Source organism: Grampus griseus (assembly GCF_964374135.1).
Source record: "Grampus griseus genome assembly, chromosome: 19".
Classification (NCBI taxonomy): Eukaryota; Metazoa; Chordata; class Mammalia; order Artiodactyla; family Delphinidae; genus Grampus; species Grampus griseus.
In genome coordinates, this window is record NC_139013.1 from 2,426,176 (window position 1) to 2,498,264 (window position 72,089).

General features: G+C 45.4%; 1 protein-coding gene across 1 annotated transcript; it reads left to right on the top strand.

Moving 5' to 3' along the window:
* Positions 1 to 7,743: 7,743 nt before the first annotated feature.
* SMIM17 (small integral membrane protein 17) lies at positions 7,744 to 47,918 on the top strand (the record flags this gene model as incomplete). The annotated part of the gene is made up of 5 exons (XM_082676043.1): positions 7,744 to 7,806; positions 25,652 to 25,734; positions 37,058 to 37,282; positions 39,724 to 39,800; positions 47,808 to 47,918. The coding sequence occupies exons 3-5, from the start codon at positions 37,171 to 37,173 to the stop codon at positions 47,916 to 47,918; spliced, it is 300 nt and encodes a 99-aa protein (XP_082532169.1). The 5' UTR covers positions 7,744 to 7,806; positions 25,652 to 25,734; positions 37,058 to 37,170.
* Positions 47,919 to 72,089: the final 24,171 nt, after the last annotated feature.

A 72,089-nucleotide genomic window follows, 5' to 3' on the forward strand; every position in this document is an offset into this window, starting at 1 on the left:
TACACAGAAATGAAAAAGAATAATAGCCTGCATTATGAAGGTATCGGGAAAGGGACTCTGTCCTTTTAGGAGTATAATGTTGGGACAACTCTTTTGGAGGACAGTTTGGCATTATCAGCCAAATTTTGAACAATTCCATTTTTAGGGATCTACCCTTCAGAAATCTTTCTATATGTGTACAAAGTTTTCCTTAGGAAGAAAAATAGAAGTGACCTAAATGCCCACATGTACAAGACTGACTAACATATCAAGGTGTAGCCATATGATGGAAACCATGCTTTTCAAAGATGAGCACTCTTTGTAGGCACTGACATGGAATGATGTCCCTTGATGTGTTGTTGAAACACTAACTTTCAGAGCTAGAGTATGGTCCCATTTCTTCAACAGTTTTTGTGGAAGTATAATTGACCTATAATTAACTGCACATATGTAAAGAATAATTCAGTGTATTTCAACATCTGTACACATCCAGGAAACCATCACCATGATCCAGATAATGAACATATCCATTACCCCGAAGAGTTTCTCATGCCCCTGGGTAATATCTCCCTTCCCTCCCCGTACCCACCCTCCGTCCCCAGGCAACCACTGGTCTGCCTTATGCCACTGTGGTTTAATTTGCATATTCTAGAATTTTATATACATGGAATCATACAGCATGTAGTCTCTTTTTGGTCTGACTTCTTTCACTTGGCATGATGATTTTGAGGTTCACCCATGTTGTTGTATGTATCAATAGTTCACATCTTTTTATTGCTGAATACCATTCTGCCTATGGATAGACCACAATTTGTTTATCCATTCACTTGTTGATGAACATTTGGGTTGTTTCCAATTCTGGACTGTTACAAATAAAGCTGCTGTGAACGTGCGTGTACAAGTTTTTCTGTAGGCATATGCTTTCCTTTCTCTTGAGTAAACACCGGTGAGTAGAATGGTTGGCTCAGATATGAGGTGTATATCTAACTTTTAAAGAAACTCCAAACTTTTTTCCAAAGCAGTTGTAACATTTGACATTTCCACCAGCAGTGAGTGGGAGTTTCAGCTGCTCCATGTGCTTGCCAAATCTCAGTATGCTCAATCTTTTTCATTTCAGCCTTTCTCGTTGGTGTGTAGTCTTATCATATCGTAGTTTTCATTTGATATTGAGACTCTTTCCATGTGCTTATTTGCCACATGTATATTCTCTTCAGTGAAATATCTGTTCAAGTCTTTTGCCTGTTTTATTTAGTTGGGTTGTTCGTTTCCTTATTATTGAGTTTTGAGAGTTCTTTATATGTTTATTATTATTATTATTGTTGACATAAGTCCTTTATCGGGTAGATGCTTTGCAAATATTTTGTCCCATTCTGTGGGTAGACTTTTCTCTTTTTTGATGGCATCATTTGAAACACAAACATTTTTAATTTTGATGTGTTCAATTTATTTATTTTGTTGTTGTTGCTTGTGCTTTTGGTATCGTATCTCAGAAACCATTGACCAACCAAGGCCATGAAAATTTACTCCTGTGTTTTCTTCTAAGAGTTTAATAGTTGTAGCTCTTCATGTACATCTTTGGTTCACTTTGAGTTAATTTTTGTGAATGATGTTAAAAAGGGGTCTAATGTCACTCCTTTGAATGTGGCTATCCAGGTTCCCCAGCATCATTTGTTTGAAGAGAAGTTTTTAATTTGAAGTCCAATTGATAAATTATTTGCCTTAGGGATCATGCTTTTGGTGTCAGATTTTAGAAATCTTTGCCTATCTCAAAGCCACAAAGGTTTTCTTCTGTATGTTGTATAGTTTTAGGTTTCATACTTTGTTCTATGATCCCCTTAGAGTTAATTTTTCTAATGATGCAAAATGTTAATTCAAGTTCACTTTTTTTTGTCAAATAGATGTCCTGTTGTTCCACCATGTGTTGAAAAGACTGAATATTTCCACTGAAAAATTTCCACTGAATTTTCTCCACTGAATTGCCTTTGCACTTTTGTCAAAAATCAGCTGTTCATGTATGTGTGGGTCTAATTCTGGACTCTGTTCTGTTTTGTCCATCTATTTGTCTGTCTTGACACCAATACCACGTCATTTGACCTGCTTTCATTTTTGCCTTTGTGGCTTGTGTTCAGTCTAGGACGACTTAATCTCCACAAGACCCTTCTGAGTGTTCTGCCCAACGCCCCATGAATTATATGGTGTGAGTTACATGGCTGGTGTGAGGAGGCACTGTTCCCAGCCCTGCGTCGGCTCTGGGTACTGTTTTCAGTTCCTTTCGGGTGGTTTTCTCCAGCCTTGGGTAGTTTCTGTATATGAGTGTTCTGATCAGTAACCCAAGTCCTGGAGGGAGGACCTTGCCTGTCTCCAGAGCCCACTCTCCACACTTTGCTGTCCAGTACTCTGTTCTGTGAACTCCACCTGCCTCCGTCTCTCAATTCCATCTCCTCAACTCAGGGAGTCTGCGGGGCTTCGCCTCAGTTTCCCCTCCTGTGCTGTGGCCTGCGAACTTTCCTGCGAGTAAGTTGGGTGGTCGTAGGGCCTGCCTCTGTTGAGTCCTATGTCTCAGGAATCACTGCACTTTGTTGACTCATGTCCAGTGTCTTGAAAACCTTTGCTTTATATATTTTGTCCTCTCTTCCTCCCATTGCTTTAGGCTGTAGGCTGGAGGGAAATCTTATCTTTGTTACTCTATCTTGGCCACATTTCAGAAAAACAACAACAACAGTGTGTGTTCATATGTGTGTGTGCATATGGGGTGTGTTGTGTGTATTTTTTTAAAGTATGCACTGGGAGAAAATTCTAAAAATATACATCAAACTGTTAGATGGTGAGATTGCAAGAGACTTCCATTTTATGTTATTTTTTGATGTTTGATGTTTTAATAACAAGTGTGAATTACTTTGTGATCAGAAGCAATTGTGGAAATACATAATATGGGAAAAGAAACTATAAAGGACAAGAAATCTAGTACCATGAAAAAAAATCCACATTTAGACCAAAAGGGATGAATAACATTTTGGATGTTTGTAGCTTGTTGCCGAAATGGCCTCTACAGACGTTGTCCTGTTAACATTTCCCTTGACCGTGGGCAAGAAGGCCCATGTCCACACACTGTCACCAGCCACACATCATCAAATGCTTTGCTCCTTGCTGATCTGATTGGTGAAAAGCCATATGGCAGGGTCCTTTTAATTTGGCTGACGTTGAGCTGTGTTTGCATACCTTTTCACGAGTAAGAGCTGATGTTTGCTTTTTTGCAAATCATCTCTCCTGAAGGGTGTTTGTGTTTTTTTTTTTAATTGAAGTAGAGTTGATTTACAATAGTGTGTTAGTTTCAGGTGTACAGCAAAGTGATTCAGTTATATACACGTATGTATTTTTAGATTATTTATTATAGGTTATTACAAGGTATTGAATGTAGCTCCCTGTGCTATATATCCTTGTTGCTTATCTAGCTTATGTATAGTAGTGTGTATCTGTTAATCCCAATCTCCTAATTTATCCCTCCCCCCCTTTCTCCTTTGGTAACCATATGTTTGTTTTCTGTGTCTGTCTGTTTTATACAGATTCATTCGTATTATTTTTTAGATTCCATATATAAGTGATTTCATATAATATTTGTCTTTCTCTGTCTTACTTCACTAAATATGATATTCTCTAGGTCCATCCATGTTGCCACATCTCCTGAAGGGTTTTAATCCCTGAAAGGGAAGCCGCCCCCTTTTAACTGCCCCTTAACTCTGGGATTTTGCTGGCATGCTCCCTCCAGCTCTCATATTTATTCCAGAAGACTTTCAACTCTATTCACAACCGAGACTCCGCTGCCTCCCATCTCTGCAGGCTCAGGCCAGTGTATGTCCCCAGCACGTCTCAGACCCCATGCACCCCAAACCAAACCCACCATCAGCCTTCCTTTCCTCCTCCTACTGAGAAGTCACCCCCACCCATGTCACGGGGCCTTCATGCCCCATGCCTCCATCTGCCCTAACATCTGGGTGTCACGCCACACCCCAGGGTCACTAAGCCAGGATCACTCTCAAGTATTTCTCAAATCCTTTGCTCTGGCATGGGAAAGCATAAGAACATAGCAAAACAGTGACTGACCAGGGCCCGTGGCTCTGTGGTCATAGGCTTCAATCTCAGCTCTGCCTCTAGTATGCTGTGTGACCTTGAGTAAGTGACTTAATTCTCAGAGCTTGTTTCCTTGTCTGTAAAATGGGTATAATCTCAAACATAACTACATGGTTGTGGGGACCACACGGAATGATCTGTGCCGATTGCTCAGCCCCGTGCTGGGCACATTGCAAGTGTGCAGTGCATGTTTACCTGCTACCTTCTGTGTGCCAGGTACTGTAACTAACCAGGCACAGGCCAGGGTCTTGCCCTCCTGGAGCTCAACTTTCCACTGCGGGGCAGGGGCTGGTAGTAAACAGATCAAGGGCCAAAGACAAGTTGCCACGGGCCATAACGAACGATCACTAGGAAGCAGGCAAGAGGATAGCAAGAGAGATCTTCCTTTCCACCGTAGGATGGAGGATAAATGCTAACTGAGGCCTGAGGATGAGCACGCAAGGAGTATCAAGGAGCCGGCAGGTGCAAAGGCCCAAGGCAGGAAGAGCTCAGCACAGACAAGGGGGTAAAAAGGGAGCCGCAGGGCAAGTGTGCCTGAAGAAAAGGAAGGTGCGTTAGTCTGGCGTGGTCGGCAGGATCCAGGCTGGCTCTGTCTGCCCAAGGGCCCAGGAGGGAAGGTCTTGGCCTTGATTCTCAGTGCACTGGGGAGATGCTGGAGGGCTTGGCCTGCCTGAGAAGATCCCTACCACTGAGTGGACAGCGCCTTGTAGAGGGCAGAGGGTGTAGGCAGGAAACCTGCGGTGCCTGACTCGATGGTTGGCTGTGTTGGTGGAGAGATTTGGTCTGGCTCAAGCTGCTTTGCCCATCCAGTGGCACTCAACAGCCTGGATGATGCGAGGGAAGGGACGAATCAAAAATGACTGCTAAATCTTTATTTTTAAAACACTTTTTAAAATTATGGTAAAATACATATAACACAAAATTTACCATTTTAGCCCTTTTTTACATGTACAGTTCAGTGGTATTGAGTACATTCATATTGTTGTGCAACCATCACCACCATCCATCCAGAGGCCTTTTCATCTTCCCCAACCTGGTCCCCAGTAAACACTCCCCGTTCCCTCCTCCCCCAGCCCCTGGGACCCACCGTCTACTTTCTGTCTCTATAAATTTGACTCCTCTGGGGACCTCATATGAGTGTCCTTCTATGTCTGACTATGTTGCTACATCTCTTTGATGAGCCTTTCTTTCTTTTTTTTATCATTTGGGGTGGGGGTGAGGGTTCCAAAATCACAAGTTTCCTGTTAAACGGGTTTGCCATACCCAAGAGGGACACAGGAGGCTTCTGAATAGTCCTCAGCAGAACTCAGCAGGTCTGGGTGGGGGGCATACATTTGGGAGGCATCACTATATAGAAGTCCAGACTCCCTTGGCGGGGCCATGAAGGCATGACATGACTTAGGGGAGGGGAGGTCTCAAACTCAAGTGTTGGTGGGGCCAGGTGGGGGTTAAATGAGGGGTCGGGGAACAGCTGCTGCTCCACTCCTGCTTTTTATCGCCTCATAGGAATAAAGGCTTTGTGTGGTCATATCGTCACACTTTTCGTGACATTTTTGTGTAAGATCTCACAACTTTTAAATGTTGGGAATGAAGCCATTAGGTCCATGATACAGAGTCCGGACCTCAGACAGGAAACAGAAATGAACAGGATACACGTGGGAGGGGATTGGAGACTTCGCTTGGTGACCAGGAAGGGATGGATGTGCAAAGAGGAGAGGTCTGGAGCCAGCCCCACGGGGATACCTGCGCTCCACGACTGGGCAGTGGAGGAGGGGAGTGAGGCCTACGGGGCTGGGGAGGGCGGGATGGAGCTGGGCCGGGGCCCGGAAAGACGGGGTAACCTGCACGCGCCATAAACGTCAGCTGTATTTGTATCATTTCTAATACAAAATCGATGCTCTGCGAAGCATGACTGGTTGGGGATATTCAGGATGGACCCTGGAGGGGAGGAATCCATTGCAGAAACTCCTCACTCAGGTTTGCGAGAGCCTTTCTGACCCGCGCCCTCTCAGCCCAACTTGTGTGTCTCCTCCGAGCTCCGAAAGGGACATTTCTAGTTCTCCGCTCACCTCCTAGGTTGGTTCTGCCTTCTGAAACCACGTGTGTCGTCAGCGCATTGCTTTGCTCTTAGCTTCTCCATCCGTGCCCTGTCGCTTACCCACTCCCGCTTGGGAAATTACTTCCACCCAGCATTAACCGCGTACATTTCTTCTCCTCTCCTCCTCCCCCGCCAGACTTGGAAATGAGACCTGAAATGAAAGAACCGGACCTGAAGGAAGAGATTTCGGAAGACAGACCATCCGGGGCCTGGGGTTCAGCCGTGGACGGAGCGCGGACGCAGGGTGACAGGGTGGAGTCGCGGCGGGGAAGCGCTAGGACCTGCCCGGGGCGGCTGGAAATGTCCCGGGAGTCGGACCCCGAATATCGTGAATTGCTGGCGTTCGTTAACCAGAGCCCCACCCCGGCGCCACCCAGGTCGGGGGGTCCGCGGGAAGCAGGGGTCCACCCGTTTGCCATGCGGGGCAAGAACCTCGCAGGTAACTCGGACCTTGGTAAACCCTCCAGACCGGACGTGGAGAAGAAATCCTACGACTGCAGCGAGTGTGGCAAGGCTTTTGGCCGCAGCTCGTCGCTGGTGAAACACCAGCGCATCCACACCGGGGAGAAGCCCTTCCAGTGCGACGTGTGTGGGAAGCACTTTCTGGAACGGTCGTCGCTGACCATCCACCAGCGGGTCCACACGGGCGAGAAGCCGTACGCGTGCGGGGACTGCGGCCGCGCCTTCAGCCAGAGCATGAACCTCATCGTGCACCAGCGCACGCACACCGGCGAGAAGCCGTACGCGTGCGGCGTGTGCGGGAAAGCCTTCCGGAAGACCTCCTCCCTCGCCCAGCACGAGCGGGTCCACACGGGCGAGAAGCCGTACGCGTGCGGAGAGTGCGGCAAGGCCTTCCGCCAGAACATGCACCTGATCGTGCACCAGCGCACGCACACGGGCGAGAAGCCGTACGTGTGCGGCGAGTGCGGGCGCGCCTTCAGCCAGAACATGCACCTGACGGAGCACCAGCGCACGCACACGGGCGAGAAGCCGTACGCGTGCGGGGACTGCGGCCGCGCCTTCAACAAGAGCTCGTCGCTGACGCTGCACCGGCGCAACCACACGGGCGAGAAGCCGTACGCGTGCGGCGAGTGCGGCAAGGCCTTCAGCCAGAGCGCCTACCTGATCCAGCACCAGAGGCTGCACATCGGGGTGAAGCCTTTCGAGTGCGGCCAGTGCGGCAAGGCCTTTAGCAAGAACTCCGCGCTGACCCAGCACCAGCGCATCCACACCGGCGAGAAGCCGTACGCGTGCTACATCTGCAAGAAGCACTTCACGGGCCGCTCGTCCCTGGTGGTACACCAGATGGGCCACACCGGCGAGAAGCCGTACGCGTGCGGCGAGTGCGGGAAGGCCTTCAGCCAGAGCGCCTACCTCATCGAACACCAGCGCATCCACACGGGCGAGAAGCCGTACCGGTGCGCGCAGTGCGGCAAGGCCTTCATCAAGAACTCCTCGCTCACAGTTCACCAGAGGATCCACACCGGGGAGAAGCCCTACAGGTGCGGCGAGTGCGGGAAAACCTTCAGCCGGAACACCAACCTCACGCGGCACCTGAGGATCCACACCTAGGGTGCTTGGGGCGCCCCAGTCTACACCAGGTGGGCGGCGTCCTTAGCACGGGCCGTCGGTTCTCTGGGAGTTCTCAAGTGCTGGCCCAGGGTGGCGCAGCCCCGCGGCTCTTAGGAATTGTGGGGGTCTTGGTTCCCACGCGCTCCTTCCCGGCCGGGCGTCCACACCACCGAGCCGGAAGGCAAGTTCCTCCGTGCCCAGTGTACTTGGGAACGTTGCAAGGTTGGCTGTGGCTGGTAACTCGCGGGAGTTCCAGGAACGGAGCGCGTCGGGGTTCCAGACCAAGCGCTCAGTACATTTTAAGCGCTGAGATGGAGCCTCCGGTCGGTCTCCGTTCCGATAGTAAAGTTGGGGAGAGGCGTGCAGGACTTGATAAGAGCGTGGGGACGTTTTTCCCCTTGTCACACACACCCTCGGTCTAGTCCAGATGTAGGTTGTCAGTGAGTTTCCTCTATGGGGAAGAGCTAGAGGGGGACCCTTCGTCGTCCTTCCATATCCCAGCCCCCCTGCAGTCTCCCTAAACCGTACTGGAAGCCTCCTCCCCCCAGGCTAATAAGCGGTAGAAGTTGGCAAGTTCGTGAGAGGAAAAAAATGTTTTTTCAGAGTTAGCAATAACAGTAACCGGTTTGGCTGCCAAAGTTTCTCATAGTGGTCTGTTAAATTTTTTTTTTAATAAAACTTTTCATGAAGGGAGACCAGTGTCATCTTAAACAGTCATCAGGTGAGAAAGATACAGGTAACAGGTGTGCTGTCAAAGTCGGTTTCAGTGCTTGTGGGAGAGGGCAGGGGAGCGAGTAACAACAGGCTTGATATTCAGGTTAAAATACTTAACCGGATTCAATAAGTTGCACATCTGAGTCTCTTTACATAGTTATCTTTTGCAGTTAAACTTGGAGTCTCCTAAGGCTGACCTGAAGCTTTGTGTACACATAGAGTTCCCCCAGCCTCCCCTCTCTGGGACCTTTTCCACCACCTTTTTATTTTAATGTTCTGTGCTACTGGTCGCAAATGTCCTGGAGTGTCTGCATGTCCCACACTTCCTGACGCTGGCGTGCACAAAAAATAATTCATTTTAAGCAACCACTTATATTAGTAAGCACACTTCGTGTTGTAGGTAGGAAAAACAGCCATGTAGAAACATGGACAGTTTTTGAATGTCAGGGTGCAGGCATCAGGGTGGGCTTGATCCAGACGCACAGCGCGTCAGGACCACAGCTCTGCCTCCCCGTGGTCTGCTGGCTCTCCCTTCACGCACTGGCCTCGTCCTCAGGCTGGCTTCCCTTGTGGTTTCCTGGTGGTTTCCAGCAGCTCCTCTTGACACACTTCCTCAGTCTCGTGCAGATGGAGACAGACCTCTTCCAGTCATTGGCAAAAAAGCCCTACGCTTCATTCCGCTGGACTCACCAGGGGCTGATTGTTCTGACCAGAAAAATGCCATGTGCTTATTGGCTTAGATATGGGTCTCGCCCTCATCCTTGAAATAGTAGCTGTGGAAGGGGAATGAATGGGAGTGACTGCCCAGATCGGCCTGAAACCACTGTCCACCCTTGACGTGGGCGTGGGGTCCATTCTGCCCAGGTCACAGTCGGGCGGAAGTGGGATGACACGGAGAAGCCGGCCCCAGCGTCATCGGATGGCCTCTCTGGCTTTTGTTGTGACAGTGAGGTCCTGCTGCACGTGACATTTTCTTTGGGGAGCCTTCTCATTGCCTTGGTCACCACGAGAGCCCCCGGTCCTGGCTGTCCTCTGTGCTCTCTTGACCACGGGATGGGGGCAGGGCCCAGAGAGACTGAGAGGCTCCGGGTCACATCTGTTTGCACCAGCTTTCGTCGCCATGCCCCCATTCCCGTTGGCAAGAACAGATGTCATGTGATCAGGTTTCCTGCTTGGGGGGGCGGGGCAGGGGTGGCCGGGTGAGTGACTGTGACGCACAGGGCAAGTGTGAGCCTTGGATGGATCGAAGGTGAGCCCCAGCTGTGAGCGAATGAGTTCCTTCTAACCCTCTGTGCTTCGGTTCCCTCTGCTTTAAAAAGGGGGTTGTGGGCATCTCCGAAGTCGATTGATAGGATAGTCAGGGGCAGGCTAAGCTGCAGGTCCTGGCAACACAGAGCCTCAGACAACAGAGCCCCCAGCCTCTCTGCCTCTCTCCTGCTCCCTCGCTTCTCTCTCAGTCTCAGACCAAAAATTCCACCCAGTCGCACTCCTTGTGGTCACTTAGGACCTACATCCCGTCCACCCCTGAGGACACAGGGCTGGTCAGAGCTGGCTGCCAGCCACCATGAGCGTTCCAGCGACAGGTCAGGGGAGGCAGCCTGGGGGAGGTAAGTCTGACCAACACCTTAGCACCGGACCGGAAGTGGCCCAGTGTCTCCCACTGTCTATCACGCCTTTGACAGCTGCCTCCCCTCAGACCTACATGGAGGCTGGGAGGTGTCGTCCAGGGGTGTTTCCAGGACGAAGTGGAGACAACCATCCCTCAGGCTGCACCCTGAGGACCTGTCCAGGCAGATCGTGCAGTCAGGCAGGGGCATGAGACATGGTCTTTCAATAAAACGAGCACATGGAGCTTGGCAACCTTCTAGGCCCCCCAGTAGGAGCTAAGAGTAGGGGTCTCTGACGGTTTGGCCTAGCAGCCATGTCGCCACCCTCCTCCTGTGCTTCCCTCCCATCACCTCCTACTCATGAGATGGGACACTCAGCCTCGCCCTGCTAGACCTTTCCACACCTGGCCCAGTCCTCTCATCAAATGGGAAAGGACGGGGAGGAGGGGTGTGGGAGCACCCTCTTCTCTCAGGGCCACCCGGTCCCTGGTAGGTCAGGACGGGATGCAGGTAACTGAGACCTTGGACAGAGACAAGCCCTGGAGAGTTATCAGAGACCCGTGGTCACCGTCCAGTATTATTCACTGAGGGCCTGGACACAGATCCAGAAGCTGGTGATGGCCAGGAATCTCCTGGAAGTTTTGGAGTTTCAGGAGAGGTGCAAACCATTCTCTCTCAAATCACAGATTTATGACCCCCTGACATACTGGATGGGATTCTTGTGAACATAAAGTGCTTTGAGTCAAGCAGGCTTATTGTCTAATATATGCCTCATCCACACCTTAATAATATCTTATTATTTTACTATTGATAATAGTGCTCTATTATCATTAATTAATAGTAAATAATAAATACAGTGCTCTATTATCAACAGTCAAATAAAATATTAATAAGCACTATCTAGAATGCTATTATTATCCTGGTTTTGCAGCTGAGGAAACTGAGGCTCAGAGTACTAATGCTTTGCTCAAGATCTTGGAGCTGAAAGCTTTTATGTGCAATGTTTCTGTTTCCTAAACAGCATCAAATTCCCATATTTAAGAAATGCTACTTGGGCCAGGCCCAAGCAGGCCACACCAACGACATCTGGGGCAAGAAACAGATTGGACCCCTGGTCTGCAGCCCCTGCAGAGTGGAGGAGTGATCAAGTGGGCTCTGGGATCAGGGGATCCTGGGCTCAACCACTGGTACTGCCACTCACCCAGTGGTCAACCTGAGCTTGCTCGGTGCCTCCTTGTCTGTTCAGTGGAGGTGATGCCTGACCTCCCACACAGGGTGGAGGTGATGGTGAGGTCACAGAGCTGGGTCAGCATGGACGAAATGCAGCAACAAACCCCAAAGACCTGGGGCCTAATTCCTTGCAGCCGATCGTAGGAGGATCTCCACAGGGTGACTCGGGGGTCCAAACTCCCTCTACCACATTCAGCTCACTGCTTCTGGAAACACCCTGGGGTCAGCATCCAGGGGGCGGATGGGGGAAGGGCAGGTGGCAAAGGCCCAACCTTTTCTGGACACATCCCTCTCCTCACCTTCCACAGGGAGGAGTGGTCCATGCCCCTTCCTGGATGCAAGTGGGAAATGCGGTCTCTGGCAGGACAGCTGCGTCCCAGGACGAACTCTGCACCAGGAAGGAAGGAAAGTGAGGAGTGTGGGGGGTTACTGTCTCCCCCTGCCACCCAAAATGCAAGGTGGGTGCTCATGCTTTCCAGTAACATGTAGACAGCAGCTACAGTTGCAAAAGGCTGTTTCTAGCCATTTAAGGATGTTATAGATTGCATGTGTTCTCCCCAAATTCATATATTGAAATCCTAACACCCAGTAACTTCAAAATGTGACTGGATTTGGAGATAGGGCCTTTAAAGGGATAATTAGGGTTCTGTGAGGTCATATGAGTGGGCCCTAATCCAATGACTGGTGTCCTAAGAAGAGAGAGAGAGATGCCAGGCCGCACACGGGCAGAGGGACAGCCACGTGAAGAGGCCACAGGAGGGCCGCCATCTGCAAGCCAAGGAGAGAGGCCTTAGGAGAAATTAACCCTGCTCACACCCTGATCCCGGACGGTGAGAAAATAGATTTCTGCCATTCAAGCCCACTGCCCTGTCTGTGGTCTTTTGCCATGGCAGCCGGAGCAAACGAATACAGTGAGTGAGCTACAACAAGCTCCCACTGGACAAACCTTTCTGGCAGAGACACCAGATCCTGCAGTGAATAAGCAGCCATTTAACGGAGAATCACGTTTATTCCCGGTAAAGTGCCAGGTACGCAGGTGATGTTCAGCACCAAGGACAGCAGCTGGTCTGAGCCACAGTAAGGGCTTCCCTGGTGGCCCAGTGGTTAAGAATCCGCCTGCCAATGCAGGGGACACAGGTTCGAGCCCTGGTCCGGGAAGATCCCACATGCCGTGGAGCAGCTAAGTCCATGTGCCACAACTACTGAGCCTGCACTCTAGAGCCCGCGAACCACAGCCATTGAGCCCACGTGCCACAACTACTGAAGCCCGCACGCCTAGAGCCCATGCTCCGCAACAAGAAAAGCCACCACAATGAGAAGCCCGTGCACCAAAACAAAGAGTAGCCACCCCTCGCTGCAACTAGAGAGAGCCCACGTGCAGCAACAAAGACCCAATGCAGCCAAAAATAAATAAATAAATATATATTTAAAAAGGCCTAGAGGGAAATGAAAGAACGGAGCCAGCCAGTCTCCTCCACTTAGTCCCAGGAGCCCACCTGAGGGAACCACCAAGAGGGACCATGAGACCAAACGGGTTTTGCCAGCCTGTGCTGAGGAAGGGTGTGGAATTCCACAAATAACTGTTGGTTGATGGCAGGGGTTGGCCAGCCTTTTCTGCAAAAGGCCAGAGACTGTGTATTCTTTGCAAGCCACAAAAGCTCTCTCTGTGTCATATTCTTTTCGCTTTATTTTACAGTGTGAAAGCCATTCTTACCTTGGGGGCCATGTGAAAGCAGGTCTGGCCCCCGGGCTGCGGTTTGCCAACCCCTGCCTGATCTAATCTCTCCCCTGGTAACGGGGATAATTTTTGGAGTCTGGTGCAACATGAAAATATGGGGCCCTCTGTCCAGAGGTTATTAAGCATTTCAAAATGGTGACTGCAGAGCGTGAGACCGAGCGTGGGCCAGGCCCTGTGTGGTTGCACAGGTCGCACACTGCTGAAGTACGGCAGCTATCGCCTGTCCTGAGGGAATTCTCAGGAATGTGTCACAAGCCCCAAGGGCATCTCTTGACGTCCCTGAGTTAATTCTAAAGTGATGACGGGAGGAGGCTGAAACTTGGCCACCATCTCAGGCCTCACCTGTGACAGGTTATCTGGGAGAGTGGGCAGAAGGCTGGGCTCCCTGGCGGGCACCCCCGCAGCAGCGTGGGTCTTCTTGTGGCAGGTGAGGTTCCCGATGCACCTGAAGGCCTTGCCACACACCTTGCGCTCATAGGGCCACTCCCTGGTGGGGATCCTCCGGTGCGCCGTCAGCATGGGCTGGTGCCGGAAGTCTTTCCCACACTGCCCGCACTGGTAGGGCTTCTCCCCTGTGTGGATTCGGCCGTGCTGGACCAGGGTGGACTTCCGCACGAAGGCCTTGCTGCACACGCCACACTGGAAGGGCCTCTCGTCACTGTGGATGGCCTGATGCTAGAGTAGGAAGGACACCTTCTGGAAGCTTCTCCCGCATTCGCCGCAGCGGTAAGGGCTTCTCGCCCGTGTGGATCTGCAGGTGAATGGAGAGGTGCGCCTTCTGGCTGAAGGTCTTGCCACACTCCGTGCACTCAAAGGGTCTCTCTCCGGTATGGGTCCGCCGGTGCACGGTGAGGTAGCCCTTCTGGCTGTAGGATCTCCCGCAGGCTTTGCAGTGGAAAGGCTTCTCGCCCATGTGGTTGCACCAGTACACCACGAGCTGCGCCTTCTGGCTGAAGGCCTTGCCGCACTCGTAGCACTTGAACGGCCGCTCGCCCGTGTGCGTGCGGTGGTTGTTGACCCGCTCGGATTTCTTGCGGAAGGCCTTCCCGCACACCCTGCACGGGTGGGGCCTGTCGCCTCTGGCGGCCCACTGGTGCCCGAGGAGGGAGGAGCGCTTGGTGAAGCGCTTACCGCACAGGTCACACACGAAGGGCTTCTCCCTGGTGTGGATGCGCTGGTGGTCCACCAGGTTGGTGATGAGGGTGAAGGCCTTGCCTCACTCGCCGCACTTGCAGGGCCGCTCGCCGGTGTGTGTGCGCCAGTGCCCGAGCAGCTGCTTGTTCTGCACGAAGGCGCGGCCGCATTCGGCACACCGGTAGGGCCACTCGTCCATGTGGATGCGCCGGTGCACTGTGAGGTTGGCAAGCTGGCAGAAGGCCTTGCTGCCCTCGGCGCACGTGAACGGCTTCTCGCCGGTGTGGACGCGCCGGTGCACCGTGAGCGTGGCTTTCCTGCGGGAGCGTCTCCCACACTCGCCCCACGCGAAGGGTTTGTCCAGGGCGTGCACGCGCTGGTGCTGCGCCAGCTCGGTGCAGTGTGCAGAGGCCTCCCCGCACTCCTGGCACACAGGACTTCTCAGTGACGGCAGGGGCTCTCCCAGTTGGCATTCCGCGGGCCGCACTTGTGGGGTCCCCTCCCTCCTGGAATTCCTGGCTGGGGGTCTCCTGGCTGATGCTCTGAAGGGGCCCTTCCTGAAGCTGTCCCGGCCTCTCCTGATGCACAGCCCCAGGGGCAGCCACCTCCCAGATCTTCCAGGTCCAGCTCAGGGGATACTCCTGCAGAGACAGCTTCCACTGGGCCATTCCTCTCCAGTCTCCATTTCTGAAAGAGACAGAAAACACGAATGTCACCCACGTCACCTACTCCCAGAGCTGGAAGGGGTGAGGGCTGGGGGCTGGGAAAGCAAAGAGAAGCCTCCTCAAGTACTTGCCAAGGGCTCTAGAATGAGGTCTAGTGTGTGTGTGCAGTGGACAGAATATATGTGCCCCCCCCCCCGCAAATTCATATGTGGAAATCCTAATCCCCAGGTGATGGCATTAGGTGGTTGGGAGGTGATTAGGTCATAAAGGCAGAGTACTCACAAATGGGATTAATGAGATCTCTCTCACCCCTTCCTCCTTGTGAGGACACAGCGAGAAGGGGCCACCTATGAACTAGGAAAAGGGCCCTCCCCAGAACCCCCCGTTTTACCCAGGGAGCTCAAGTTCTGGAAGTTCTCAAGCATCACATCCTTGTACAGGCCCCTCTGAGCCGGCTTCAGCTGCCGCCACTCCTCCTGTGTGAAGTTCACGGCCACATCTTTGAATGTCACCAACTCCTGTGACAGCAAAGATGTCTGGTTCAACCAGGCCGGCAGGGCTGGAGGAGCCAGGGAGGTGGGGCAAGGCCCTGGCCTCAGTGGGTCCTCCCAGGGAATATCCCCCTCCCCCAGCACAGAATGGCAGTGGCACACAGTAGGTGCTCAAGAAACGTCAGCTGTCATTAGGATGACATCATTATTACAGGGCTGGGACTGGATTTGGTTTGGGGCTTCAGGGCTGTGTGGCAGTCCCCAAGGCCATCCCAAAGTTTGATGATTCTCTATGAGGACTTGTGGGACTTGGCATAAAGTTGTATTCGTGGCCACCCTGCCCCAGGTGACAGGGCACAGGCCCCGGAGGGGGGCTCCAGCAGGGCCTCATTTGACTCGAGGCCCAACCTGAGCCACCCACGAGGAGGAAGGCAAGGAGCTGACACTACTCACCAGGGCCTTGTCAGCCGGCAGCTGGGCAGCCATCCCTCCACTGCCCACAGTGACCAGGGGATGGGTGGTGGGGTCTGGGGGCTGATGGAACTGTGGTGGAGGGAGAGAGAAGGGGGACAGTGAGAGACCAGGCCTAGCCCTGCCCCCTGGATTCACACACACACACACACACACACACAGCTCTTCTCATCCAGAGAAACACAGAGACACAGCACGCACACACCCCATGGGCTCATGCTACCCAGACACCGCCACAGTGTGGTGGCTGGGGAAGTAGGGAGTGGGGATGTCTCTCCCAGGTGGGTTCAGACCCAGGGCCACTCTGCCTAGACACCCCCATCAGGACCTGGACCTGAGATCCACCCTTAGGGCCAAGCGGCTGAGCCCCCACCACTGCCCCAGGCCCCAGCTTACACTTGGGGTCCGGCTCTGCTACCAGATGAAAAAGCCCCCAGGAACAAAGGCCCAGGGACAGAGAAATCAGTCCCCAGCTGCAGAGTGTTCATCATGCCCTTGACTGCTCCGTACTGCATCAGTTTCCTCTGGCCACCATCCCTGACCCAGCTCATGGGGCTCTGGAGAGAACCAGGGCCTCTCACCTAGGCGCTGACCAAGGCCTTGACTGCCACTCTCCTTTGACACCTGTTGCCTGGGCTGGTGAACTGTGAGACTGCAGGAGCCAGATACCTGGGTTTCAATTCTGGCTCTGCCACTTACCTGCTGTGTAGCTTTGGGCAGGTTACTCAACCTCTCTGTGCCTCAGTTTCCTCATCTAGAAAATGGGCATAAGGTCCCCATCTCATGGGGTCATTATGACATTTCAACAAGTTAGTGTAAGTAACTCGTTATGAACAGTGCTTGCCATGTGGTAAGGGATATACGTTTTATTGTTGTTGTTATTTTATTATCGCCATCTATATATTCAACATTCTTCCTACTAAACTGGGCTTCCCTTTATTATGTTTTATTCCAGTACCCTACAAAGGATTTGGCTCACAACTAGCCACCCCCACCCCCTCCTTTTTTATTATGCTCAAATACACATAAAATTTAACATTTTACCCATTTTAAAGTGTACAATTCAGTGGCATTTAGCACATTCATAATGTTGTGTAACCATTACTGCTATCTAGTTCCAAAACATTTTCATCACCTCCAAAGGGAAACCTTGCACCCATGAAGCAGTCCCTCCCCATTCCCTCCTCACCACAGGCCCTGGCAACCACCAATCTGCTTTCTGTTTCCATGGATTTGCCTGTTCTGGACATTTCATACACAAGGAATCCTACACTATGTGGCCCTTTGTGTCTGGTTTGTTTCACTGAGCTGGGTGTATTTGAGGTTCACCCATGTGGTAGCATGTATCAGGGCCTCATTCCTTTTCATGGCTGAAAAATGTTCCATTGTGTGAACATACCACGTTTTGTTATCCATTCTCTGCTAATGGACATTAGGGTTGTTTTCACATTTTGGCTGTTGTAATGCTGCCATGAGTATGCATGGTCAGGTGCAAATATACCTTGCAGATATTGTGGGTTAGGTTCCCAACCACCACAATAAGGCAAATATCGCAATAAGGAGAGTCACACAAATTTTTTGGTTTCCCAGGGCATATAAAGTTATGTCTATATTATACTGTAATCTGTTAAATGTGCAGTAGCATGATGTCTAAAAAAAATGTACGTATCTTAATTTAAAAATCCTTTATTGCTAAATAATGCTGACCATCATCTGAGCCTCAGTGAGTGGTAGTTTTTTTGCAATAGTAACACCAAAGATCACTGATCACAGATCACCGTAACAAATAATTTTTAAAAGTTTGAAGTATTTTCAGAATTGCCAAAATGTGACACAGAGACAAGAAGTGAGCAAATGCTGTTGGAAAAATGGCACCAATAGGCTTGATCAATGCAGGGTTGCCACAAGCCTTCAATTTGTAAGAAAACGCAGTATCTGCGAAACACAATAAAATGATATATCTATATTTGAGTACATAAGGTGTACACATATTCTAAATACCGTATTTATGTGCATATGAGATGTAACCACACACTAAATACCATATGTACATGCATATAAGATATATAGAAACTGATATACATGACATGTGTATAAGATATATGCACAAAATATCACATATACATGTATATGTGGTTCAACCACACACTAAATGCCACATATATATGTATATAAAATATATGTGATCTTATATCTGTGTGCTATGGTACTAAATACCATTTATACCTGTATATATGTGTAATGTGTAATCATGCACACTAAATACTACATAGGCACGTGTGTAAGATATATGTAAACTGATTTATATATACTACAGTTCTGAATACCATATACATTGGCATATAAACTATTTACACAGAACAAATACCATATATACATATATAAGGTAAATAAACTCTAAATACCATATTCCCTGTAAATAAGGTGTATATATAAAGATATACTAAATGCTGTACATACATGTATATAATAAGGTCTATTAGTACATGCTCACATGAAATACCATAATTACATTAATACATGTAACTACACCAAATACCGTATATATGTATATACATGTACTCTAGTAAAAACTGTATTTCATTTACTCCAAGAGACCATAGGTTGAAAGAAAACATGATTTTATCTCACTAAGGAAAAAAAAAGAATCTGCCAAATAAACCACAATATACCGTCAGTGGTAAGACACATCCTAATTTTGGAGATATTAAACTATGAAAAAAAAACGGATCTTTGAATTAAGGAGTAAAGTTGAATCACTATATGTTCGGACTGAAACGACCCAGGAACACAAGCTCTAACATTCTCTGGCTGCACCCCACTGCATGGCCTGGCAGATGCCCCACCTGGAGAGCACTGTTCTGACAGAGACCAGACTCTGGATCCAGACTGCCTGGCTTCCAGTCTCGGCTCTGCCACATCCTAGTTGTGTGTTCCTGGGCAGGTCACTTAACCTCTGTTTCCTCCTGTGTAAGGTGAGGGACATAATACCCCTACTTTATAGGGTTGTGAGAATTAAGTGAGTCAATACAGATAAAGACCCCTAGAATGGTGCCGGACACGGAGCTTCCTAAGTGTGGTTATTAAGTCGCACTTAATAACCCCCTGGTGGTGATGGTGCGAGGGGGTGGGGTGGGGAGTCTTTTCGGTGCCTCAGTTATGGGGAAGTCACAGTGCGTACCGGATCAGGCTACTGCAAGGGTTTAACGAGGTGAAAGGGCGTCTCTCTCACTTCATCAGCATCAGCATCACTGGGAAAGCTTAGGAGGCCACGGCCCCGGGGGACACACCCAGGGAATCTGGGTCGGTCTTCCCGGGAGAGGGGGCCCGAGAATCTGCATCTCTGACGACCTCCGGGCGGGCGACGCTGGCACTGCTGGAGCGGGGCACCCTCTGCGGGCCGCGGAGTGAGTATTCAGCTAAGCACTCAGCTTAGCTGACTAAGCACTGAGCACTCAGCTCAACGCCCGGCACTGAGGAAATCAACGTTCCGTGACTGCCAGCGGCGGCGGGGCCGTTACTATTACCTAAACAGTAGCGAGAACGGAGCAGATCCGGCGGATGGAGCCCCGCGGAGCACCTCGGCTACAGGTGGGGTCCTCGCACCCACTGTCCAGGCGGGGAAACTGAGGCACGCAGGGATGGGGCAGGGATTCAGAGCCTCCTCTGGGGTCCCTCCCGCGATCCAGGGTGCATGTTCCTCCCCGTCGACGAAAACCCGGCGGGGCCGCTGTGGGGTTCTGACCGCAATATGGCCAGCGAGAGCGCGGTCTGCACCTGCGCGGCTCGGCTGCTCCCGCCCCGCCCCCGCGCCGCGTGAGGCCACACCCACCCCGCGCTCCCAGACTCCTCCGCGCGCCGACCGGGGTGGGCGGGGACTGAGAGGTGGGAGGAGAAGAGGGATTAGTGGGGAGGGGGGAGATGGAGAGGGGCTTGGAGAGAGTGGGAGGGGAGGGGGAAAAAGAAGGAGGGAGGAGGAGTTAGGGGAGGGGTGGAGGGTGGCGGGGGAGATGGAGAGGGGCGGGGAGGAGAGTGGTACTCCTACTGGGAGAAGGGGAGGAGGATCAGGAGGGAGAAATGGGGAGGAGGGAAGACCAAAAGAGGGGCAGGAGGGGAGGGGCTTGAGAGGAGAGGGAGGGGAGGGGGGAAAGGAAGGAGAGGGAAGAGAAGAAGGAAGGGAGGGGGTTGGGAAGGAGAGTGGGGAGGGGAGGAAGATGCAGGAATGAAGAAGGGAAGAAAGGAATTGCTTCAACAATACTGAAAAAAACAACAAGAATTGATTAGGACTGGTTGGGAGACAGGTCTGCCCGGTTCAAATCCCAGCTCTGTGTCTTTGGACCCGTGTCCTAACGTTCTGAGCCTCGGTTTCCTCGTCTGTAAAGAGGTTGCAGTCACGAAACCTGCACTATAGATGGGGTTGTTGTGTGGATGACGTGAGTTAATTAGCATAAAGTCCTTTCAAAAGGAACTGGGGCCCGCAAAACAGCGCTGTCCTACCCAACTTTATGCACAGATGCGGAAGTTCTGTGTCCGCGATGTTCAGTATGGTGGCCACTGACCACGTGTGGCTCTTGAGCACTTGGCATGTGGCCATGGAACTGAATTCTTAGTTGTACATAATTTGATAAATTAAAGTTTTCATAGTTGCTATGGCTACTGGCTACTGCGTTGGACGCTGTTTTCGTGACATATACTAAGCTTCTCGTGTTTTATAACAGTTTGATGGGGCCTCTTAAAATACCCACAGCAACCACAATAGCAACAGCACTTTGGGGGTCTTTTTTAAGTGCCAGGGATTGTCCTAAGGACTTGACGTGGATTAACTATTTGAATCTTCTCATAGTCATGAGACGTTGCCTCTCACTGGGTATAACAAGTCTTACTACTATTATCATTTGAGTGTGTACTCTGCCCTCCCCGAAACTCTTGACACACATATCATGTCATTTAACTGCAGGAGGAGAGGCTTAGGTATAATATATTTGGGAAAGGCCACAGGACGGGGTCAGCAAGATGGGAGTAGAACGTGGTTGCGTTTTGTCTTTATTTGGATCTGCGCTAGAAGGTCCTGAAGCTTGCAGAGATGGAGGAGGCAGAGCAGAATCTGCCTGCCCTGAAGCTGCAACCACCGTCCCAGGGCATGTGTGTGGTCCTAGGACTGGGGCCCTCACGCTACCTCTTCCCATAAGCTTTAAAAAAATTTTTTTTTATTGCTCCTCTTTTCCCCCCATTTCTTTTTTCCATTAAAAATTTTCTCTGGGAACCCCCTGGCGGTCCAGTGGTTAGGATTCTGCGCTTCCACTGCCAGGGTCCTGGGTTCGATTCCTGGTCAGGGAACTAAGACCAGGGGCTAAGATCCCACAAGCCAGGTGGTGCAGCCAAAAAACAAACATACAAATATATAAATAAATATATTCTCATTTTCGATATTAAAAATGGCCATGATTTTTTGCAGCTTCTGCTCTCAGGAGCTGGACTCTGTTTTCCCATTCCCTGAACATGTGCTGTCTTTGTGGGTTGTGTAAGGTCGGATCTTAACAAACGGCACCGCGAAACAGGAAAGCTTCAAGTGAGCTTTATTAGTGAGCGCTCCCGGGCGAGGTTCACTGGTGAGAGAAAGGGGGCCAGAGAAGTCGCACCCAGGGCGAGGGTTGGGCAAGATTTTATAGGGGAAGAAGGGAAAGGGGTGTGGTGAATCTGGGAGGGCGCAGGGTATTCCTTATTTGGTGGTCTTTTCGGGTATCCTGGGGGACCGTTAGTCCCGCCCCTCGAAAGGCGGGAAGGCTGGGCTGGGTTCAAAGTCCCCAGGTCAGTTCCTGGAACTGGGTGGTCTGGAATGTCTCCAGGGCAGTTTCTGGAACTGGGTGGTCCGGAAAGTTTCGGTCTGATGCAACCTGTGAATCTAATTGTGTTCCCCTGCCTCGGGCCAGTTGGCCTTACAGGTTGCTTTGACCAATACGATATGGCAGAAGTGATGCTGTAGGATTTTGGAGGTTAGACCTTCTGATTCTGACACCAGTTCCAATGTGTGTGTATTTTTCCCAAAACCACCAAGCAGTTCTCTGACACCAGCTGGGAGTTGGAGACATTATCTACCTGGAGATAGCATCAGTTAGCGATACCAATACACCTTCCCAGAATGATTTCCCTACTGGCACTCCCCCTGCCAATGTATAAGAATGTCTGTCTTAATTACTGCCTGGCCCATTATGTGGGGTGGCTGGGCTGTGCGTTCCCTAGTTTTCGGATCTTAACTACATGAAAGAAAGCCAAGGTTGGGGGTGAGCTGGTAGCAACTGCTCACTGTCCCGCAAAACGTGTCTCTACTTCTATTGTGCCAGAACCCCTAAGTTTTAGCTGCATTTCCCAGTCTCGCTTGTAGCTGGATGTGGCCAGGTAACTAGGTTGTGACCAACAAGGTGCAAATGACAGCATCAGGTTATAGCTTCCGGGGTGGACTGCTGCATTCAGATTCTGGCTTTGTTGTTCCCCTGTTAAGGAATGTTGGGAAAGTGACTTAATTTCTCTGCACCTCAGTTGCCTCATCTGTACAATGGGGATAAGGATAGTATCTACCTTATAGTGTTGTAATGAAGAGCAAATGAAGTAATACAGTGAAGCAATTAGAACAGTTCTTGGCACAAAAGTGTTCTATTATATGTCACAATTATCATTATAATAATCTTATTATCACTTCCTAAGGTTGATGTGAGGTTCAAGTGCAACCATGCTCCATGCCTATTATCAGAACAAATTTCCCTGGGGTTTATTGGTCTCCCACGACCAGGGAGAAATATTAGGAGGGAATTAAATCCATCCATCTCCCCACCCACTCACCTCCACCGGCATCATCACCCTAGGAGGCTCCATAGATTTTCCATTTCCTTCATCATAGATACTCATTTACCCAACCAATATTCTCCAATGCATGAAAATTCGTAGAGGGAATTTTCCTTTTGCCGAAGTTTCTTTAAAGAGCTGCCTACAAGGAATGTGGGTGTTTATTTAGGTGACCACCTGCTTTACAGAGAGAGGCAGGTGTGAAGTTGCCGTTTTTCACTGCTGAATTCAATGTATCACAGGGAGGTTGGTGTGAGCAGAAGTGTGTGGAAAGGGGGAGGAGAGAATTAGGTCAAAGAGCCTGAGGTTTTTTCCTTTCTTTCATCCTTAGTGGTGGAGGAGAGGCGGTTTTAACTATGTGAATATGTAGAATCTCTGCATCTTCGGATAATCAGGCATCTCAAGAGACAAGAGGCTTCAGGGTGAGTGGAGAGTCATTCATTCAGCGAATATCTGAGCAGCTCCTCTGTGCCAGGCACTGTTCTAGGGGCTGGGAATCCAGCAGTGAGCAAACCAAAGCCCTTTGTCATATGGAGCCACGAGCACTGAATTCTGAGCGTGATCAGAGGTAATTAGGTGGAGGGTGAAGGGGAAGCCTACTTCAGCTTGGGCAGTCGGGGAGGCCTCTCTCTAAGGAGGGGGTATCTGAGCAGAGCCGCAGTTAGCAAAGACCGCTGTATGCATATCTGGAGGAAGGGTAGCCTCCTCTCACCCAGGGTTCACTGGAACCTTGCTCAGAAGACAGGCAAAATAGGCAGCACCCAAGAATCTGTCCTTAGGAACTTGGCTAAGTAGCTTAGGATTCGTCTGGGTAAGAAATGGTGAGGAAGGCTTGAATATACTGATATGGAAGGAGCTCTGGTTACAGTATTAAATGAGAAAACAAATGAACAATTGACCACAGTGTATCTTGTGTATTCTCATTTATGTTTTTAAAAAGTATATATATACATTATATACATAGTGCATATATATATACTGTACATATATAACTATGTAACTATATATAAAGTATATATACTTATGTCTATGTAACTATATAACTATACGGCCTTATATATATACAGAGAGAGAGACAGAGAGAGAAGTATCGATAGAAGAAACGCTACTACTTCTGTACAGGTTGTTAATCTATTGAGATGCTTCTCTGAAAGTTGGTAAATAGCTGCTGGCTGAAGGCCTCTGACCCTGCTGCCTTGTCCTGTCCTACGTATCACCCAAAGGGTGCCAGGTGTTGGTGATTAAAATTCTCAGACTGACTCCTACTTCTTTACAGGCTGCTAATTTATTGAAACACCTCAGTGAGAGAGACAGGGCAGAGTGTACTTACTGTACCTCACCTGAAACTGGGACCCTCCTGTTGCCCTTCAAAAAGTAATGATGAAATCCTACAAGCCTATGGGACAGTGTAGAGAATAAGACAACTTACCTCCCATGTATTTTTTTTTTATTGACATATAGTTGATTTACAGTGTTTTGTTAGCTTCTACTGTACGGCAAAGTGATTCAGATATACATATGTATGCATTCTTTTTATGTTCTTTTCCATTATGGTGTATCCCAGGATATTGAATATAGTTCCCTGTGCTCTACAGGAGGACCTTGTTGTCTATCCATTCTCTATATAATATTTTGCATCTGTGGATCCCAAACCCCCACTCCATCCCTCCCCCATTACCTCCCATGCATCTGCAACTCAGAACTATTTGATTTTTTTAAAGTATGTGGGTACATGACTTTGATTTCAGAAAGAAGTTTTTTTTTAAAGTAATTTAATATTTTATTTATTCATTTATTTTTGGCTGTATTGGGTCTTCGTTGCTGTGCGTCGGCTTTTCTCTAGTTGCAGCGAGCAGGGGCTACTCTTCGTTGTGGTGCGCGGGCTTCTCATTGCATTGGCTTCTCTTGTGGAGCATGGGCTCTAGACGCACAGGCTTCAGTAGTTGTGGCACGCGGGCTCAGTAGTTTTGGCTCGCGGGCTCAGTAGTTGTGGTTCATGGGCTCTAGAGTGCAGGCTCGGTAGTTGTGGCGCACGGGCTTAGTTGTTCTGCGACAAGTGGGATCTTCCCGGACCAGGGCTCGAACCCGTGTCCCCTGCATTGGCAGGCGGATTCTTAACAACTGTACCACCAGGGAAGTCCCATAAAGAAGTTTTAAATCACTGTACACCTCATGTCAAAATTGTATCCCAATTCTTTATTCATTTTATCCTAATGTTTTAAAAACATACATATTTTTCCACCTTATGCCTTTATTATTTATTTAAGAGCTTATTTGATACAACACTCAAAAGGGACAGAGAATATAAGACAAAAAACAACGTTCTCCTCATCTTCCAACACCGGATTCTCTTCTGGTAACCACAATTATCAGTTTCTTTAGAAACCTTCAAGAGATACTGTACACACACATGCACACACACAGCCCTCATCTTATCCTATCAGGCCCAACAAACCAGGGAATCAAAAGGTAGGACTGTCTTTCCCATCGCTGGTGGTCTGGATCTTTGAGAGGATGATGTGGGTTTCCATGGCAATCAACTGTCTCCCAGGGATGGAAAGAAAAACAGGTTGGCTGCCCAAGGATGGATCCAGGATCCTCTCTGGGAGGAGAGGACTCTTGTGGAGAACTGACCGCCATCCCTCAGCCCCCTCCCTGGGGAATTTACAAACCCTATTTTGGGGTGAGGCTGGGAAGGGGAGGGCTGTCTCTTGTGGTGTTGAAAAGCCTTCTGAAGTAGGCTTTCTGTGGGGTGGAGTAGATTTTAGAGCCTGTGAGTTTCAGGTCTGAATCACAACTCTGCTACTTACTGGCTGTATAAGCCAGGTGATCTGGTTTAATAGGGATCAGAAGGGTGACTGCTGTGTGCTAGACAGTGGGAATTAGGGGTGGGCAAGACCATTCATAGTTCACCTCTCAGAGAGGGACTTACCTTCTTCAAATCTCTCTTTTAAACTTATTATTTTATTTTTCTTTCTTGACAGTCAACAAGTACAAACATTTTCTCTGTCAAAGATCAAGATTTCCTGCTGATCTCACTTCAGCAACCCCAGTCTCTGCTCTAGAGGTGAGTGACTGCTGTGGATTTGGGGTGCACTGGGAGTGTGCTATTACTTTTCATTTACATACATCTCTGTGCCTACAGAAGGAAATGGAATTTGTGTGTGCATATCTGCAAATGCATTGATACTGGCCTGACTTTCCTTATCTTGGCTAATATTACCCATCCCATAATAACAATGTCAAATGCATATCAGCCTCTTACTATGATATACGCACTGTTGTTATTGACTAAGTTGTCATAATTAAATCGATATGTCATATTTCATTGATGTTAAGGTGCACTTTTACTTTTTTTATTGCTAACATCTGTGACATTGAAATACAATGGTCAATGTTTGGATTTTAGGATTTTTAACTTCTTATTTGGTAAGCAGTACACGTGGAAGCAAAACTGTCACATTCACGGCGTGCCATAGTCCAGGAAGAAAAATTAATTTACACCCTGAGATTAACCAAATATAACAGGGTCATCCTATTTAGTCCTGATCCCCCGAAAACAAAAAACTTCCTGTAAACCTGGAATTTAAGCAAAATCAACTTTATCCATGAGTTTTGCCATGCTGAAATTTGAGGGTCTGTCATGAACTTTCTGACTGTGATAATCGTTTAACAAAATTAGTGGTTTTTTGGGGGAAATTCACTGGAAGTTCAGCGACTCGAGTCCTTCAGTGAAAGGACTCAGTGCTTTCACTCCCGGGGGCCCGGATCCAATTCCTGGTTGGGAAACTAAGATTCCGCAAGATGTGCAGTGTGACAAAAAAAAAAAAAAAAAAAATTAGTGGGTTTTCATCATGAACAAACAAATGTAACCTTGATAAACTCGGTAATGTCTTGTGAGCTTTTTCTTTTAAATACGTTTTGTGTTTTAAATTTGGCAAGGCTTTACATACACATCTATGCATCCATAGAAAATATCTGACATTGTTTTACGTGTTGTTGGTTTTTTCATATAAGGGATGTCACACTCCATCTGTGGCTTTGCAACGTGCTTTTTTCCCATACAATGATGTGTCTTTGAGACCTTTCCATATCAGTCCACAAAGATCTATTTTGTTCTGTAAAATGAGGATAATAACATCACCCTATGGATAGCATTTTGTTGAGGACACGATAAGCTATCAATAAATGTTACTTGACTTATAAAGATTCTGTCTTTAGAATGTGAACCCCATCAGTCAGACCACAGAAAAGCTCTGTGGGCACGTATTTCTCTAAGCAGACGTGGGAACTCTCTGTCATTTTATATTTCACCCTAGACACCCCAAGTGACTGGATGCTTTAAGGTTTTTGGCAACTAAGTGAGTTTTTCTCACATCAGTCATTTTACTTTTTGCCTGCAGAGTAAACTGAAGAATCTTCAGTAGTCGTTAAACAAGAAGGTCTTTGGCAACAGATTGCCCTGGGTTAAATCATGGCTGTGTGGTGTACAGTTGAATTTGGGTCTCTCTCAAGGGGTCTGAGGCTTCCAAATGATTACTGTTTGGAAATAGCCTAAGTGTCTGCTAGTTGGGGGGAGGGCCACGGTAAATAGATGCAACCACACAATGTGATTAATTTTCCCTGAAATTGTTAAAAGGGATAAAGTAAGTTCTTAGCCTTGTGGGGTGATCCTTACTGACCAGATTCCACGCTTGGTGGCACACAACCCTGCCTTCTGGGCCACCACTGACGGACTGGAGGAGGCAACATCACTTCTCCTGGCCATGACGTGGTCCCATGGCAGAGTCTTTCTCAGTAGGGATTCCATGACCTTGGAGGACTCAACCGGGCAAATCTTGGGCTGCATCCAGCCAACTGATGTGCTTAGTTCAGTTCACTCATTTTCTTTTTAATTTAGTGAGTTACCAACTTAAAATATTGGGATATCTTGTGTTTACAAACATCACCTTTCATTCATTTAACACTTCGAAAAATTCATAGACCATCTAGAAGAAGTGTTCTAGATGCTGGAGGCTTGGGGATGAAATAGAAACAGATAGTCCCTACCATCATGGAGCCTAAATTCTAGAAGTTGAGACAGACAGTAGGCAAGAAAAATATATAATGTAATGAGCTACAGCTTCTTTAGAAAATTTGGAATATCAAAACCCACTGGGCTGACAATGCCATGAGAGGACAGAAAAGTATGTAAGAGCCAGATTTCAGTGTCTCTACCTGATCAACGAGCTCAAATCAAAGCCGCAAACCTTCCTCCCCCTTGAAGAGGTGTGGAAATCATCCACTTAGGAAAAAGGTAAATGCTTCAGGCCTCCTAGGTGTCCCCTGCAGAATCCATCACACAGTGGGTGCTTTGTGAATGTCTCTTCATAGTGGTGGGAAAAGCTGTGGCTTCCCTGGTGACCAGATCTTTGGGAATGACAAACGTGTTCATTCATTCATTCATTCATCAATCCCAGAATGGTTGGATTTTACCCCAGGGACTCATTTTTTAAGATCTTACACAATTCAAAACCTACATAATTCAAGACTAATCCTGACAAAAGATGGCTGGCATGTTTATTCACCAGCTAAGATGATATGAAAATAACAAACACAGTTTACACAATTGATCATATTTGCAAGTGTGGATTTTTGAGGAATTTTTTTTAGTTTTTTTCTGAATTAAAAAATATATATATATAATTTGGTGGCACTGGATCGTAGTTGCAGCAGGCAGGCTCCTTAGTTGCAGCATGCGAACTCTTAGTTGCGGCATGCATGTGGGATCTAGTTTCCCCAGGGATCGAACCCGGGGCCCCCTGCAATGGGGATATGGAGTCTTAAACACTGCACCATCAGGGAAGTCCCGAGGCATTTTTAAATCACAAGGCTTCTTGTCATTTCAAAAAGTGCCACCCAAAGCTCATGATTTCAAATGTTTGAAATTCAGGTTGGCATGAAATATAGCCGTGATGTATTTATATAAATCTACAATAATATCCCTCTTGTAGCCCCCACATCACAACATAGAAACAAAGGGCTCGTCACTCCCCTTCTCATTTCCCTGCCTCCCCCAATCCAACGTAACCAACAGCCTGAGTTCTGGCACATCTTTCGCTTGTTTTCCTATATTCAGAGATGTTTTGGAAACTTCGTGTTAATAATTCCAGTAAGATGTAGCCAGGTCCTGCAGTCCTAAGAGCCAAAGCTTCCTTTTAAAAATGACTGCAGATTTTTTTTCCCCTCATTTGCTTTCATTCTAGAGCGCTTTGTTTCCAGGCAACAGCGGGGCCTTTCCCAGGAGGGTGGATACTTTGAAAAAGTGACAGAGAGAGATGGAGGGAAGGAGGGAGGGAGGAAGAGAGAGGGAGAGAGAGTCTCCAGCTCTTGTTCCTAGAGGTTTAGTACCACGGACAGCTCAGGAGCGGCCGGTTCAGCACCACGGACAGATCCGCCTGAAGGGTTTCAGAACCGCGGACAGTACCGGGAGCCTACTTTTGTCACTGCCCCTGCTAGATGCCTGTGCTCTTTGAGCAGATTTCTGAGCCCAGTCCTAACCCTCACCCCCAGAGTCTTCGAATCCTGATATCTGAGTAATCCAGGCTCTCCTGGTGCTGACCTCAGAAACTCGGGTATCGAACACTTAACATGCCCCAAAGGGAATTCTGGATTTTTTCCACACACACACAAACGTGACCCTACTTAATGCACTACAGGACACTCAGCTGGTCAGGTTCATAGCCCCAAAGTCGTCCTTGATTCCTCCCTTTCACTCTTCCCACTCCAACCATCTGTGAGGGCTCTCAGCTCCACCTCCAAAGTATTCCCTGAATCTGTCCACTGCTTTCCACACACACTGCCACCACCAAATGCAATTGTTTCTCACCTGGTGTACAACAACCTCCTAACTGATCCTCTGTACCTATAGCCCCTTCTGTATCATTCCTTACATAATAGTTTCAGTGATGCCTTGAAAATCTAAATCAGATTACATCACACCTTTCCTCTACCCTTCCATCGCTTCCCAACACACCTACGATAACCTTCAAAGATGTTACTTTGGGGCTTCCCTAGTGGTGCAGTGGTTGAGAGTCCGCCTGCTGATGCAGGGGACACAGGTTCGTGCCCCGGTCCGGGAAGATCCCACATGCCGCGGAGCGGCTGGGCCCGTGAGCCATGGCCGCTGAGCCTGCGCGTCTGGAGCCTGTGCTCCACAACGGGAGAGGCCACAACAGTGAGAGGCCCGCGTACCGCAAAAAAAAAAAAAAAAAAAAAAAGATGTTACTGTGGGGGACTTCCCTTGTGGTCCAGTGGTTAAGACTCCACGCTTCCACTGCAGGGGCAACGGGTTCAGTCCCTGGCTGGGGAACTAAGATCCCACATGCCATACGGCACGGCCAAAAAAAAAAAAAAGATTTTACTGTGGCTTTCAAGACCCTGGATGCCTCTCTGACCCTATCCCCCATCACTGCCTCCTTTGCCTGACTGCTCTGGCCACACTGGCCTCATTGTTGTCCCTCTGGACCTTTGCACATGCTGTTCTCCCTGCCACAGATTCTTGCATAACTGGCTCCTTTCCACCTTTCAGGATTTAGCTCAAAATGCCACCTCTTCAAAAAGACCACCTCCCATCGAAAGTGGCCTCACCATACGTCATGTACCTCATAGAACTAGCACAAACTATATTTTATTTTATATTTTTGGGTTTATTTGTCCGTTGTCTGTTTTCACCACTAGCAGGTAAACTTCATCAAGTCATATATCTTGATTGTCCTAGTCTCCCAAGACAGCATCTGCCACGTAACAGCTGTTTCATAAGTCTTTGTTGAATGAATAAATTGTCAGCTACTCATGGAGCCCCAAAGAGATGTCAACAGCACTCAACTTCTGGTAGAACGGTGGTCATCTGTGCTGGCCCAAGATTTGAGAGCTGTGTTGCCAATCCGCAAGATGACCCCCAAGTTTGGTGATTCACTAGGAGAGCTCACTGAACTCATCACGGCTGTGGTTTATTCCAGTGAAAGGATACAAAGCACAATCAGCAAAGGGACAAGGCTCATGGAAATAATACATCTTTACCCTTTACCACAGCCTCACGGTAATCAGAGTTTACTTCTCCACGCCCTGGCTTGCCATGAGGCTACAGCAAGAGGAAAATGTGTTATGCTACAGCAGGAAGATGAAAAACGTGGGCCAGTAATTCAATTTACCACACCAAGCAGCAGCTTCTAGCTATGATTTATTAATCCTGATTTTATTTCCTTTTTTTTTTTTGTAATGGCACATGAAACTGGCTTTCAGTTTATAAGGCTGCTCTAAACGTTCCTTTGTAAAGGTCCTTTTGAAAGGGTTTTACAAAACGAGATCATTTACAATAAAAATATTAGATAAATGACTATTTACTTATATTCAGATGTTATGTGGAAATGGAAACAGTCATAAGGTGGTATCCATTAATGCAGAGACATGGCAAACGTTGATAAAGAGATATATGAATGACGGAAGTTTGAGAAAATTGAGAGTAAGACATAGAATGAGATTCTAGACACTGTCTCCTCACTGCCTTCTTCTCTTTTGGGAAGAAATCTTCACCCAAGAAGTCATTCAGCAGCCTTCCCCAGCTCCTCAGGGCCTTGAGGGAGCTCCTCAAACTTGAGTCTCTTTTAAGAACAACCTTTAATTATCTGAACTATCAGGCCCACTTGTGGAATTTTCCCCGTGTTGAGAACCAGGTGCTTAGTAATAATGATAACATGATGACATTTCTTGAGCAGTCAATATATGCGAAGCATGTGTATTATTCACTTGATGTTCACCATAGCCTGTGAGGTAGGAACTTCATTGTCCCCATTTTACAGATAAGGAAACTGAGACCGAGTTAATTCACTTCCCAAAGTTGCACAGCTGGTTTGTGGTAGATCTGGGTCAGGAGGCGGAGCTCTCAACCCCCTGAAGGCTCCCCGACCTGGTCTCCTGCACTAAATGCCTGGTTATTATAGGAAGTAGTGAGGGGTTGGGAATTCCATGGTGGTCCAGTGGTTAGGACTTGGCTCTCTCACTGCCACGTGTTTGACCCCTGGTCTGGGAACTAAAATCCTGTAAGCCACTCGGTGCGGCAAACAAACAAACAACAAGGAAATAGTGAGGGGTGAATTAAGAGTCTTACTCTAAAATCTATCTCTCCCCTCTTCATACTGACCTATCCTTGGAATGCATGGAAACCCACCTCCTAAACAGCTAAACAAAGGAAATTTCCCCTCCCAAGTATGTGACATAGATGGATACTTGTAAGAAAACCAATCTCAATTCTTTCAGTCTTGTCATGTATCCTCTGGACAAATCATTTAATTCCTTTACGCCTAGTTCCCTTCTCTGGAAAAAAACAAAACAAAACAAAAAAACCGAGGCTAATAACACCTACCACTTGGGGCTGCTGGGATTAATAAGATAATTTACATACGATGCATTTGCTCATCCTATCTGTTGGATAAATTAGTTATTTGGGCTGTTTTTCTGAGTAACCAGGATTATTCAGTTGTCTCTCCATTGGGAAAAGAAAGTTAAATCCTTACCTCACGTCATTCAAAAAAATTTCAGAAGGTTCAAGCAACTAAACATCTAAAACAATACTGTAAAGTATGAGATCTTACAGGAAAGTGTGTTTATGAGAGTAAGGTGAGGAAAAGCATTTAAAAATTGATTTCTTGGACTTTATCAAAATCCAAGACTTCAGGCACTGTGTAAGCAAAGTGAAGAGAAAAGGGACGGGCCAGGAGAAAATATCTGCCACAGGCAGAGTAACAGGCAAAGGGTCAATATCCAGAATAAAGAATTCCTGTAAATCAATAAGTAAAAGCTAAAAAAAGAAACAAATAGAATAATGCAGGGAGGGTACAAATGGGCAATTCACAGAAGGGAAGATAAATCTGGCCAACAAACATATACATTTCCTCCGTCTCGCTAGGAAATGAAATAAGACTCTAAAGGGAGACTATTTTCCCCCCATCTATGGCTTTGTCAAAAGTTTAAAATTTGGGGGCTTCCTTGGTGGCACAGTGGTTAAGCGGATGCCTGCTAATGCACAGGACACGGGTTTGAGCCTTGGTCCGGGAAGAGCCCACATGCCGTGGAGCAGCTAAGCCCGTGCACCACAACTACTGAGCCTGCGCTCCAGAGCCCGCAAGCCACAACTACTGAGCCCATGTGCCTAGAGCCCGTGCTCCGCAACAAGAGAAGCCACGACAATGAGAAGCCCACACACCACAATGAAGTCCCCGCTTGCCACAACTAGAGAAAGCCCGTGCGTAGCAACGAAGACCCAATACAGCCAAAAAAAAAGTTTAAAATTTTGATGTAGCCTCCAGGAGAGGCGGTGGTCATTGCATTGTAAAGATGAATAAACAATAATAATAGCAGGTAATAGCTATTAAGCAGTGTATATGGGTTACTTACTTTTTATCTTCAAAGCAATACTGGCTGCTCTGTTTAATCCTCTCTGCTCAGTTGTCTTTCTCCTCCAGGAGATTGTGACCTTGCTCAACTGATCCTCAGATTCTCCATGCTCAGCACAGGCCTGGCACAAAGTTCCGGCTGAGAAATGGTTTGAAAAAAGTCATTTCCATTCGAGCACTTTATGGTGGCAAATATTCACGGGGTCTCCCGGGGTGGTGATGTGTCAGCTCAGCTTTGGAGTACGGGCAGGATGTCTAGAAGCCCACACAGAAGGGCAAGGACGAGCCAGGAAGAGGAAAAAGCCTTTTCGTTCCTTCATTCATTAGGTACTTACTGTGTATGAAAGCTCACAACGACTCTGGGAGGAAGTTGCTGTTATCATCACCACCCTCGTTTTATTTTATTTTATTTTTAAATAAATTTATATATTTATATAATTTTGGCTGCGTTGGGTCTTTGTTGCCATGTGCAGGCTTCTCATTGCGGTGGCTTCTATTGTTGCAGAGCATGGGCTGTAAGTGCGCGGGCTTCAGTAGTTGTGGCACACGGGCTCAGTAGTTGTGGTGCACGGGCTTAGTTGCTCCACGGCATGTGGGATCTTCCTGGCCCAGGGCTCGAACCTGTGTCCGCTGCATTTGGCAGGCGGATTCTTAACCACTGCACCACCAGGGAAGTCCCACCCTTCATTTTATTTTATTTTATTTTATTTTATTTATTTATTTATTTATTATTTTTGGCCACGCCGCTGAGCTTGTGGAATCTCAGTTCCCCAACCAGGGATCGAACCTGTGCTCCCTGCAGTGAAGGCACAGAGTCCTAACCACTGGACCGCCAGGGAATTCCCGGCACCCTCATTTTACAGCTGAGCACACTGAAGCTCAGAGAGGTTAAAGTGACCTGTCAAAGTCACACAGCTAATGCGTGGCAGAGCGGAAATTCACGCCATGCACTGGCATCCACACCTTGCTCTTAACCACTCTGCTGCGATGGCTGCAATTAGCATCTTATTAACACCAGCCCTTCTTTCCCCACCTTCGAGATTACTCTCTCATTCTAGCACCCCAACTAGGACTTACCCCTCTTTTTCCTTTAAATTACCTCCCTTCTTTTCTAGCAATAATGTCCTTGAGGACCCTCTGCTAAGGGAAATAAATCGGTCACAAAAATACTGTGTGATTCTAGTTATACAAGGTGCCTACAGTAGGCAAATTCAGAGAGTCAGAAAGTAGTCTGGGGAGTTCCCTGGTAGTCCGGTGGTTAGAGCTCTGTGCTCTCCCTGCCGAGGGCCTGGGTACAATCGCTGATTGGGGAACTAAGATCCCATAAATGTGGTGGTGGCCAGGGGTTGGGGGAGGAGGAGGGGGAGGGGAGGATCCTGCATTAAATGGGGACAGAGTGTGATACACAGAGTTCTAGAGATGGATGGTGGTGATGAGTGCACAACAATGTGAATGTACACTTTAAAATGGTTAAGATGGTAAAATTTCTTGTTATGTGTACCTTACTTTTTTTTTTTTTTGGCCGTGCGACATGTGGGATGTTAGTTCACTGACCAAAGATTGAACCCGTGCTCCCTGAAGTGGAAGTGCAGCGTCTTAACCACTGGGCCACCAGGGAATTCCCTACTTATTTTTTTTTTTTTAAGATTTTTTGACGTGGCCCAGTTTTAAAGTCTTTATTGAAGTTATTACAATATTGCTTCTGTTTTATGTTTTGATTTTTTGGCCACAAGGCATGTGGGATCTTAGCTCCCTGACCAGGGATCAAACCCACAACCCCTGCATTGGAAGGCAAAGTCTTAACCACTGGACCACCAGGGAAGTCCCTACTCCCTCAACTTTTTAAAACAGAAATTTAAAGGGTGCTGAAGAGGGGGAATTCTCTCCCTGGGATTCAGTGTTCTGTAGTCCTGGGTGTGTTAAACCTGCCTCCTGGGCTGACCTGATAATGGGCGAGTGCAGGGACTGTGGTGGTGGAGGGTTAGAGACCAAGAAAGGAAGCTGGCCTCTGCCCCGCATGGGATGCCTTGAAAGCGTCTTGACCAGCAAAAGTCTTGTGGAGGATGAAGCTGGGGGAATAGACTGGAGATTGGGGTTAGGGGACAGGATCGGGGTGGGGGTTCAGGTGTGGAGTGGACCACAGGGGGCAGAAGCAGAGAAGGGACAGAGCAGGTGGGCTCAGGGATTGATCAATTGGATGTGAGGGTGAGGAAGGGGTCAAGTTGCCAATGAAGCCTGCAGAGACTGATGAGGAAGATGGTGGAGCGGGAGTCCCAGAAGACAGGGCGTGCTGGGGGGAGCGGATAGAGGTGTCTGGGGAATGTGTTTGAATTTGGGTTTCAGGGGCCTGTGAGCCAGTCCTCTCTGTAAGGAAGACCTACATGATGATTGGTGAGGCAGAAGAAAAGATATTCTGCATACTTGTAATTTATATGTTAAGTTCTGCTATGAAAACCCTTCATATCTACCCATGGGTACAAGAACAGCACTGCCTGCCACTGTCTCTCCATTCTTGGGCTCAACAATCATCATTTGCATGTTTGCTCTGATCCCCTTTTATCTCTTTATCTCTTTACAGAAGAATTTTAAAGTAAATCTCAGCCATCCCATCAATACACGCCTGCATACTACAAAAACATCTCTAAAAAATAATAAGACGGACATTTTCTTACCTATTCATAAGGCCACTTCCACACTCAACAAAACCGTTGAGAAATCCTTGATATTATCAAACACCCAGTCCATAATCAAATTTCCTTGAGTGTCTAAAAAATAATTTTTTTCTTCACAGCAGGTTTCCTTGAGTCTGATTCCAAACATGGTCCCCACATACATTTGATTGTTGAGTCACTAACTTCCCTTTAAATCTAGAGTATGTGCTCTGTAGTTTTAAAATCCGATAAAAGTTTCTGTTTGCATAAACCTAAGCAAGGAAGACCACACTTACAAAAGCTTTTTCATTCACACCAGGAGAACGTACTCCTTAAAAAAAAATACTATTCACGAGGACAGTCAGTGGGTTATATCATGCAACATGGGTAATACATACAGTGTCCTAGAACAAGAACATGAAACCAGCTTTAGAGTCTCAAGGTAAATGGTTATACGTCAAGTTATTTTAGTTCAGATAGCTTCCTGCAAACAGCCTCCTGAATTTTAAGTTGACAAGATATAGAATGAGAATATTAAAGAATATTTAACTTTTAAAAACTAAATTTATCTATTTATTTATTTTTGGCTGCGTTGGGTCTTCCTTACTGCACGCAGGCTTTCTCTGGTTGCAGCTAGCGGGGGCTACTCTTCGTTGCGGTGCACGGGCTTCTCATTGCAGTGGCTTCTCGATGCAGAGCACGGGCTTTAGGCGCGCTGGCTTTGGTAGTTGTGGCACGCGGGCTCAGTAGTTGTGGCTCGCAGGCTCTAGAGCACAGGCTCAGTAGTTGTGGTGCACGGGCTTAGTTTCTCTACGGCATGTGGGGTTTTCCTGGACAAGGGCTCGAACTCGTATCCCCTCCATTGACAGGCAGATTCTTAACCACTGCACCACCAGGGAAGCCCTAAAGAATATTTAATTTTAAATTGGATTTTTTAACCCTTATTTGGCAAATCCTTCTCCTCCTCCTTCTTCTTCTTAATGACAACAGAGGAGAAAGTCATGCTATAGGGGGCTGGAGGGAAGAGTAGGGTCCTTCTTCTGTAGCTACAGGGATTATGGGGGTAACTCTCTTTTCCTAAAAACTTGTAGCTCTATGCTTTGGGTTGTGGAATGTGTGTATGTGTGTGCGTGCTGTCATTTGGCATGCTGTCTGTCTCTCTCCCCCCACTAGAATGTAAGGCCCAAGAGGGAAAGGAGCTTTGCTTCCCTCACTGCTGTATCTCTGGCACCTAGGAATCATGCCTGACACAGGGCTGGCACTCTGTAAGTATTTGTTGAGTGACTAAATGTCTGTCTGTCCTCAGGTTCTGAGTCCTGTTCCCTGGGAAACCCAACAGAACCCTGGACTGGGGAGAGGAGAAAAAGCCTGCCTTTAAAGTTGAGCCTCCTGGAGAGATGCAGTCTCAGGCCTGAGAAGATGCAGGGGCTGCTGTCTCAGGAGGGCAGGGCCTGGGAGAAGCGTGCTTCCCTCACCAAGGACTGCATGGCTGTGGAGGTTGGGGCCTCTGGCTGTGACAGTGACAAGAAAGGTGAGGGGCAGGGGTCCTGTGGAGGGGGGGAGGTCATGGCAGAGCCTAGGGAAAGACACGACTTCATTCCTTTGCTCCTTTCAACACAGTTTTATGGAGCCTTGTGTCAGTCAGCTTTTGCTGTGTAACAAGTCAGCCCCAAACTGAGTGGCTTAAAGCAGCAGTCATTTAGCTGCTAACAATTCTGTGGGTTGGCAATGTATGTGGCCTCAGGGGACAGTTCTGTTGCCCTTGCCTGTGTCGGCTCCCACAGTGCAGCTGCAGTGAGCTGAAGGGCAGCTTGTTCATCTAAGATGGCTTTACTGGTGTGTCTAGCTGGTTTAATGGTGCTGACTTAAAGCCATGTGTCTCCAGCAGGCTAGCCCAGGCTTATTCTCACGGGGGTGGTTGCAGAGTTCTTGGGACCAGCAAGCAAGGGAAAACCCCAGGTCACAAGCACTTTTTTACCCTCTACTGGCAACCCAGCTGCTTACGGGCCATTGGTTGAAATAAGCCGTATGGTCAAGCTCAGAATCAGTGGGGCAGAGTGGGGAGGGCAGCCCAAGGGTGTGGACACAGGGAGCTGTGAACAAGCTGGAGGCCACTGGGGGCAAAAATCTATCACAAGCACCTACTATGTGCCAGGTGTTAGGGTGTTGCCGTGAACAAGATGGCTTTGTAGAGCTCCGATACTTTTTTCTTTTAATATTTATTTATTTATTTCTGGCTGCATTGGGTCCTAGTTGCGTCATGCGCAATCTTTCATTGTGGCACGCAGGCTCTCCTATGGCATGCAGGCTTCTCTCTAGTTGTGGCACAGGGGCTCAGTAGTTGCGGCACACGGGCTTAGTTGCCCTGCGGCATGTGGGATCTTAGTTCCCTGACCGGAGATCGAACCTGCGTCCTCTGCATTGGGAGGTGGATTCTTAACCATTGGACCACCAGAGAAGTCCCAAGCTCCAATTCTAGAGGAGAAAACAGGCACTAAAGAAAGAAGTTACAAAATAGAGAGAAAGGTCATGTCTGACGAGACCTATGGAGACAGTAAAACAGGATGATTGGTGGGGTGTGACAGTGTGATTGGGGAAGGTGGGAGAAGCACAAGAAGGATCAGTTGTTCCAAGGATGAGGGAACAGCTTCAAGGGCAGCCAGAGCTGCACGTGCACGACCCCACATTGGCAGTAAGTTTGCTGTGTTCAAGGAGACCACAGGGAACAGAGCAGGGAGATGGGAGGGGAAAATGATAGAGATCAGCTGGGACCAGTGATGGGGCATCTTGTCGACCTTGGCAAGGAGTTTGCGTGTTACTTGAGTATTGGGAGAGCACTGGAAGGTTTTGAAGAGGAGAAGACAGGATCTCATTTGTATTTCAAAAGATTCTTCTAAATCAGTAGTTCTCAACTGGGGGCAATGTTACACCCCACTGTCCTCCCCAGGCAACATAAGAGATCTTGAATTATCAGAACTGGGGAAATGCTGCTGCCATCTAGTGGGTGGAGGCCAGCAACACTGCTTAGTGTCCTACAGTGCACAGAACAGACACCCCCCCGCCCCCCCCGCCCCCCGCCACAGGGATTTCGCAGCCTGAAATGCCAGCAGTGCCCAGGTTGAGAAACTCTGCGTCCAGCTGCGTGTGAGAATGAACCGTAGGATTAGGAGGTCAAGAGTAGAAGCTGGGAGGCCAGTTGGGAGATTCCTGCAACTGTCCAGGAGTGGACAGGGGAGGAACAAAGAGATATCAAGGGTGACCCCTGGGATTTTGGCCCAAACATCTGGCGAAGAGTGGTGCCATTTGCTGAGATGGGGACACCTGAAAGGCACCCCCACAGGAGAATGGGGGCTGGACCTTCTACTAGGAAAGGCTCCTTCCTTCCACAGGAGATGAGCAGATCTGGGACAGAAGTTGTGGGAAATAGAAATGTCAGTTCTGGCAGTGAGGAGGAGGCTTGGGGCTCCCGGCAGGACCTGGGTGCAGAAAGAGTGGAAAATGGCCATCTCTGGTCCAACCCCCAGTTCAATCGAGTTGAGGAGTGAGAAGGATGTTGAGGTTCGAATATGGGGAGATTTCTTCACTGGAGGCTGGAACCTGGGGAAGCCTTGTTCCTCCTGGTTTAACTCTGTGGCTTTTTCTTCTGCTTTCTCACTCAATTTTTGCCAGAGGCCTGTAGAGAAGGAACTATTGTACCCATTTGACAGGTGAGGGAATAGAGGCTCAGGTGGTGGATCACATCAGGTGACTCGCTTTAAGTCTCCCAGGTAGTTACTGACAGAAATGGGATCAGAATTCAGGTCTCTCCTTCTCTCCACCCCACCTGAACCACATGGGCAGTGTGTGTGTGTGTGTGTGTGTGTGTGGATATCAGCAGAAGAGAATTGGCAGACAGGAAGAAAGCAGAACCCATCCAGCTGGCCTGGTCACTCACTCATGACTCCTTTCTCCTCCATTCCTCCCCTCACCCAGACCTACCTTCTCCCGAGACTGGGCATCCCCAGGAGTGGAGCTCGGTGGAGGAAGACGATGAGTCAGAGGACTCCCAGGTAAGCTGGCGATTCCTTCCTCTTTTGATGATGCCCCACTCTGCAGATCTCAGTGGGTTGTCACACTCCCTTCCTCAGCTTGGGATTTCCCTGCCCCACAAAAGTCTGTTTGGGGATGTGAGCCCCAAGAGGTCTCCCATGGGAAACAGGACATATTCCATGGTAGTCAGACATGGAGTGGAGGGTCTCAGGTGGTGGGGGTAACTCCACTCATGTGTACCCTCCAACCCTTCACTCATAAATCCTTCATAAATCAACCATTCATTTATCTGTCCTCTCATTTATTCACCTAAGCATCCATCTGTCTACTCACCCATATACCCATCCATCCATCCATCCATCCATGTGAGGTCATCTGTCTATTGACTTATTCATCCATCCATCGACCCTCCCAACTACTCACCCTTCTACCTATCCATTCATCCATCTACCCATTGAACATCCACCATCCATTCATCTGTCCTCTGATTCATCCACCCAGCCTTTCATTTACCTACTCATCCACACACCCATTCCATCCATCCATATATCCAGTTATCTATATACTCAGTCATCTGCCCATTCATCCATATGCAACCACTCCATCCATTCAACCCACCCACTCATCCATCCCTCTATCCACTCATCTATCTACCCACGCATTCATCTATGTACTACCTGTTGGCTGTTGGAAGGATGTGGCTACTATTCATCCACCCATATGCCTACTCATCCATCCATCCATCCATCCATCCATCCAACCATCCAACCACCAACTACCTACTGGGTTTTAATCCAAGTGCTGCAAATAAAACCAAAAAGAGTTATCAAGCACATTCCTTTCACTGAAATACCTAGTGTTTTCTGTGGGGGGCATAAGACATCAACATGTGAAATAATAACAGTGGTTCTTTTATTTACATATTTATCTTATACATTAGGAAAAAACCACATAACCACTCTTGGCAACACATGAGGGTCTCATCTGCCAATCGTATATCAGAAATCCAACTTGGACTGGCTCAAGCCAGGAAAAGGTTTATTGACACAAGGTGGGGGGAGGCAAGCTGAACAACCAACCATGATAGTGTAGAAATAAGTGCTGGCTGCACGTGAGATAGCTCAATAGAAGAAGAAAGTAACTCTGTGGTCCAGGATGTTTATTCTTGAATACCCAAGAGACACCATACCTGAGATTTTAGGGATGAGTAATTTCCCAGGCAGAGCAGGGGAGGAAACAGCATGTGCAAAGACGGAGACATGATGTAATAAGGCACATTTGGGGGAACACTGGAGTTAGGGGCATAGCAGGGACTGGGATGAGATCATTCATTCAGTCCATAACTATTTGTTGCGCATCTACTATGTGCCAGGCAGTGTTCAAGGCAATGAGGGTGCAACAGTGAATGGGAGAGCGATGGCTCCTCTTTTCATGGGTTCACAGTCACCGAGGTAGACAGACAATCAGCAAAATGAGTAGCTAACCTATACTTCATGCTGGATGGTAATAAGTGCTATGGAGAAAAATTAAGCAGAGTTATGGGCATACGAGGTGAAGGTAAATGTTGCTATTTTAAGAAGATTGTCAAGGAAGTACCCCTGAGAGAGAGCTATTGGAGTACAGACCTGAAGGAGGTGGGGAGTGAGACTGGCAGATATATCTGGTGGGGAGAAGTTCTGGGCAGAGAGAGTACAGCAAGTGCAAAGGCCCTGAGGTAGGAGTGCGCCTGGAATGCATGAGGAACAGCAGGGCTGGGGGGTGTTGGTTGGCTGGAGAAGAGTGGAAAGGAATAGTAGGATATGAGGTCATGGTGGTGATGGGGGTGTATGATGTAGAGTATTGTCAACCATGCTAAAATGTTGGCTTTCACTCTGAGTTGGGTGGCTACTGTAAGGCAGAGAAGGTTCCAGCTTACGTTTCACAGGACCCTCTCACTGCTGAGTTCCACGCCAAGGAGGTTGGGTGTATCTTTCTTTTTAATTTTAAAGAAGGGTTTTTATTTTTATTTATTTATTTATTTGGCTACGCAGCTTGTGGGATCTTAGTTCCCCAACCAGGGATGGAACCCCCACTCCCTGCAGTGGAAGTGCAGTCTTAACCACTGGACCGCCAGGGAAGTCCCCAGGTGTATCTTGTAGGCAGTGGGGAGCCTCTGGGGATTTGGGGATCTACAGAAACCACTCTTTTGGCCTCCGTGGAAGGAAGGGAGATTGGATGAGGCAGAGGGAGAGGCAGAGGTGTAGAAACCAGTCAGGAACCTCCAGCTGGTTGGAAGTGGTCCAGGTAAGGAACGCACTGATGTCACACGTATTATGGGACTGACATGATTCTAAGTGGTTCTTGTTATTTTATTTTACATTTTTTAAAAAAATTTTTTATTGGAGTAGAGTTGATTTACAATGTTGTGTTAGTTTCAGGTGTACAACAGAGTGAATCAGTTATACATGTATATATTTTCATTATTTTTTAGATTCTTTCCCCATATAGGTTATTACAGAATATTGAGTTCCCTGTGCTAGACAGTAGGTCTTTATTAGTTATCTATTTTGTATACAGTATAGTGTGTATGTTAATCCCCAACTCCTAATTTATCTCTCCCCTCTCCTTTCCCCTTTGGTAACCATAAGTTTGTTTTCTACATCTGTGACTCTATTTCTGTTTTGCAAATAAGTTTATTTTCATCATTTTTTTAGATTCCACATAAAAGCAATATCATATGATATTTGTCTTTCTCTGTCTGACTTACTTCACTTAGTATGATCATCTCCAGGTCCATCCATGTTGCTGCAAATGGCATTATTTCATTCTTTTTTATGGCTGAGTAATATTCCATTGTGTATATGTACCACATCTTCTTTATCCATTCCTCTGTTGATGGACATTTAGGTTGCTTCCATGTCTTGGGTGGTTCTTGTTATTAACTCGACACTCACTAGCTCTCATTATTAATTCATGAGCCCTGTGAAGTAGTTAGTATGGTTTCCCTCCCTTTAAGATGAAGTTAGGGTGGGGGAGGTGCCCAGAGACCTCTGTGACATCATTCATTCATTCACTCATTCACTCCGTCATGGCTCATTCAACCAACATTGATGGAGCACAGGTTGGGACCCGGCAGGGGTGGGCGGTGGGTCCTGACCCAGCTGACCTTTCTGCACGGACTCAGCCTCCTTCCTATAGGTGGCCCCCTTCCAAAAAACAAAAGAGAAGATCAGGCCATATGGGACCAGAGACCTTTAATATCAATCAGAGGCAGTCTCCACAGCCCTCACCATGGGGCTAACTCAATTTATTTGATTCTCTTAATAGTTCTTGATGTGGGATCCGTTACAATTGTATTTTACAGACAGGGAAACTAAGGCACAGAGAGGTCAAGTACACTTTCCCCGGAGCACCCAGCTTGTAAGTGGTAGGGGTGGGATTTGAATCCAGTGCCTTTCTTAACCACTAAAGTATCCTGTCTGTCTGGGGAATTTATCCTCCCCAAGAGAGGACTGGGGATAAGGGGTGAGGGCTTCTCCCCATCTCACTACTCAGTTATGTCCCTCCACCCCTCAGGTGGGGAGGAGTGAGTGAAGGAATGGAGGGGAGGAAAGGAGTTACTTTCCTAATATTTCTTTTTTTTTAATTTATTTTACTTATTTTATTTTTGGCTGCATTGGGTCTTCGTTGCTGTGCGTGGGCTTTCTCTAGTTGCGGCGAGCGGGGACTACTCTTCGTTGTGGTGTGCAGGCTTCTCATTGTGGTGGCTTCTCTTGTTGCGGAGCACGGGCTCTAGGCGTGCAGGCTTCAGTAGTTGTGGCACATGGGCTCTAGAGTGCAGGTTCAGTAGTTGTGGTACACGGGCTCAGTAGTTGTGGCGCATGGGCTTAGTTGCTCTGCGGCATGTGGGATCTTCCCGGACCAGACCTCGAACCCATGTCCCCTGCATTGGCAGACAGATTCCCAACCACTGCACCACCCAGGGAAGCACCCTGATATTTCTTCGTGTTTTTTAAGATTTTTTTTTTGATGTGGACCATTTTTAGTCTTTATTGAATTTGTTACAATACTACCTCTGTTCTATGCCTTGGCTTCCTGGCCGAAAAGCATGTGGTATCCCAGGTCCCCGACCAGGGATAGAACCCACACTCCCTGCATTGGAAGGTGAAGTCCTAACCACTGGACCACCAGGGAAGTCCCCTGACATTTCTAAGAGGCAGAAATTCCCACTCTATGGCCCCAGACATAGGAAAGCAGGGAGGAAAAAATAGTCCCATCACTCCCATACCATAAAATACAAGCATGTGTCACAAATGCAAACCTTCTCAGAGTATGAGGTAAGGAAAGAAATAGACTTGGTAAAAGTTGCTATAAAAGCAAAACTCATCTACAACATTAGAAATCCAGATACTGGTTCCCTTCGAGGTGGGGTAAGTGAGGGAGCATGAGAGGGGGACATTTTGGGGTGCTGATAATGATCTGCTTCTTCTTCTGGGTGCCAGTTACACGATTCACCTTCCGGAGATTCATCACGCTTGTAGGATACATGCAATTTTCTCTTTGCATATTATACTTCAACAGAATGTTTTTAGAAGGTTGTCCCGTTTCCTTGCAGGCATTTTTTTTCCTGGAAGATGAGACTGAACTAGGATTCTTGTGCAAGGGATTTATTGAGGAAGTGTGTTCTTGGGTAGAACCGTAAGGGGTGAGGGAGGCTGGGAAGGAGGAGAGGGAGCGAGGCAAATATTATATGGGTTTAACTGAGGTCCGGCTTCAGTCTGATCCCACAGGGAGCTCTGGAGTGTGAATAATACCAGTCCTTCTCTGAGCCAGTGGGGAGGCTTTTATCTCCCATCGCTGGTTGTGGACAGTGAGTGTAACCTTCTAGGTAACTCTCTAGAGAGGTGGCTCCTCTTAGCAAAGGGCATTTCTTAGGAGAAAGGGGGCAACCATAAATATAAACCATAAACTATTAAGTTAGCAGCCAACACTCACAGCAGCTGGAGGAGAAACAAAGAGGAACTAAGTGAGGCACTGACAGGTCCATTACATGTGGTGTCGTGTGCGTGTGTGTATGTGTAAAATTTTTGGATTTCAGATGAGCCATATTAACTACATTTTCTTCTTTTTTAAAACTTTTTTTTTTTACATTTTCCTGAATTTATACTCTGCTTTTTAAAAATGGAGGCATACCTGGGACTTCCTTGGTGGTCCAGTGTTTAAGACTCTGTGCTTCCACTGCAGGGGACACGGGTTAGATCCCTGGTCGGGGAAATTGAGATCCCGCATGCTGAACAGCACAGCCAAAAAAAAAAAAAAAAAATGGGGGCATAAGTATTTCCAATAAAATGCACATGTCAGTAAGTGTCGACACACATATATGCTTGTGTAACCAACCTGCCATCATCCTAGAAAATGCCTTCATCTTCCTTTCCAGTCTGACTCACTCCCTCATCCCAGTTCTGATTTCTGGTTGCATAGATTCGTTTTGCCTTCATATAAATAGAGTCCTACAGTAAATGACATATATTTCTTAACCCCCGAAAAAGGAAATTATAGCAAGATTATTATTCTGCCATTTAGTGTTTTCACAACAATATCGTCTGGATAACTTTCCATCCTGATCACTTTCATCCTTTTTTAAAATTACGTTTTACAGCTGCCGAATATTCTATACTGCAGTTGTGTCATGCCCATTTCCTCAACAGATGAATTGTTAGGTTATCCTTGTTTTTGTTGCCACAGGAGAATGAATGTTTATCCAGTTGGCTTCATTTTCTGTAGCGTGGATTATTAGGGGCTTCATAAGATCTCTGAATGTAGATCCACTGAATCCGAAATTCCCACGGTGGAGCCCAAAATACGTGAAAAACTCCCCCAGGAGGTTTCTGATGCTCTGCCAGGTTTGGGAACTGCTGACGTGGGTTATTCTCTCCAGGTTGTAAAAGGAAGGAGGTGGCATCCAGTGGGGGAGAGCAAGCTAGAGGGAGGAATTGGTCCTTTCCCGAAGATTAGAGATGTGAATCCCATTAATGGTTTATAACATGCTTTAACATCTCATAGTACGTGTCCCCTTCATTTCTCTCCTTTAACAGAATTTTTTTAATGTTCACCACTGCCTAGCTTTCCAGATAACTCATTCATGCCCGTTCCCAAAACTTCCCAGATATTTTAATAGCAATTGCATTTAACTCATCGTTATTTTGCAGAAGAATTGTCACTGTTTTAAACATTTTGTCTTCCCATCCTTCGTTGTGGTATGTTCTTTTTTTGGGGGGACCGTGCCACGCAGCATGCGGGATCTTAGTCCAGGGATCAAACCCGTGCCCCCTGCAGTGGAAGCACAGAGTCCTAACCACTGGACTGCCAGGGAAGTCCCTGTCTTTCCATTCATTCATTCATTTGAGAAATATTTATAAACTTGGACTCTGGGTCAGGCACTGGAGATACAGCCACGAGCAAACTAAAATCTCTGCCCTCTCTGGACACGGGAGAAAGAGAGCTGGGGAGGGCAGATGGGTGGTCTACCGTGGGGAGGTATTGGGGGATGCTGTTCTATACAGAGTGGTGTGGGTGGGGGTTTCTAAAGATGTGGTGGAAAATGTGGAGCTGGAAGATGTGGCAGAGATATCCAGGCAGGAGAAAGCATAACTGCAAAGCTTGGAGGTGAGAGTGGCTGGGGCAGAGTGACTTTAGCTTTGGAGGGATCGCTCTGGCTGACGCATGCAAAAGAAATTGGGGGTGAGGGAAATGTCAGGATAAGAAACAAGAGTGCCCAATTTTTAACCCAATTGTTTAGAGGTTTTTTTGTTTTGTTTTGTTTTTTGGTATTTAGTTGCATGAGTTCTTCATATGTTTTGGATATTAACTTTTTGTCAGATGTATGATTTACAAATATTTTCTCCCATTCAATAGTTTGCCCTTTTGTTGATAGTTTCCTTTGCTGTGCAGAAGCATTTTTGTTTGATGTAGTCCCACTTGTTTATTTTTGTTTTTGTTGCTTGTGCTTCTGTTGTCATATAAAAAAAAAATCATTGCCAATACCAATATGAAGGAACCGTTGCCTTATGTTTCTTCCATGAGTTTTGTGGTTTTAAGTTTTACATTCAAGTCTTTAGTCCATGTTGAGTTAGTATGGCAGTATGGTGTAAGATAGTGGTACAGTTTCCCATAAAATAAACTCTGAAATTGAATTAAAGCAAAGAAAGAAACAAGAGTGATGGTGACTTTGACCGGTGTGGTGGTACTGGGGGGAGTGGATGGAAGTGGTCAGCGTCTGGATGTATTTGGAAGGTGAAGCCAACAGCATTGGCTGGTGGGTTGGAGGTGGGTATTGAGAGACAGGAGTCAAGGGTGCCACAGTTGGATGCCTGGAGGGACCTGAGGGGTAGACTGGGGGAAAACTGCAAGAGGACATATTTTTTTGGCCAGTGGGGAGGGATATTTCGGAAATGTAAAGTTTAAGATGCCCATGAGATATTCAAGCGGAGATGACAGGTATACAGTGAGATTTATGTCAGGAATTTAAGAGAGGGTTGGGTCAAGAAAAACACACACACACGTACATGTGAAGATCATTAGAGTACAGGTGGTATTTGAAACTGTGAGAATTTATATATCATTTTGAAATTTTCACCACATGTTTCATCATTCTGATATTTCATCTGCTAGGACATAGGTATAGTACTTACTTTTGTATATTTATATCTGGTCACTTTGTTGTATACTTTTTTATTTGTTTTTATTGAGGTATAGTTAATTTACAATGTTGTGTTAGTTTCAAGTGTACAGCAAAGTGATTAGTTATACATATACATAATTTTTCTTTTTCAGATTCTTTTCCATTATAGGTTATTACGAGATATTGAGGATAGTTCCCTGTGCTATAGTTTGTAGTTTTTAATTCAAACAGCTTTACAACTGATACACTGTCTCATTCCCAATCCTGTAATCCCATTTTCTTGCACGTGACAATGGTGGCTCCCCCTCTGATATTTATAGTTTTTCTTTCTTCCTTTTTTTTTTTTTTTTGTGTGTGTGTGTTTCAGGGCTTTGTGGAGTGGTCAAAAGCTCCGCAACAAATGACCATAGTCTTGGTAGTGTGTGTGCTTTATTTGTTCCTGGTTTTAACAGGGATGCCTATGATGTTTCACATTTAACTATAAAAGTGGCTATTGTTTAGAAATAGATGCCCTGTGTCATGTTAAGGAAGAGACCTGATTAAAAATCAGGAACAGGTCTTGAATATTATCAAATGCCTTTTAAACATCCATTGAGATGATTTTTCTTTTGTATTTAACCTTTTTGTGTGAGGTTTTGAATTACTGTATTTCACTGACCTTAAGACATCATCGATTGTAAAACACGCATTACTTTGTATACCCCTGAGAAAGAAAAAAAATGCTACTTAAATGTAAGATGCCACCAAGTGGAAGATGCATCCTGACTTCAGAGAAGGTGAACACGTGCAACTTAGGAGCGATAAGATCTGGTAGATTTCTTAATTGCAAATCATCTTTGCATTCTTAGGATGGTGGTACAGCAGTCTTTTCAGATATTGAATTCTATTTCTTGATATTTTCTGTAGGATTCTTGCCTCTATCTTCTTATGTAAGACTGGTGCTATCTTTGTTAAGTTTTGGTATCGTGGCTAAGCTTGCATCATGGAAGGACTTGAGTAAAGTTTAACCTTTTTCTGTGCTTTCGAATACTTTCTGTAGCTTGAGAAGTATCAATTCCTTGACATTTTGAAAGAATTCACCAGTAAAGTAATCAGGTCCTAGAGCTATGGAGGGGAAGTTTCAGTGAGTTCTTGGATGGCTTTCTCCATTTCTTCTCATGTTATTAGCTTATGAATACTTTTTACTCCATTAATTTTTATGATTTACAGTGTTCTCTTATCCCCTAGGCTATGCTTCATTCCACTAAGCTTCCCCCCCCAGATGATTAGCTTATTTGTGCACAGTATTTTATAATTAAACAAAATCTTCTCTTTATTTTATTCTCTCCCCTTTCTGCCTTTCAACTTCGGTTTGTGGTTATTAGATTTGTCAAAGTTTTATCTAGTTTATTATTAATTTTCTGAAGAACCATCATTAGGATTTATTTATGTCCATTATTTCTCTAGTTTATAATTTGTTTTCCTTTAACATGTATTGGGTTTATTTATTTATTTATTTATTTTCGCCGTATGCGGGCCTCTCACTGTTGTGGCCTCTCCTGTTACGGAGCACAGGCACCGGACGCGCAGGCTCAGCGGCCACGGCTCACGGGCCCAGTCGCTCCGCAGCATGTGGGATCCTCCCAGACCGGGGCACGAACCCGTGTCCCCTGCATCGGCAGGCGGACTCTCAACCACTGCGCCACCAGGGAAGCCCAGTTATTTTGTTTTAATAGGACTTTCAGTGGCCTCCCCTGAGTTTGCTAGAGAAATCAGGGCAGGAGAAGTATGGGCTTCTCTCTCTCTCCATTCCCCTCTCTGGATGATTGCACCCAACAAGCCAACAACTGGCCCTTAAAAGAAAGAAACACAAGCCTCAGCTGTTTCATTCATTAGTATTTTATTGGTTGCAAATAGGTGAGTCTCAATACAAATGAACTCAAGCAACGAGATTCATTATAGATTCACTTACACCAAAGTTCAGAATGAAATCGGCTTCATTTAGAGCTGGAATGAACTGTTGTGATGACTGAATATGTAAATGAGGATATGTAAGCTGTGTTAAAGAAGTTATTTGTAAAAGGCATTGACCAATGCAGAAAATAATTTAAAATAAAATATCTCTTTTCAGGAATGGTATTCTTGGAGATGTTGGGAAAAGATTCCTGGGTCTTGGAAGATAATTACTAGAAATATGCAGGGGAGGTAGTATATCTTTTTTTTTTTTTAATGTATTAAGTATTCCTGGAACAAAAGCAGTGAGTTGGAAGGAGAGGATTGTCCAAGTAAAGAATGGATTTATAAGGAAAAAAATTTAGAGCTCGTTCTCCAGGTCTAAAAATATTGCTGAGGACTTTCCGCTGACCTCCTAGTTACCTTCCTTTTGGGGGTGACCTCCTTCTCCTTCTCCATGTGGCTGGGAGAATAGCTACCACCCCCATCACCTACTTGGCAAGGCAAGGAGGCGGGGGTGGTTTCAGGGCAGATTCTCGTTACACACACACCCCCTCCCGTCGCTGCTTGGCTGCAGGGACCAGAGTCTTGCAATAAAGGATGCAGAGGCCTGAGGCAGGAACAAGCTGTTGGAGGAGCAGGCGAAAAACGATGCACAGCTGGGCAAGAGTGGAATGGAGATGCCTGTGGAGACCATCATAGATGTCCAGGCCAAGGGACTGTGATTAGCTCAGACGGAGCTGGTAATCTTAATCACATTTGTGAGATATTGAAAATTATCACGCTAGTAATATAAATCATATTAGCAGTGCTTATTTATTTGGGTTCTACCACATGCCAGGAACCTCATTTCATGGATGATTAAAGTCTCCACCAGCACCGCTGATGCTCTGTTCTCCACCCAACAGCCAGGCAGATCCCATTAAACCATAATTAAGACCATGTATAATGCACACCTCAGCAAGTAAAAGCTAAAGTCCTCACAATAGCCGTCCAGCCCCACGCAAACCCGCCTGCGCCCCCATCTCTGCTTTTTGCTCCCTCCGCTGCTCCAGCTGCTGCTCCAGCTGCACTGGCCTCTTTGCTGTTCCAACAAGCGCATCGTGCACCAGCCTCAGGACTTTTGCACCAGCTCTGGAATGGACCTCTGCCTGGAATGCTCTTCCCCCATAAGCCCACATGGCTCCCTCAGTCCTACAGGTCTCTGCTCCAACGTTCGCCTCCTTAAAGAGGATTTCCTTGACCACCTCATCCGCAGTTCACTCTGATCATCCTTATAGCCTGTATCACCACCTGACAACGGATTAATGCGGCTCTTTTCTGGCGTCCTCCTACTCGGGTGGCTTTCCCCAGAGAAACTTGGTCTTGGGAAGGTTGAATTAGAGAGGGCTGCAGAGATCAGGCTCTGTCTCCCAGGAACCCTTCCTACACCCACACCACCTTGTGGGGCCCCAGCCTCTTGGACCCTCTCCCCCAAGTGCTTGAAGCTGCTCTGTCCCCTCCTGGAATGGAGATGTTGGACCCAGGGTAGAATCTGCCTATAGTATGTGGGGTACGTGGTGGAGGGGGAAATAGGTCAAATAAGTTGGCAAATATGGCAAATTTAAAATCATAGGGAAATAGCTGGGATGCCCAGCCGCTGGTCCATAGCTTGTAATTCTCATCATGAGACTGCCTACTCCGAGGATGGGCAATTCCGGTTGTGAGAGTGGTTTTGGGGTCGGTGGGCTTGCTGCAAGCTGCCACCAGGGAGCGGCTTCAGCATCCAGCACCATGGTGTTCATGGACTGTCCACTTCTCTTCCTCTTGACCTTATCTGTATCCCTAAATTTCAAAAGCTCCGAAACAAACATTTTCGATGACTCCTGCTCCAGGGGCTCAGCTCCTTCTGCAGCTGTAGACACTCAGACTCTGACCTCGCGGGGGCTCCATTCTTTCTGCAGCAGGAGGGTCTACAAACTCCTGCTTCCTCTGGGGGCTGCTGACTGCAGCAGGAGGGACTCAGGGCAGACTCGCCACACACATCCCTACAGCCCATCCCTGCTCCTGGGCAGGGACAGGAGGTCACAGCCGGCCAACCAGCCTACACGCGAGGCCGGAGCAGCACAGTCCCCCACGAAGTCAAAATCAGCTTGGGAGCCCTTCACCCAGCGAATACAGGCTGGTGCCTGTGGACTCAAGGGGCGCCGGAGCCCTCTGCGCCTGCGCACTCGGACCAGGTAGGCTCTCCCTGAAGTCTTGGTGGGAGGGCTCAGTGGACAGTCCTGTGGCCCCGCCCACGGCCCTGTAGCCCCACCCCCACCCAAGGCGGGGCTGACCCGCAGCTCTCCAGCTGCTGAGGGCCTGTTTCTTCTGTTCTCTCGGGTCATTGAACTCAGCACCATGTGTGTAAACTAGGTTCCATTTTACTCATTCACCCATTTCACCTGGCATTTACTGAACACCTACTGTGTGCATAGGCCTGAACTGAGCAAAGGTCAGAGGGAGGAGCCAGACTCTGTGTGGTCCATGACCCTGAATGGCTCTAGGGCTGGGGCTGGGCATTTCGACTATCCATTCAGTCACTCAGTATTTCTTGAGGACCTACTGTGTGCTATGGCCTGAGTGATGTCTGGGGCACACAGAGGAACCAACTCTGTTGTCCCTGATTCTTAATGACTCCAGGGCTGATGCTGGGATGTATAAACTACTCATTCAGTCACCTGGCACTTCTTGGAGACCTACTATGTGCTGAGGCCTGGGCTGGGCAAAGTTTGGATCACAGGAATGGACCAGAATTGCATGGTCTCTGACCGTGAAAGGCTGCAGGAGTGGTGCTGAGGATGTTCGCCAACTCATTCATTTACCTGACCTATTCATTCATGTCTACTGAGGACCTACTGTGTGCTAAGGCCTGGGTTGCATGATATCTGGGGCACAGGGAGTGCCAACTCTGTGGTCCCTGACTCTGAATGACTCCAAGTGCTGGTGCTGGGGATATACAACTGTTCATTCAGTCACCTAGCACTTCATCAGGACCTACTGTGTGCTGTGGCCTGGGTGATACCTAGAACACAGGGAAGACTCAGACACTGTGGTTCCTGACCCTACAGGATACCAGGGCCAGGTCAGGGGTTTTTCTCTTATTTATTCATTCACCTGATGTTTCTTCAGGACCTACTGTGTGCCAAGGCCTGTGAAGAAAATGCCAGGACAGAAGTAAAAAAGGCAGACAGAGTCTCTCCTCCCAGGCCCCTCACTAGCTTCTTTTGTAGGGCTGGGAGCTGAGGGAGCTGGTGGACTGGGAGGCAGATGTGTCTCCATTTGTTATATGTCTGCATCTCTCCCTTCCTGGCTTAGCTGAAGATCACTTGTGCTTGAGTTATTTTCGAGGCTTGACGTATCAGTTTCTGATAAATTACAACAATTTTTCAACCTTTCTTGGGGGGCCAAGGAAATCTAAATATGGACTGGTCACTGGCTGATATTAAGAAATTATTTATTTCATTATGTGGTAATAATATTGTGGTTGCAAAGATTTTCTTTATTTCTTAGAGATGCAGGCTTAGGTATTTACCAGTGAAGTGAGATATGTCTGTAATTTACTTTAAAATAGACCTGAATAGATAGCTAGTGGGAAGCAGCCGCATAGCACAGGGAGATCAGATTGGTGCCTTGTGACCACCTAGAGGGGTGGAATAGGGAGGGTGGGAGGGAGGGAGATGCAAGAGGGAAGAGATATGGGGATATATGTATATGTACAACTGATTCACTTTGTTATAGAGCAGAAACTAACACACCATTGTAAAGCAATTATACTCCAATAAAGATGTTAAAAAAAAACAACTAGACCTGGAAAATATACATATAGACATATTTTCATGACTATTTTAAAAGCAAATATATGTTATAAAATGCGGTAAATTTCATTATTTAAAAAATTTTAGGTATTTTTATGTTATCAGAATTATCATTATTATTATTATTTTTGTGTGTGTGTGCAGCACGGGCCTCTCACTGTTGTGGCCTCTCCCTTTGCGGAGCACAGGCTCCGGACGCGCAGGCTCAACGGCCATGGCTCACGGGCCCAGCCGCTCCGCGGCATGTGGGATCTTCCCAGACCGGGGCACGAACCCGTGTCCCCTGCATCGGCAGGCGGACTCTCAACCACTGCGCCACCAGGGAAGCCCCCAATATTATTTTTTAAAACACATCTTTGTTGGAGTATAATCGCTTCACAATACTGTGTTAGTTTCTGTTGTACAACAAAGTGAATCAGCCATATGCATAAATATATCCCCATATCCCCTCCCTCTTGAGCCTCCCTCCCACCCTCCCTATCCCACCCCTCTAGGTGGTCACAAAGCACTGAGCTGATCTCCTTGTGCTATGCTGCTCTTTCCCACCAGCCAACTATTTTACATTTGGTAGTGTATATATGTCGATGCTCCTCTCACTTCTCCCCAGCTTCCCCCTCCCCTCCCCCGTGTCCTCAAGTCCATTCTCTATGTCTACATCTTTATTTCTGCCCTGCCACTAGGTTCATCAGTACCATTTTTTTTTTTTTTAGATTCCATATATATGTGTTAGCATACGGTATTTGTTTTTCTCTTTCTGACTGATTTCACTCTGTATGACAGACCCTAGGTCCATCCACCTCACTACAAATAACTCAATTTCGTTTCTTTTTATGGCTGAGTAATATTCCATTGTATATATGTGCCACATCTTCTTATCCAGTCATCTGTCGATGGACACTTAGGTTGCCTCCATGTCCTGGCTATTGTAAATAGAGCTGCAATGAACATTGTGGTACATGACTCATTTTGAATTATGGTTTTCTCAGGGTATATGCCCAGTAGTGGGATTGCTGGATCATATGGTAGTTCTATTTTTAGTTTTTAAAGGAACCTCCATACTGTTTTCCATAGTGGCTGTATCAATTTACATTCCCACCAACAGGGCAGGAGGGTTCCCTTTTCACCACATCCTTTCCAGCATTTATTGTTTCTAGATTTTTTAAAATTTATTTATTGGCTGCGTTGGGTCTTCGTTGCTGTGCGCGGTCTTTCTCTAGTTACGGCGAGCCGGGGGGGCTACTCTTCGTTGTGGTGCGCAGGCTTCTTATTGCGGTGGCTTCTCTTGTTGCAGAGCATGGGCTCTAGGCGCTCAGGCTTCAGTAGCTGTGGCACACATGCCCAGTGGTTGTGGCTCACGGGCTCTAGAGTGCAGACTCAGTAGTTGTGGTGCACGGGCTTAGTTGCTCCGCGGCATGTGGAATCTTCCCGGACCAGGGCTCAAACCCGTGTCCCTGCATTGGCAGATGGATTCTTAACCACTGTGCCACCAGGGAAGTCCCTGTTTCTAGATTTTTTGATAATGGCCATTCTGACTGGCGTGAGGTGATACCTCATTGTAGTTTTGATTTGCATTTCTCTAATAATTAGTAATGTTGAGCATATTTTCATGTGCCTCTTGGCCATCTGTGTGTCTTCTTTGGTGAAATGTCTATTTAGGTCTTCTGCCCATTTTTTAATTGTTTTTTTTTCTGATATTGAGCTCCATGAGCTGTTTTTATATTTTGGAGATTAATCCTTTGTCCATTGTTTCACTTACAAATATTTTCTCCCATTCTGAGCATTGTCTTTTTGTCCTGTTTATGGTTTCCTTTGCTGTACAAGAGCTTTAAAGTTTAATTAGGTCCCATTTGTTTATTTTTGTTTTTATTTTCATTACTCCCAGAGGTGGGTCAAAAAAGATCTTGCGGTGGTTTATGTCAAACAGTGTTTTTCCTATGTTTTCCTCTAAGAGTTTTATAGTGTCTGGTCTTACATTTAGGTCTTTAATCCATTTGGAGTTTATTTTTGTGTACAGTGTTAGGTAGTGTTCTAATTTCATTCTTTTACATGTAGCTGTCCAGTTTTCCCAGCACCACTTATTGAAGAGGCTGTCTTTTCTACATTGTATGTTCTTGCCTCCTTTGTCATAAATTAGGTGACTATATGTGTGTGGGTTTATCTCTGGGCTTTCTATCCTGTACCATTGATCTATATTTCTGTTTTTGTGCCAGTACCATACTGTCTTGATTACTGTAGCTTTGTGGTATAGTTTGAAGTTGGGGAACCTGATTCCACCAGCTCCATTTTTCTTTCTCAAGATTGCTTTGGCTATTCAGGGTTTTTTGTGTTTCCATACAAATTGTAAAATTTTTTGTTCTAATTCTGTGAAGAATGCCATTGGTAGTTTGATAGGGATTGCATTGAATCTGTAGATTGCTTCTCTGATCTTCCAATCCAAGAACATGGTAAATTTTTCCATCTATTTATATCATCTTTGATTTCTTTCATCAGTGTTTTATAGTTTTCTGAGTACAAGTCTTTCGCCTCCTTAGGCAGGTTTATTCCTAGGTATTTCATTCTTTTTGTTGCAGTGGTAAATGGGAGTGTTTCCTTAATTTCACTTCCTGATTTTTTGTTGTTGGGGTATAGGAATTACCAGAGATTTCTGTGCATTAATTTTGTATCCTGCAACCTTACCAAATTCATTGATTAGTTCTAGTAGTTTTCTGGTGGCATCTTTAGGATTTTCTATGTATAGTATCATGTCATCTGCAAACAGTGACAGTTTTACTTCTTCTTTTCCAATTTGTGTTATTTTACTTCTTTTTCTTCTCTGATTGCTGTGGCTAGGACTTCCAAAACCATGTTGAATAAGAGTGGTGAGAATGGACATCCTTGTCTTATTCCTGATCTTAGTGGAAATGCTTTCAGTTTTTCATCATTGAGTATGATGCTTGCTGTGGGTTTGTCATATATGGCCTTTATTATGTTGAGGTAGGTTCACTCTGTACCCATTTTATGGAGAGTTTTTATCATAAATGGTGTTGAATTTTGTCAAAAGCTTTTTCTGCATCTATTGAGATGATCATAATCATTTTTATTCCTTAATTTTTTTATGTTCTGTATCACATTGATTGATTTGCATATATTGAAGAATCCTTGCATCCCTGGGGTAAATTCCACTTGATCATGGTGTATGATCCTTTTAATATGTTGTTGGATTCTGTTTGCTAGTATTTTGTTCAGGATTTTTGCATCTATGTTCGTCAGTAATATTGGTCTATAATTTTCTTTTTTGTGATATCTTTTTTGGTTTTGGTATCAGGGTGATGTTGGCTTCATAGAATGAACTTGGGAGTGTTCCTCCCTCTGCAATTTTTGGAAGAGTTTGAGGATTGGTGTTAGCTGTTCTCTAAATGTTTGATAGAATTCGCCTGTGAAGCCATCTGGTCCTGGATTTTTGTTTGTTGGAAGGTTTTTAATTACAGTTTCAATTTCATTACTTGTGATAGGCCTGTTTACATTTTCTAATTCTTCCTGGTTCAGTCTTGGAAAATTGTACCTTTCCAAGAATTTGTCCATTCCTTTGTAATTGTCCATTTTATTGGCATATAGTTGTTTGTAGTAGTCTCTTATAATCCTTTGTATTTCTGCAGTGTCAGTTGTGATTTCTCCCTTTTCATTTCTAATTTTATTGATTTGTGTCCTCTCCCTTTTTTTCTTGATGAATCTGGCTAAGGATTTATCAATTTTGTTTATCTTCTCAAAGAACCAGCTTTTAGTTTTATTGATTTTGCTATTGTTTTCTTCATTTCTATTTATTTCTTCTCTGATCTTTATGATTTCTTTCCTTCTACTGACTTTGGGTTTTCTTTGTTCTTCTTTCTCTAGTTGTTTAGGTGTAGGGTTAGATTGTATATTTGAGATTTTTCTTGTTTCTTGAAGTGAGATTGAATTGTTACAAACTTCCTTCTTAGAACTGCTTTTGCTGCGTCCCATAGGTTTTGGGTCGTCATGTTTTCATTGTCATTTGTTTCTATGTTTTTTTTTGTTTTTTGTTTTTTGTTTTTTTTTTTTGCAGCACACGGGCCTCCCACTGCCGCGGCCTGTCTTGCTGCGGAGCACAGGTTCCGGACGCACAGGCCCAGCGGCCATGGCTCACGGGCCCAGCCGCTACACGGCATGCGGGATCCTCCCGAACCGGGGCACGAACCCGTGTCCCCTGCATCGGCAGGCGGACTCTCAACCACTGCGCCACCAGGGAAGCCCTCTATGTATTTTTTTATTTCTTCTTTTATTTCTTCAGTGATCTCTTGGTTATTTAGTAGCGTACTGTTTAGCCTCCATGTATTTGTGTTTTTTACAGTCTTTTTCCTGTAATTGAATTTCAGTCTCATAGCATTGTGGTCAGAAAAGATGCTTGATATGATTTCAATTTTCTTAAATTTTCTGAGGCTTGATTTGTGACCCAAGATGTGATCTATCCTGGAGAATGTTCCATGTGAACTTGAGAAGAAAGTGTGTTCTGCCACTCTCAGTTGGAATGTTCTATAAATATCAATTAAATCTACCTAGTCTATTGTGTCATTTAAAGCTTGTGTTTCCTTATTTATTTTCTGTTTGGATGATCTGTCCATTGGTGTAAGTGGGGTATTAAAGTCCCCTACTATTACTGTCGATTTCCCCTTTTAGAAGCAAATATATGTTATAAAATATGGTAAATTTCGTTATTTAAAAATTTTTAGGTATTATATTTTTATGTTACCAAAATTATTTTTAAAGGTATTGAATATGGGCACTTATTGTATTTTATACCTTTCTGTGTAATTGAGAATCTCCAAACAAAAATTTTTTTAAAAAGGAGTCCTATGCTGCATTACAACACAGGAGAATTCATTGGTCACACTCGGCCGAAAAGCATTCTTCATTCATAACTGAAAAATATTTTTCAGTGATCTCTTTTTCTGGAGCCGAACAAATCACAGTGAGATCAAAATAATCATAAGGAATTCTTTTAATAAATCTTATGCCCAAACTTTGTGAAATGATAACATCCACCCCCCTTGTCTAAGGACACAAGGGGTCTCAGATGACAATGGATAAAAGCAAGATGGAAAACTGTTCCACATGTTACCATTTGTGTAGAAAGGTGTACTATACAACTTTTTGGAATATTTATGTATATAAAAAATCCACATAAATATTTGCTTATATATGCATAGAGTGTTCTGGAAATATACCAGGAAACTGTTCGGGGTGGTTGCCTCCAGAGAGAGGAACTTGCTGGCTGTGGGGGAGGGGGAGGATGGGGTAAGATTTTTATTTTTCTTTTACTTTATAAATTGGGGACATGGATTACATAAAATAATTTTTTAAAATAATTAATTTATTTTTGGCTGCATTGGGTCTTTGTTGCTGCATGTGGACTTTCTCTAGTTGCATCGAGCGGGGGCTACTCTTCATTGTGGTGCACAGGGTTCTCACTCCCGTGGGTTCTCGTTTCGGAGCACGGGCTCTAGGTGTGCAGGCTTCAGTAGTTGTGGCACGTGGGCTCAGTAGTTGTGGCTCATGGGCTCTAGAGGGCAAGCTCAGTAGTTGTGGTGCACGGGCTTAGTTGCTCCATGGCATGTAGAATCTTCCCAGACCAGGGCTCGGACCCATGTCCCCTGCATTGGCAGGTGGGTTCTTAACCACTGCAGCACCAGGGAAGTCCCATCAAATAATTTTGTAGAGGTCATGCCATGTGATTGACACTTGTCTTCCACCGAAACAGCAGATGGATTGCATTAGTGATTACCATGTTTCACTCTTCCCTGTAGCCACACCATTGGGTAGGCCCTTCCTAGGATATTCCTGGCTTGGCCATGGGGCCTGCTTTGGCCGATGGGATTAGAAACAAACTTGAAGCTGTGCCTGTGTGTCCCCATTCTCATAAATCCCTGCTCTGTCCATGAGAGCACACCCAGGCAAGATGTGAGTCAGCTGAACCCTTCTGTACCAGCCAGCCCCCATCCAACCCACAGCTGACCACAGATGCATAACTGAGCCCTTCATGCATTACAGTGGGGTTTCAATGGCCATGCACCTGCTGTGAGCACACCAAGAGTGAGGGTGCTATGGCGCCCCCCCTTCACATGCCCCTTAAGAGTGGTGCTTCGCCCCTGTGGTGGGCTTGGGTTTCTTCCCATACACCCCCAGTTGCACGCCTCTTGGGCTGGGAAGTGCAGCTTGGTAGCACAGACCCTCTGTGTCAGTCTCTCTCTGTTCTGCCTGCTGCCAACCAGCTGCTGTGCTCTCCTCCAAGCTTCTGAGGCTCCCTTTCTGTCCCAGCTGAAAGGGCTTTGAAGGGGCTTCCCAGGGTGCAGGAACCTTTCCTCTTTCACAGCTCCCTCCTAGGGGCACAGGTCCTGTCCTGCTTCCTCCGGTTTGTTTGGGTTTTTTTTTTTCCCTTTCTTTCGTCCTACCCTGCTACATGGTGATATTTCCTGCACTTTTGGTGTCTGAGTTCTTCTACCAGCATTCAGTAAGTTATGCTATGAGAACTGTTCCACGTGGAGATGTACTTTTGATGTGTTTGTGGAAGGAGATGAGCTCCACGTCCTTCTTTTCTCTTCTATTCTGCTCTCTTGATTCACCTGCCTCCAGAGCTTTCTTTATCCCAGGAGCTGAGAACATTGTTGGCTCAGTGAATGACCTCACAAACAACAGCCAGGCATAATGCTATTATTACAGTCATCATCAAAAATTCTAAGGGCTACATGCTGTGTGATTCCACTTATGTGATACCCTATAATGTTATATAAGACAGGAAACAAAGCAGTGGTAGCCAGAGGCTGGGGGCAGGAGGAGGAGACTGACTACAAAAGACGTAAGGGAATTCTTGGGTCCTCTACATCCTGGTTGTAGAGGTTACATGCCTGTATGAGTTTGTCAGAGTTAGAATTCTACACCCAAAATGAGTGCGTTTTACTGTACGAACTTTAAAAAAAAAATTTTTTATTGTAGTATAGTTGCTTTACAATGTTGTGTTCATTTCTGCTATACAGCAAAGTGAGTCAGTTATACATTTACATATATCCCCTCTTTTTAAGATTTTCCCATATAGGTCATTACAGAGTATCGAGTAGGGTTCCCTGTGCTAAAGAGTACGTCCTTATTAATTATCTGTTTTATATATGGTAGTGTGTATATGTCAATCCAAGTCTCCCAATTTATCCCCCTCTTTCCCCCGGTAACCATAAGTTTGTTTTCTACATCTGTAACTCTATTTGTTTTGTAGATAACTTCATTTGTACCCCTTTTTTAGATTCCACATATAAGTGATATCATATGATATTTGTCTTTCTCTGTCTGACCTTACTTCACTCACTATGATAATCTCTAGGTCCATCCATGTTGCTGCAAATAGCATTATTTCATTTCTTTTTTATGGTTGAGTAATATTGCATTGTATATAGTACCACGTCTTCTTTCTTTCCTCTGTTGATGGACATTTAGGTTGCTTCCATGTCTTGGCTATTGTGAATAATGCTGCTATGAACATTGGGGTGCATGTATCCTTTAGAATTATATTTTTTTCTGGATATTTGCTCAGGAGTGGGCTGCTGGATCATATGGTAACTCTATTTTTAGTTTTTTGAGGAACCTCCATACTGTTCTCCTTAGTGGCTACACCAGTTTACATTCCCACCAACAGTGCAGAGGGTTCATTTCTGTCCACACCCTCTCCAGCATTTGTTATTTGTAGACTTTTAAATGATGGCCCCTGAATTGACTTCTTGCACCTGGCAAGTTGCTGCTATCTGGAGCTCAGCTTTCCTGGGCTCCTGCATTTACGGGAGTTCAGAAGCAGCCCCCACCCCAGTAAGCCCAGCATCTTAAGAATGACCATAGGGCTTCCCTGGTGGTGCAGTGGTTAAGAATCCACCTGCCAATGCAGGGGGCATGGGTTCAAGCCCTGGTCCGGGAAGATACCACATGCCACGGAGCAACTAAGCCTGTGCGCCACAACTACTGAGCCTGCACTCTAGAGCCCACAAGCCACAACTACTGAAGCCCGTGTGCCTAGAGCCTGTGCTCCTCAACAAGAGAAGCCACTGCAATGAGGAGCCTTTGCACCACAACAAAGAGTAGGCCCCGCTCACCACAACTAGAGAAAGCCCACGCACAGCAACGAAGACCCAACGCAGCCAAAAATAAATAAATAAATTTTAAAAAATACTTAAAAAAAAAAAAAAAGGAATGGCCATAAAGCACTTTCTGAATATAGTGATGCTTTCCCCGTGGCACGGATTCAAGGAAAGGCATTTGGCCCTGTCTCACGGAGCCTAATGATAGAGTAAGAGAGAAACTCAGTAATAAGAAAGCAAATTCAGCATCCCCAAGTTTTCCCAGGTCCTTCCTGTGTATCAGGCAAGATCATTTCTGGTCGTTCAATGTCATTTAGTCATCAGTTAGGATTTAATAGATTGCATTTGTCTACCCAGAAAACTATTGGAAAAGCAATAAGCTGCACAAATTAGCACATTGAATATGTAATTCCTGATGTGTAAACCTATAAATAAATTCAACCCAGCTCAAAATTTTATTCCAACTTCTGAGGCCAAGCACTATTAAAACCCGTTCCTGAGGCCATTTTCTAGATTCTGATATGAATGTTGATAAATACTTTGGGGAGTCCTTCATCCATTTCCTAATCTCTTTTCTTATACCAACCTCTAGACCACTTGAGAATCAGACCTTTCTTTCTGTCTTTTCTTTCTTCCCTTCCTTCCTCCCCCCATTCTTCCTTTCTTCTTTTTAAATCAGTGAAGCCATAATATTGGTAAGCTAAAAGGGAAATTGGTTAACCTTCATCCATGGCTATCTCAGGCAAATGTGAATTAGTTGGTATGTTTTTTGTTTTAAGGTTTCTTAGCCGCTTAGAGTTTCAAAATCTCAAAATTCTCCCACAAGTCCTCATTCCAATAACCAGGATACCAACTGTTCCTAATTAATATCAAACATTCTACTTAAGAGACCTGCCAAAATTGTGAATTAACCTGGCACTGTAGCTCATTCTTTGATATTTAGCAAGCATAGCCTGATAGCTACAAGCAAGTCTTTCAACTATGTTACAAAAATGGCTTGTGTTCTACTCCATGCCTTAAAGCAAAAATTTTAAGAAATAAGCCCTTTTTTCTTCTTGCTTTATACTATTCAGTTCCACTATGAACAAACATCATACATATTTCTTGGACTGGCACTTCTTGTCCTCTTTGAATTCGTCCAAAGCAAAAGCCATCTAGACCGCAGCTGATCAGCTGTTTTACAGTTGCTATGAAGGCATATTACTTCCATGGCACAAAATATGATTAGGAGCCTTACACTGCTTTGCTCCATTTCATCCAATAACCGTACTTTAATAATAATTCCACATTTTCTAAGGATCTTTTGCCTAAAACCCACTCAAGGCTACCAATATCTATACTGGTAGGTTTCCTTGTTTGACAGCAAAAGAACTTAATCTAATTTTAAAATGAAAACAAGGGACTTCCCTGGTGGCACAGTGGTTAAGAATCCACCTGCCAATGCAGGGGACATGGGTTTGATCCCTGGTCTGGGGAGATCCTACATGCCACGGAGCAACTAAGCCCATGTGCTACAACAACTGAGCCTGTGCTCTAGAGCCTGCGAGCCACAACTACTGAGCCCACACACCACAACTACTGAGCCCATGTGCCGCCACTACTGAAGCCCTTGTGCCTAGAGCCTTTGCTCTGCAACAAGAGAAGCCGCCACAATGAGAAATCCGCACACCGCAACAAAGAGTAGCCCCCGCTTGCTGCAACTAGAGAAAGCCCGTGCACAGCAACAAAGACCCAGCACAGCAAAAAATAAATTAAATAAGTAAATAAATAAATAAAATAAAATGAAAACAAAATGCTTGTGGGAAACAACCTACCAGAACATGAAACACGTCAGCTCTAGCAAGCAGAGTAGCAGGAACTCAGGAGCCATCTTAAAATTGTGGCCAAAGGATGACTCATATTCAGCTTCCTCCTGAGTCCCAAGGAGAGAGTATATGACTGGATTAAAGTGAACTGTGTACAGCTGGCCATGCAAACAAAACCTCAGTGAATGACATCAGAACAGCCCAACCAACACAGCTGGGGGAAGGAGTCTGTATTTGTGTATGCATGGTTTCTATTTGTATTGTAGACAAAAACAACACATTTCATAATTTTAACTTTAAAAAGTTTATGTGTTTATAACTATGCCATCATATTATATAGTTATGAAAATTACATTCTCAATAAACTACAAAGCATTGTTTTGTGAGCATAGACATCCACCTCATTCTTTCCAGTGACTGCTTAATAATCTACTGAACTGATTTTCCACAATTAAGTAACAAATTTACTACTACTGGACATTTAAATCGTTCCAAGTTTTTTACAATTCTGTAATGAATGTACTTATGCATCTATATTTCTGTACCTGTGCTTTTCGAGAAGATAAATTCCTAGATGTAGAATGGCAGCAGTGGTTAATTACATTTTAAATACTGACAGGTCACACCATATTGCCTTCTAAAATGGCTTTCCACCTATTTACCCTCCCAATGTAATATAAAAATATGGTTTCTCACATCTGCAACCGTACTGGATATTATCCATAAAATGTGTGCTGGTTTGTGTTGGTGATGAGGACTTTTAAAATTTCCATTTATCTGATCATTAGTGCAATTAAAATCTTCCTTTATTTGACTGTTTTAATTTCTTCATTTAAGATTTGCTGTTATACTGTGTATCTCATCTTATCAGACTTTGTCAGACTGTGTATCTTACCTTATCCTTGCTGCTTTCCAAAAGCCCTTTTTTAAGGGCTATATGCTTCGTAATATATGGTTAAAATATATCTCAGTCTGGGGGCTTCCCTGGTGGCACAGTGGTTGAGAGTCCGCCTGCCAATGCAGGGGACACAGGTTCGTGCCCCGTTCTGGGAAGATCCCACATGCCACGGAGCGGCTAGGCCCGTGAGCCATGGCCGCTGAGCCTGCATGTCTGGAGCCTGTGCGCCGCAACGGGAGAGACCACAACAGTGAGAGGCCCGCATACCGCAAAAAAAAAAAAAAAAATATATATATATATATATATATATATATATATATATATATCTCAGTCTGTCATGTGCCTTTTAACTTTGAATACAGTGTCTTATACCATGGAAAAGTTTAAATTTTTTACATGGTCCTGTCACTCTGTCTCTCTTCATGACTTCTGGACTCTGTGTCCTGCTTACCAAAGCCTTCCTGAACTCAAAGGAATAGAAATATTCTACATTCTCTTCTAGAATCTTAATATTGTTTCCTATTACATCTTTAATCATATTGAATGAACTTCTCTGTAAGGGGTGAAATGTGGATCTGACCTTATTTCCAGTTGGATAACTGTCAAGCACCATTTAAGTAAGCCATCTCTCTCACTGACACATCAAAAATAATTACTTTTGCAATAAACTAAATTCATGGGTATACGATCTTTTTCAAAAATTTCCTTGTGATGCTTTCCTATTTACCATTCTACATGATTTTCAGAACAAAACTGTCAATGTAAAGATATCCTATAGGGATTGTGACTGGAATTGACTGTACAAATATGTTAACAATATTGAAATTTCCATCTGGAAACACAGATCTCCATTTATTCAGAACCTCTATTCTCCTTAACAGAGGTTAATAATTTCCTTCTTATATATAAAACCATGAGTAAATTCATCTATAATTTTTTTTTCTTCTGGGTTTGATATTAGGGTTGAATTAGCCTCATGAAAGAAGTATTCCAAATACTGCAAAATAATCCATTTCATTATTTTTTCTACACTCTAGAGCAGCTTAATTATGATTCCTTGAAGGTTTAGAATTAATCTGTTAACCCAGGTGTCTTAGAAGAGGGCTACACTACTCAAGTTCTGTTTCTTCCATTTTAAATATTAGGAATTTTTACTTTCTGCCTTGAATAAATATAGTCTTACATTCTTCCCAGTAAATTCTAGTTCTTTTGTTCCAGTCTTATCCAGAGTTTTAGAATTTCCTAAAACATATTCTATGTATCAGGTCACACTGAATTTCCTCACCAACAAAGGAACACAGCCTTATTTTGTGGTGATCTCAAGCTTTAAACATACTACTCATGCTAACCCTCATATACATTGTTTCAGTTCCAAAATTGTTATTATCTCCAAGTACATATACTGCCTTCCAGAGTTCACTGTTTAAAAATAACTTTCAAGCAGACTCTGAAGAATACTGAGCTAACATTATGGAGCACTTAGTCTGGGTCAGGCACTGTGCTGAGCACTTGTATGCATCAAGTAGTTCAAAATTTCATAGCAAGGGTTTTAAGGGAGTCGTAAAATTACATTTACATTTTGAAAATACCACTGTGGCAGTAGTGTGAAAAATGAACTTGAAGGGGACAAAAGAGGATGCAAGGAGACCAGTTATTAGACAATTGGAATAGTCCAGGTGAAATGACAGTGTTTTGGACTAGGGCAATGAGAATGGAAAGATGTGGATGGATTCCAAAAATATTCAGCAGACATATCAACAGGACTTGGTGACACAGAAGGTGAGGAAGAGCTGGGGGCCTGAGATGACTCTACAGCATGAATTTTCTGATGATGAGCAAGGTGCGCACTTTGTCTGAAGACATTTCTGCATTCCTTACATTCATAAGATCTCTCTGCAGTGTGGATTCTTCTATGTAGATTAAGGTGTCCAATCTGGCTGAAGGTTTTCCTACATTCCTTACACTGATATGGTTTTTCTCCACAGTGAATTCTCTGATGAATGGTAAGGGATTGCCGATGGCTAAAGGCTTTACCGCACATGCTACATTCATAAGGTTTCTCCCCCGTATGACATCTTTGATGACAAATGAGCAACGATTTTGTTCTGTATGCCTTCTCACACTTAACACATTCGTAGGGCCTTTGGCCAGTGTGAAGTCTCCGATGCTGAGAGCGGGATGAGCTATCACTAAAGGCCTTCCCACATTCAGTACATTTATAGGGTTTCTCTCCCGTGTGAACTCTCTGATGTTGAATAAGGCGGGTAGTCTGGCTGAAGGCTTTTCCACATTCAGTACATTCATAAGGTTTCTCTCCGGTATGAATTTTATGATGCTGTGCAAGGTGTGCTCTCTGTTTGAAAGCTTTGCCACATTCCTTACATTCATAAGGTTTCTCTCCAGTATGAATTCTCTGATGAGTAGCCAGCTGTGAACTGATGCTAAAAGCTTTCCCACATTCTTTACATTTATATGGTTTTTCGCCAGTATGAATCCTCAGGTGACTAGCAAGGTGTATGCTCTGCCTAAAGGCTTTCCCACATTCCCTGCATTCGTAAGGCTTCTCTCCAGAATGCACTCTTTGGTGCTGAGTGAGTGAGGCATGATGGCTAAAGGCTTTCCCACAGATATCACATTCATATGGTTTCTCTCCTGTGTGAATTCTCTGATGGACAGTCAGGGATGAGCCATAGCTGAAGGTTTTTCCACACACATTACATCTGTAGGGTTTCTCTCCAGTATGAATTCTCCTATGCTGAATAAGTCCTATGTGATCACTGAAGGCTTTCCCACAGTCGATGCAGTCAAAGGGTTTCTCCCCAGTGTGATAATACCTCCAGTGACGGATAAGGGATGTGTTCTGCCTAAAGGCTTTTCCACATTCAATACATACATAGGGTCTTTTGCCAGTGTGACATCTCTGATGTCGTGCAAAGGATGAGCCATCACTGAAGGCCTTTCCACATTCCTTACATTTATAGGGCTTCTCTCCAGTATGAATTCTCTGATGCTGGGCAAGGTGTGCAGGCTGGCTGAAGGCTTTTCTACACTCCTTACATTTATATGGTTTTTCTCCAGTATGAATTCTTTGATGTTGAATAAGGTGAACATTTTGGCTGAAGGCTTTCCTACATTCCTTACATTCAAACAGTTTCTCTCCAGTATGTATTCTGTGGTGCTGGGCAAGGTGTTGACTCTGGTTGAAGGCTTTCCCACATTCCTTACACTCATATGGTTTCTCTCCAGTATGAATTCTCTGATGAACAGTAAGGGATGAGCTCTGGGTGAATGTCTTCTCACATTCATTACATTTAAAAAGTTTCTTTCCTACATAGACTTTCTTGTGCTTTATTACCATGGAATTTTTAGGAAAGCTTTTTTTATCTGACTTGTGATTATAAATATTCTCTTCTATATTGTCCAATGAGACAAATTTCCCAGATTTGTTATATTTGTGGTCTATTTCCACTGTAAGTGTTTCTTTATGAGTGATTGTTTCTTGCCTGATAAATGTCTCTTGGCTTAACAACTGCCTCTCAAAAAGATTTTCACATTTCCAATCTTCTCCAAAAGTGGGACACTCAAGTCCATAGCTTATAATTCTCTCCATTAATATATCATCACACACAAATTGCTTCAGAGGTAATTCTTGTGTCTCATATACAGATTCCCAATCTGAAAGATTCAAAAAAGCAAATGTTTCCTTTATCATGGGCTATAACAAAGGAAACATTTAACACGGAAAAGGTGAATTGAAAATAATGAATCCCACAAAACGTATGATACACAGGCGTGTCAACTGAACAAATATGCAAGCAGACCCTAGAGAATGAGACCTCATAGAGGAACATGGAAAAGGTGATTTAGAAAATTAAATGTAGGATAACAAAGTCCTGAAGTAGTAATGCAATGGTAATAATATGTTATGCCTATATTAACATAACAGACTATAAATGAAACTTCCTCTATTCTTTCCCACTTCTGAGAGACTTGCATATATAGCTAGGCTAACTTTGTTTAAAAACCATATCATCACATAACTACTGCCACTCAAAAATCTCTGTAGATTCCCAGAAATCACAAATACTTTGTGCTTTGTGACTTCCCTTGGGATTTAGGTAAAATCTTAAAGTCATCTCTTCATAATCAGAAAATAGTGTCCCTATGAACCATTTCCATGTGTCTTAATACAGTAAACTCTCTTCACTTCTCATAGATCCCTGAACTTCAGGCTGCATATTAAGGGATTTTTCCATTCACCTTCTCAATTTCACCAGGAAAAGTGGAAAGTAGGAAAAGTGTCACATCTTAATAGGGTTTTGCCATGTGTCTTTTTGTAGAAACAAGTCTTACAGCAATATGTGGGTTGGTATCACTATTATTAATCACGTTCTTATTTCCTGCCACATAAGTACCTGCCTTGCCTTGTGAGCTAGAATATAAGCTTTGGGGAAGGACTAGATGAGTCTTACACACTACTACTAAGTCACTTAACATGCATCACAGAAACTCAGGCATATATAAGAAATTCTCGATAAATCTATAAAGAAGAAATTTGTATTGAAGAGGTGACACTAAGAGAAAAATTTAGGGGAGAGGTGATATCAAGAAAGGGCAAAGGAGAAAGTGCTTTCCTTTCCCATCTTGTCCATAGCAAATTATGGACTAATCCAATGCTCCCTAAATAGTTTTCTATTACATGTCAAGCATTAGGAACACTAGAGTAATTAGACAGTTGTTCTTGAGAAGTACAGAAAGTGATTAGGAAGACAAGGCCAACAAAGGAAGTAATCTGAGAAGAAGAAAATATGGAATATCAAATGTGAACCCATGTGGTAAAAAAGTAAAATTGGTATAAAAGTTCAGAGATGGGAGGGATCAAATCTACCAGAGAAGTTAAGAAAGACTCTGAGGTGTTAACAAGCTTCCTACCCCAGGTCATCTGTGGTATCAGAAACACCCAAGCTTCAAGAATTCTAGAACTGAGGCCATAAGAGTTCAGTGAATCAGTCACCTACAGTTTTTCTTACATAGATTGGCTGAGGGGAGCAATACTAGAAAGAGAAAAACAGAAACTTGATGGCATCATCTACTCCTCCCTCAAATTCTTTCTTGTCTGTGAAGGCTGCCTTCATCTCCAGCCTCCCATGAAGAGTCATGGTTGTCCCTTATCTTTTGGGCTTTTCTCAACACAGATGCTGAGATATCTTAGTCACTGAATTATACTTACATCTATACTGTGACTCAGCGTCCCAGCAGATTTACAGGCTTCTTTATCCCCTTTCCCTCATCCTCTATCTATTCTTCACATGGCCAACTATTACCTCTTATCAGGAAAGTTCCTCTTTCTCTTTTCCTATTTAAGGCAGATGGTAGCTTCCTACATAACCAAAGTATAAAGTGTGTCTAAGCACAGCTTATTTCCCTCCTAATATTTGGGTATTTGGAGGATCCTAGAAGTCTAGGGTCCAAATCATCTCCAAATGTAAAGATCAAACACTGTTATAGAAGTGAAAGGAGAATTTCATAAAGGCATAATTATCACGTGTGATCCCAATATTCCCTTGTGTTTGTGAATTTTTGGTTCATTGGGGGAGCCAGAAAATAAGCATGTACACCAGAAAAAAGTTAATTATAGGCTCTCCTAAATGTTACAAAGAAAATAAACAGTGGCTTAGTAGAGAGTAATTGGGTTGGAAAAGGGAAAAGTTCACTATACAATGTGGTTAGGGACGGCCTCCAGTGAGATGATTTTTGAGCTCTGGCCTGATAGCCAAGCATGGACAGAGAGCTGACAGAGGAGTCTTCTAGGCAGAGAAAATAGGGAATTCAAAAGCCTGAGTCAGTAAAGAGCTTGGTGAGTTCAGAAAAGGTGACCAGTGGACTAGAGCAGTGCTTTTCAACTGTATGTCAGGCACTCATTGATAATGACATTTGTAAGACACATGGCACTGCTTATGATCCAGAGGCAACCAGACTTGGAACTCAGACTGCTGCTAGCCCCATGTGGTCTTCCAAGGCTTAGAGACTCAGGATCTTGGCATACCTGTAACAAACTTGGAACATATCTGTATACCTTGCATAGTTTAGAAAACTCTGGGCTAAAGTATAGTGAAAAAACTAAAAAGTGATAGAAGATAGGGTTGGAGAAGTAGGAAAGAGCTGGTTACATAGGGGCTGGTAGGGTTTGGATTTTTCCTATTTGCAACAGGAAAGCAAAAAAAGATTTAAGCAGCAGGGTATGTTATGATTTTAGGTAGCATCTAATTTTAGAGTTAAGCAAAGATGTAAGAAGGAGAGAAGCTTATATAAGTCTGTATGGCACAAGAAAAGAGGATGAGAAGGAGCTGGATAAAGATTTTTTCAAAATGAGTTATTAGAGAGAAGAGAGTCAAGTAGAAGAGAAGATATTTGGGGAGCCCATGCTAAGTAGTCAAGTTTCAGTTTTTTCCCAGGCTTGAGTCAAGGCGTGACTCAAGGCTTGAGATGTTTCTAAAAGCATAAGAAAGCAGGAAGTATCACCTTGAAAAATGGCTGAGCCATTACCTAGAAAGAATTCCCCTATCTGGTTCTTCCACACTCACCTGGGAATGGGGTTCTTCTCATCTCACTCTTCATCTCCCAAGGCTCTTTCCCTTGCTCCAATAAGGAGATGACATATGGCTTAGAGACACAAAGTCCTGCATACAAAAATCAATATGAAAATTGGCCATGTTTTGGGCATTTCAGCTGGTTCCTTAATTCTGATGGAATGACATTACAGGAATGAATAGATCAAGGGGTGACAGACTATATAAAGCTTTTGGCATAGTTTAGTGGGACTGCCAACAGTCAATTCTATAAAAGTTAAACCATTTTCTAAGGGGCCGGGGCAGAAATTCAGCCCAGCATTTTCGGAGGATCATCAGACAGCAGTAAGTGAGGTAATACAAAGGGCCCCTAGAGGACAGGGTGTTCGACTCCTGGTCAGGGAACTAAGATCCCACATGCTGCAGGGCAACTAAGCCCGCTCGCCACAACTACTGAGCTTGTGCACCTCAACTAGAGAGGCTGCATGCCCATGTGCTCTGGAACCCACGTGCCACAACTACAGGGCCCACACACCCTGGAGCCTGCATGCCACAACTAGAGAGAGAAAACCCACAAGCCACAACTAGAGTGAAGCCCGTGCACCGCAATGAAGAGCCCATACACCTCAAAGAAGATCCCACATGCCTCAACTAAGACCAGATGCAGCCAAAAATAAATAAAATAAATAAATAATAAATCTTAAAAAAAAAAAGGGGGGCCCTAGAGACAGTTTGGAGTTTGAGTCAGGTCAACTGCCTGATTAAAAAAAAAAAAAATCAATATTCTTCAGAAGAATATAACAGAATCCAGAGTTTCCACAATGCATTATTTACAGTGTCCAGGATAAAATCCAAAATTACTACATAAAAGGAAGAAAAAATGAATCAGACTCAGAAAAACAATTAATGGAGACCTAACCTGTGATAACACAGGACTGATAACACAGAATCAGTAGACTAGGCTTTTAAAACAGTTAAAATATCTATATTCAAGAATGTAAAGGAAAATATGCTTGTAATTTCTCAGCAGCGAAATAGAAATTATAAAAAAGAACCAGTAAAAAGTCTAGAATTGAAAAATACAGTATCTGAAATACAAAAATTCTCTAGATGGGCTTAACAAGACATTGAAAAAGACATGGAAGGAATCAGTGAACTTGAAGACACAACAATAGAAATTATCTAATAAATCAATAGAAAAAATTAGTTGAAGAAATAATGGCCAAAAATTTCTCAAATTTGGTGAAAGACATATTTAGTTTCAAGAAGTTCAGTGAACCACAAGCAGGTTAAAAGGGGCCTCTAGGCTGAAGCCCGCACACCTAGAGCCCGTGCTCTGCAACAAAAAAAACTGCCGCAGTGAGAAGACTAGGCACTGCAACGAAGAGTAGCCCCCGCTCGCCGCAGCTAGAGAAAGCCCAAGCACATCAACAAAGATCCAATGCCGCCAAAGATAAACAATAAATAAAGAAATAAATGTAAAAAAAAAAAGGGGGGC